Source organism: Acinonyx jubatus, chromosome X (genome assembly GCF_027475565.1).
Source record: "Acinonyx jubatus isolate Ajub_Pintada_27869175 chromosome X, VMU_Ajub_asm_v1.0, whole genome shotgun sequence".
Taxonomy (NCBI): domain Eukaryota; kingdom Metazoa; phylum Chordata; class Mammalia; order Carnivora; family Felidae; genus Acinonyx; species Acinonyx jubatus.
The window spans coordinates 94,926,117-94,995,809 of record NC_069389.1 but is presented as its reverse complement, the minus strand read 5'-3'; the positions used below and the strand labels follow the sequence as shown (position 1 = coordinate 94,995,809).

At 49.5% G+C, this 69,693-nt stretch overlaps 2 protein-coding genes and 1 long non-coding RNA gene across 13 annotated transcripts; 1 reads left to right on the top strand and 2 right to left on the bottom strand.

Annotated features, from left to right (window-relative positions):
- Nucleotides 1-5,638: 5,638 nt before the first annotated feature.
- Nucleotides 5,639-8,795, bottom strand: SLC25A5 (solute carrier family 25 member 5). Its single transcript, XM_027054257.2, has 4 exons — nt 8,589-8,795; nt 7,060-7,546; nt 6,702-6,842; nt 5,639-6,047 (listed from the first exon to the last, which is right to left on the bottom strand). Exons 1-4 carry the CDS (start codon nt 8,697-8,699, stop codon nt 5,890-5,892), a joined length of 897 nt encoding a protein of 298 aa, XP_026910058.1. The 5' UTR covers nt 8,700-8,795; the 3' UTR covers nt 5,639-5,889.
- Nucleotides 8,796-18,451: 9,656 nt separating this feature from the next.
- On the bottom strand, nt 18,452-52,765 carry SLC25A43 (solute carrier family 25 member 43). 3 transcript variants are annotated; one of them, XM_053201603.1, is made up of 6 exons: nt 52,257-52,765; nt 43,922-44,163; nt 41,085-41,257; nt 22,022-22,103; nt 21,009-21,143; nt 20,242-20,422 (listed from the first exon to the last, which is right to left on the bottom strand). In XM_053201603.1, the coding sequence occupies exons 1-6, from the start codon at nt 52,529-52,531 to the stop codon at nt 20,385-20,387; spliced, it is 945 nt and encodes a 314-aa protein (XP_053057578.1). In that variant the 5' UTR covers nt 52,532-52,765; the 3' UTR covers nt 20,242-20,384. The 3 variants fall into 3 exon arrangements, with proteins under 3 accessions (XP_053057577.1, XP_053057578.1, XP_053057579.1); XM_053201602.1 differs by lacking the exon at nt 22,022-22,103 and having other exon boundaries at nt 18,452-20,422; XM_053201604.1 differs by lacking the exons at nt 20,242-20,422; nt 21,009-21,143; nt 22,022-22,103 and adding an exon at nt 35,577-36,004.
- Nucleotides 51,809-58,068, top strand: LOC106970853 (uncharacterized). Of its 9 annotated transcripts, none has more exons than XR_003418402.2 (4): nt 51,809-51,969; nt 53,095-53,301; nt 55,542-55,868; nt 57,609-58,068. It is a non-coding gene; the product is annotated as an uncharacterized LOC106970853 (long non-coding RNA). The 9 variants fall into 9 exon arrangements; XR_008289830.1 differs by lacking the exon at nt 53,095-53,301 and adding an exon at nt 52,962-53,094; XR_008289831.1 differs by lacking the exons at nt 51,809-51,969; nt 53,095-53,301 and adding exons at nt 52,238-52,261; nt 52,962-53,094.
- Nucleotides 58,069-69,693: the final 11,625 nt, after the last annotated feature.

Sequence of the window (69,693 nt, the reverse complement as noted above, 5' to 3'; positions counted from 1 at the left end):
TGAAAACAACCACTCAATCTGTCACTTGAACATTGTTTATATTTGTTGCCAGGATACCAAAGGCTCTTTTAAGCCTTTGGCTCAGAAGAGCACCATGCATCTGAACTTGTTCACCTGCACATAAAGCAAATAATGGCTGAAATGATGGGAAAGCTCCTCCAAACATTTTAAGTGGCATACAAGGCATTTTTTTGTGTCCAGAAATCGCAGCATCCGATATCTGTTGTTCAAATAAATCTCCACCTGCCTACCAAAGTGCGCATTATACGCGAGATCGGGCGTTGAAAAGACAGTTGTTAATTACTTGGAGGTAAATCAGGCCACCTTTGACCCAGACTCCGAGCTGTAATTTTGGTGCTCAGTTTCTTGGTCCCAAAATTAATGTAAATCTTTACATTTGTGATTTCACTTGCCAATGCCGACCCGCCCACACGGTCTGCAAATGACTCTGTGTTAGACATTGAAAAATGTCCTCTGGAAGGATTCAATCACCGCTCCCCAGTCTTTTCACTGATTCTGCTTTATGTAAAAATGACGGACCCTGAGAACATCTGAAACTCAAAGGGACCCAACAGCAGAAACTAAACCCCTGAGGTTGGAAGTGGCTCAGAGTTCAGGAGCTATCCCTTCCGCAAGGCTCGTGCCTTCGATGGCGTCTGTGAGTCCTGGCATTCCCCACCGTCTGATATTTTGAATCCAGGCGGTCAGAATATGATTCCGATAAAAACAGACCAGCTGCTCTGACAATCTGCATTAATTCTGGAGGAGACAGATGCACCAGACCCTGGCCCATAACGGTCACTTTTGAGGAGGGCCACTGGGGATGGGAGAGGCAGGGCAGAGAGGAATTAGAGAGACCGTAACTCGCAAACTTCACAGGAGACGTGAAATTGAACGCGGTAACGCTGACGCTTGAAATCTGTCACCCCGGTACAGCAGTACTTTGAAAACATTTCTACCAAAGTACCCATAATGGCAGAGGAGGGCTGAATGCGTTCTCCCAGGGGTCTGGGTCCAGCGTGAGAAAGGGTGCTCTGTATCACAAGAACTCTCTTTGCAGCTTATGTTTTTAAAATGCATTGCAATTGTGCCATAGACTCGCTAGCATATCTGCGTCGCTTTCAATATGAAAATAATAGCGTAAATGACTTACCATCCACGAAAACTGCCCCTGCGGGGAGACACTCCTGGTTTCTTTCTCCAGCAGCCCGGAGCACACGCCGCACGCCGCCTCCAGTGACTGAGTGAAGAGCCCCCGGAATGGGAAGCGCGGCTGTGAGCGAGCTGACCTGTATTCTGGCTCTCTCACCTGGAATCGGGCTCTACGAATCCTGTTATGCATTGAATAGCAACAAAACAACGGCATAAATTAGGGTGTTGCTAAGATTGTGTACCATCAATGTTCGCGTGAGCATAATGGACATAATGAATTCTATAGCACTATCCTGCACAGCTTGGAGAGATTAAAACCACTTTGTCTTTAAATTAAATTTCAAAAATCATTGAGCAACAAGAATGGAAAGAACAACAACAACAACACCCCCTCGTGTATGTCAGCCGCCCAATTGTAGGATGTACCGCTTCTTGCTTTCTGATCATTAATGCCCGGTCCCAGGTTTATTCTAATAGCTGCCAGATCAGGGAGTCCACATCCATCGTAATAACCATCAAGGGGGGTTGGGTTCCCTTGTATTGTGGTTTGCGGCGTGCGCGGCGAGCCCCTTATCCGCTTCCAGGATCAAAACCTGTAACTGAAAAAGACCTCGGCTGAAGTTTATTTTATATAAATGCTACTAATATAATATCTCTAGGCTGTTGCAGAAGAAGAAAAGTGGGCTTGAATTCAGTCTTCTTACATTTCTTTATGTTTATCTATTAATGCTATTGACTATATTCCTTATGCTGTACCTTTCACCCCTGTCACTTATTTATTGTATACCCGGAAGCTAGTGTCTCTTAATCCTTCCTGCCTATTTGGCCCATCCCCTCTGCCACACTCCCCTCTGGCGACCACCAGTTTGTTCTCTGTATTTGAGACCGTTTCCGTTTGTGTGGGTGTGTTTGTGGGCTCGTTTGTCTTGTTTTGCTTTTTAGATTCGACATGTAAATGAAATCATACGGTATTTGGCTTTCCCTGATTTATTTCATTTAGCATAATACCTTTCAGGTCCGTCCGTGTTGTTGCAAACGGCAGGAGCTCATTCTTGTTTATGGATGAGTAACATTCCACTCCGCGCATACACCACATCGTCTTTATCCAGTCATCTATCGATGGGCACTTAGGCTGCTCCCATATCTTGGCTATTGCCAATGCTGCTACAATAAACATAGGGTGCACGTACCTTTTTGAATTGGTGTTTTCATTTTCCTCGGGTAAACACCCAGCAGTGGCTTTACTGGATCACACGGAATTGCCATTTTCAATGTTTTGAGAAACTTCCATACGGCGTTTCCATAACGGCTGCGCCAATTTATGTTCCCACCAATAGGGCACGAGGGTTCCCTTTTCTCCATGTCCTCGCCGACGCTTCATATCTCTTGTCTTTTTGATAGTAGCCATTCTAACAGGTGTGAGGTGACAGCTCATTGTGGTTTTAATTTGCATTTCCCTGCTGCCAGGGATGTTGAGCCTCTTTTCACGTGTCTGTGGATTGAATTCATTCTTTAAATATTTATTTATTTATTTATTTATTTATTTATTTATTTATTTTTTGAGAGAGACAGAGACAGCGTGAGCAGGGGAGGTGCAGACAGAAAGGGAGAGAGAGAATCCCAAGACAGCTCCTCACTGTCAAGCACAGAGCTTGATGTAGGGCTCGAACTCACCAAATCGTGAGATCATGACCTGAGCCGAAATCAAGAGTCGGACAGTCGACCAAACTGAGCCACCCCGGGCGCCCCTGATTGACTTCGTTCTTTTTAAAATTTTTTTTTTCAACGTTTATTTTTTTTTTTTTTGGGACAGAGAGAGACAGAGCATGAACGGGGGAGGGGCAGAGAGAGAGGGAGACACAGAATCGGAAACGGGCTCCAGGCTCTGAGCCATCAGCCCAGAGCCTGACGCGGGGCTCGAACTCCCGGACCGCGAGATCGTGACCTGGCTGAAGTCGGACGCTCAACCGACTGCGCCACCCAGGCACCCCTGAATTCGTTCTTAAGTTGTGCCCTGCTTGGGCAAATCTTCGTTCAACCAAATGGAGCCTAATTATGAAAAATTCACACTGGAATGCTTACTAGATGCCAGGTGCTATACTTGTTCTATATGCTCTATGTTACGTGATCCTCACTCACAACACCCCTAGGAAATATGGCTAGCACTATTATATCCCCATTTTATGGATGAGGAAACTGAGACTCGGGAGAACAGAGTTGCCTGAGGTCATACATCTAAGCAAGCAGCAGAGCTGGGATTCAAATCTAAGTACTTTTTTTTTTTTTAACGTAGCTTATTTATTTTAAGTAAGCTCTATGCCCAAGGTGGGGCTTGAACTCGCGATCCTGAGATCAAGAGTCACATGCTCTACCAACTGAGCCAGCCAGGAGCCCCTCAAATCCAAGTCCTTCCGATTCTGGAGCCCCTGAAACCTTCACTGTCTCCTAATAATTGTCATAGTCACCACTTATGGAGTGGTTATTATGTATGTTCTATGGTGGATGCTTCGCCTAAATTCTTTGATCCTTGTAACAACCTTCTGAGGCAGGCGTTATCACCCCTATTTTATAGAGGGAGAAAACCAGGGCTTAGAGAAATCAAGTTAACTTCCCTAACAGCAAAAGCAAACAGCAGAATCCAGGCTTCTCTGATACTACGGCCGAGTTTTGGGTTTTTGAAAACTTTGAGGTATCTTTGACATATAAAAATGGTATATATTTAGGGGCACCTGCGTGGCTCAGTCGGTTAAGCGTCCAACTTTGGCTCGGGCCACGATCTCACGTTTCTTGAGTTCGAGCCTGCTTGGGTCCTGTTTCCCTCTCTGTCTGCCCCCCTCCCACCGTTTGTGCTCACTCTCTCTCTCAAAAATAAATAAGCATTAAAAAAATTTTCTTTTTTAAAGGTATATATTTAACGGGCACCTGGGCGGCTCTGTTGGGTAAGCATTTGACTTCAGCTCAGATCATGATCTCTCGGTTTGGGAGTTCGAGCCCCGCGTCGGGCTCTGTGCTGACAATGTGGAGCCCGTTTGGGATTCTCTCTCTGCCCCTCCCCTACTGGTGCTCTCAAAATAAACAAACTTAAAAAAAAATGATATATATTCAAGGTTAGGACTTGATGTTTTGATACCTGTATACGCCACGACGTGTTTATCTCAACTAAGCCATATTCTGATTCTGGTGCTTTGCCAGGGGGCATGTAACAAAACCCTAAGGTCCCCAGGGCATTACTCCATGGCCCCCCGCAGACCCCGTGTGTGAGCTGCACTTAGACACCCCAGGGTGTGCGACGTCCCTCAGGTGTTTCACCCGTGCACGTGGATCACCGGTCACTTTCTACTCTTAATGATGTGGCTTGTCAGCCCTGGTGCTTTATTGCTCAAGTCTTGGGTTACAGGCAAAATCCACTGGATTTCTGAGGCCTAGCCAAGAGCTGCACAAACTGTAAACACGTTCTCATGTGGATCCCAAATAAGGGATTATTCAAAAGAAACATAAGTGTCCTCCGTTGACTGGGCTCATTATTAGCATGTTTGACAAAAGGTGGCAGATGCTACATTTCCTTTTTTTTTTTTTTTAATGAGTTTTGAGGTCGTGGCAGGTGTCTGGCTCCCTCTAGAATCTTAAAGGGCCCAGCAATCCCCGCACTAACTGCCGGCTCTAATCCTCTGCTTTGAACGCGATTAAAAGGAGACGGCTTGGGCCAGGTGGATGAGGGAAGGCAACTGGACGGAAGTCTGGAATCATTGTAGTTTAGGATTTTTTTGTTTCAATGAGATTAAATTCGTATAACAAGAAGCAACCATTAAAGAGGTTTTTAAGTTTGTTTTGAGAGAGAGCACACAAGCGGGAGAGGGTCAGAGAGGAGAGGCAGAATCCCAAGCAGGCTTGAACTCTCGAACTGTGAGATCATGACCTGAGCCTAGATCGGGAGTCGGACGCTTAACCGACGGCCCCATCCGGGACCCCCAGTGATCATTTTAAAGTGAACAATTCAGGGGTGCCTGGACTGCTCAGTTGGTTTAGCATCAGTCTTGACTGAGGCTCAGGTCATGATCCCACGGGTTTGGGAGATCGGGCCCCACGTGGAGCCTGCTTGGGATCCGCTCGCCCACTCTGCCCACCCCTCCCCCCCCCTTACAGGCTCTCTCTCAAAATATTCAAAAAAAAATCTAGTTTATGGTTCTTAAGAACCACAGGATTAGGAAAGATGGCTACATAGTACTTTTTGGAGAAAGTGCATTCAGTTAGCACCATCCACAGGCCAGGGACCAGTGGTGTTTGGATACAGTGTGCTTGAATTTCATTTTGCTACTGGCTTGGGAAAATGGATGGGTTACACCACACCAAGCTGCTCTGAGAAGTGAATGGCCAGCCGCTGCCTGGAAAAGAAAGCTCATCTCAGGAGACCCTGCAGCATTTATTAAACATGGAACATGTGCTCAAACGTAGCATTTCCTAAAGTACGAGAAGTCACAAAGAAAAATATGTCTCGGATAGTGTTTATTTCTTCAAATTTATTTATCAGGAGTGACTGAAATAAAAAATATAATTGAGTCCCGTCATCGTGGAAATAGCTTTGAGAGAAAACTGGTCAGATGAACATTATTGCTTCCCATTTTCAACCAGTCAATAGTTGCCGTTGATAAATAGACAGCCAACAGTCTGTCGAGAATGCTCAAGATGTGTTATATCATACAACATGCCTGTTCACAGGGGAAGAAACTAGGAAATAACTTATGTGAACTTCTTGATTTCATCATACAAGACAAGCACGAAGGCACCACCCATGCCTCTGAGAACATTGGACCACGCCCCCTTGAAAAAAGCTTTGGCCCCTTCATCACGAGCAATCTTCCTCCAGCAGTCAAGCGTGCCTGTGTACATGATGTCGGCTGCAAAGAATAAAGACATGGAGTTGGTGGCCAAAGTCCTCCCCAAGACTTACGACACTAAACCAGGGGCCTCTGTCAGTTGAGCGTCCGGACTCAGGTCATGATCTCACAGTTCGGGAGTTGGAGCCCCACATCGGGCTCCGAGCTGCCTGTGTGGAGAGCCTGCTCTGGACTCTCTGTCCCTCCCCTGCTCGCAGTCCCACCTCTAAGAGCTAATCGCACTTTTGGAATATCCAAGGGTTACACGCTTGTGTGGGCGATACTGAAATATTAATGCCGTGACTAAGACAACAGGGATAGGTACACTACCCATTGGTCTTAACCTCTAATACCATTTAAGCGCCTTCACTCATAGGCATGCAAAGGGCCTGCTCAAAGGCAGATACAATCAACCTCATCCCTTGACCAGAACAGACTGCATTCCTCATTTTAGAGAATCGTAAGCAGGCTTCACGCTTAGCACGGAGCCTGACTCGGGTCTCCGTCCCACGACCCTGGGATCATGACCTGAGCCGGAATCAAGAGTCGCACGCTCAGCTGCCTGAGCCCCCCAGGCGCCCCTAGACTGCATTTGTAAAGTCAGGCATCGCTAGCTTGTGGCCACACATTGTCCCATGCCCGCATCTCTTTCTCTTTTGCTCAAGTGGAACTTACTTCCTTTGCGCCCCGACTGCATCATCATTCGGCGACGAACAGTGTCAAAGGGATAGGAAGTCAACCCAGCAACCGCTGTGACGGACTGTGCGATCATCCAGCTGATGAAGATGTGAGTGTTCTTGGGATCTGGAAGCATGCCTGGTAACAGGAAAGGGACACTTTGACCAGAAAGCAGAGTTTTAGTGGCTTGTTGTTTTCTACACCCCACCCCCAGCCCCTCGTGTGTCCAGTTTGTACTAGACAACCACGGCTTCCTCTAGCAATCACAGACAATCTCGGGCTCCGGAAAATTAGGGTGGCATTACTGATCTTTTAGATGAAAAGAACACAGCTTCAAAGCACACAGCGAACTTACCCTTTGCGGTATCATAGATACCGAAGTAGGCAGCTCGGTAGATGATAATGCCCTGCACAGACACATTAAAGCCTTGGTACAGGCCCTTAATCCCATCAGATTTGTAGATCTTAACCAGGCAGTCACCAAGGCCTCGGAATTCCCTTTCCGCTCCGGCTTTGCCCACATCGGCCGCTAGACGGGTACGGGCAAAATCCAGAGGATACACAAAACACAAGGATGTGGCCCCAGCGGCGCCACCCGAGGCCAGATTCCCTGCAAAGTAGCGCCAAAACTGGGTTCTCTTGTCCACGCCACCCAGGAAGATCTGCTTGTATTTATCTTTGAAGGCGAAGTTGAGGGCCTGGGTGGGGAAGTATCTGATGACATTGGCCAGGTTACCGCGCCAGAAGGACAGGACTCCCTGCTCCTTGGGGATACGAACCACGCAGTCTATGATGCCCTTGTATTGCTTATCTGCGGTGATTTGCTTGCTGGCGTGCTGCACCTGATAGACAAGGAGGCCAACAGGGAGAGTTACAACCGCCAAGGAGGGAAAAAGGAAGACAATACACCCTCCCGATCACTGAGGGCGCTTTAAGGTTAGTTACTTCCTAAATCTAGTCTTCTAGGTCACACAGGATGGACCCTCCTAACCCTGAGGTTGTCACCAGCGGAAGGGAGGTCGGCACCCTTAGAAGGCACTAAGCCTCCACCCCTTTGGGTGGGGAGGGGGCGCCCTCAGGTGGACCCGTGCCCTTTAGACCCGGGAGAAAGGTCACTCACTACCTCAGATCCAGGTTCGGAGGCATTAGGAAGGGCCTGTCCTACGCAGGGCGCGGTCACCTTGGTGACCGTGGCCTCCGCCTCAGGTCTCCGGGGCTGCTTCCCTCTCCCGCTCCGCCCCCACTCCTCTCCTAGAGGTGACCCGCGGGCCACCACCCCTATGCCCGACCGGGAGCGCCCTCTAGAGCCGCAGCGGGAGAGCGCGGCGCGAGGAGGCAGGCGGCGGGGACACGCCGGCGGCTGCGCGGGGGCGGACGCAGTAGTCACACGCGCTTCCCGGCGCCGGCTTCCGGCCCGGCGAGGCGAGAGCGCGTCCGCGGGCGGCGCGGTCCCTCGACCTGCCGCGTGGCCTCCGCAAGGCTGTTATCTCCTTGCCGCGACCTTGAGGCACTCGCCACGGCCACGCGTTCCTGCGTCCAGCGCCGGCTTCCAGGCTTCGCCCTTGACCTCCAGGCCCCGGGGAGACTGCCACTCCCGGAAAGCCCCCTCCGAGCTCGCCGCCTCCGGGATGCCAAGGCCCTGGTCTCCCTCGCCTCCCTCCGCCCCGACCCCTTCCTAGATCCACAACTTCAGGTCACTAAAGCACCTCCCTCGAGTTTGCCTGTGGGTCGGCCGCTGCGGCCACCCCAGCCCGCACGCGGCCACTTCCCCCGACCGGCCTGAAGAGTTGGCTCCCCTCCACCCCTGGCGCAAGGCTTTCCGCGCCTCCCCCGCCCCCCATCCCCCGCCACTTCCTGGTCGGGTTCTCCAACCCCCGGACCTACCTGCAGCAGCAGCTTGACCCGCTCGATGGGCGCTACCGCGGTCTTGGAGATGGCCGCCGCCACTCCACCCGCCAGGAAGTCCTTGGCGAAGGACACAGCGGCATCTGTCATTTTGAAAGGAAAGAGGAGCCGGGCGACTGCGGGACTGCGGTAGGAACCGGCTGGGACTCCGGGAGTGCGGGGCGGAGCGAAGCAAATGGCCGATTTATATAGGGCGAGCCGGAGCCCGGGCGGCCGGCGTCGGGGGCGGGCCTTGGGCGGGCACTGAGCCCCGGCGCGCGGGCCCGCGGGGCGGCTGAGTGGCTCAGCGCGCGGGGGGCGGAGCCGCGGAGTGGGGCCCGGGGCCGCCCCCCGCGCCTCGCCGCTCGCCCGCCGCACCTGCCCTGGCGGGAGGAAGGGGCGACCCCAGGGAATACCTAGGCCCGGGGCCGCTGGACTCTTGGGAAAAGCGCGCGAGTGGGGAGGGCGAGTGAACTCACGGTGTACCTGGTTAGAAACTTCCCGAGTATCAAAAAAAAAAAAAAAATCCCTATAATCAAGATAAATATTCAGTGCAATATTAAAAAAAAAGTAATACGGGCAAACTACGGCCCGTTGGCCCGGTCGCCTGTTTTTGTAAATAAAGTTGAATCGGAGCCCCAGGGTTGGGATTAGGGTAAGGAGGATGAGGCAGGGTCATGGAAGTGCAGGGTGGAATCCTGTCTTTATTCTAAGTTTGGATAATTTGTTCATCATAGACTTTTGCATTACTTTGGCCTTTTTAAAAATAGTGCATTACAGATCGTTGGTCTTGATTACTGAGTTGTTTGGCGCCCCTTAAGCGAGGGCGGGTGCCTCGTTCCTCGCAGCTAGACCTGGCTCTGCTCTGGAGCTGCTCTGGGTGAAGCCAGAGGAAATTGGGGGAACAGCAGAGTCGGGACACTGTCAGCGTGCCCCGGACTCTGGTTTGCAAAACCGACTTAACAAAGATCTTGCTGGGAATTGGCAGAAGAGACTCCAAAGAACTCGGCTGGGGGTAGGGAAATTAGTTTAGCCAGGGGTCAAATAAAGAGGTTGTACCAGGAAGGTTGAGAGGCTGTGTGAACTAGGTTGGCATTTGGCTCCTCGGATGCAAAGTAAAGTACTCTTGGATTGAGTAGATTCCTCACTCCAGAAGCTTTCAGAGGAATCAATTGAGTTAGGTTGACAGCCATTGTGTCAATGGACAAGTGCTTACTGAGTCCCTTAATCCCTGCTCTGGGTAAGCATTTGCCAGACAAGTCCTTAAAAACCTACTTGCTAGCTTGAGTGGGCTCTCGGGTTCAGAACGGGACAGGAGAGTATGAAAACATATCATACGTCTAAGTAATCACAAGAATGTTGACAAAAATGATCATTGTTGTAAATTGTAACTGCTGCTGATCCAAAGCTCCCAGCACACTGAAGACACAGGGGTGTGCATCCCTCGCTTTCCTATCCCGCCCTCTCCCAGCTTCTCCAAATCTGCTCATTGGAGGGCCCAATTCTCGGGGTTCCTCCAGGATTGTCAGGTCCTTCATTTGAGTATACTTTGCAATCCATTAAGTCTTCCCAGGAACCCCAGCGAGAGTGTTCAAAGAAGAGCAGTTTTTGTTGTTGTTGTTGTTTTCAAATGTATGTATCTATTTTGAGAGAGAGAGCGCGCACGTGCGCGAGAGAACGTGAGTGGGGGAGGGTCAGAGAGAGAATCCCAAGCAGGCCCCACGCTGTCAAGTGCAGAGCCCAACTCCAGGCTTGATTTCCACGAAGCGGGAGATCATGACCTCAGCTGAAATCAAGAATCAGAGGCATAACCGCCCGAGCCACCCCGGTGCCCCCAAAGAAGAGAAGTTTTGAATCCAGCTTTGTTGATCCTGGGTGACAGCTTTGACCTGTGTTCTTGGAAGCTGCTCCACTTCTCATTAGTTGATTATAACGGTGACGCAGCTGGATACCGAAATGACCTTACTGTAGAGTTTAAGTGATGAAGTATATTCTCTGAAAGCGATGGCCACTCCTCTCACCTTTACTGGTGAGAGAATTAACAGCTAAAACAAAAATCTACGGAGCATTTTATTTAGAGGGAGGTGGTTTTTAGAGTGCATTTCAAAATAATATTCAGGGGGCGGGCGCCTGGGTGGCTCGGTCGGTTGAGCGTCCGACTCTTGATTTCAGCTCAGGTCATGATCTCACGGTCTGTGATTTCGAGCCCTGCATTGGGCTCTGCATTGACCGTGCAGAGCCTGCTTGGGATTCCCTCTCTCCCTCTCTCTCTCTGCCCCTTGCCTGAGTGCTCGTTCTTTCACTCTCTCTCAAATAAACTTTAAGACTAAATAAATTATAGTAAAAAAAAAAAGACAAAAAACCAGGGGCGCCTGGGTGGCTCTGTCGGTTAAGTATCCTACTTTGGCTCAGGTCATGATCTCAGGGTTTGTGAGTTTGAGCCCCGCTCTGGGCTCTACGCTTTCTCTCCCTCTCTCTCTCCCTTTCTCTCTGCACTGAAACTCTTGATCTCAGGTTTGGGAGGGGCATGAAACTCTTGATCTCAGGTTTGGGAGTTCAAGCCCCACATTGGGCATGGAGCTTGCATTAAAAAAAAAAAAAAAAAAAAAGGTAAAAAGTATCCGAAGGCAATTCTCTCTCTCTCCCAGTCTCTGCCCCTTACTCGTGCTCTCCCTCAAAAATAAATAATAAAGAAAAATAAAACAACAACAACAACAACAAAACACACAAAAACTAATTCATCCAGTGAAGCCTTAGTGGGGGCTCTGTGTTAGTAACTACTGTGAGTTCTGGAAGCTCTTTACAATACACGTATAATGAAGAAAAAGGAGCTAAAGCTAAGGCCGTGCCTAGTAATTCTCAGGAAAAAACTAGGAAGAAGGTCAGAAATGATACTTAAGGCCTCAGTTACCTATGTCCCAACACACCCAGAATATAGGTCATAAAGTGAATGTAAAATGCTGATACAAGCAAGAAAACACAAGTTTACAGGCATTGTTCAAACTTGGTAGAGTAGGACTTCTGACTGTCATTTGGAAAAGGAAGGGGAAACCTGGTTCACAGAGATACTATGTAGAAGGACAGCGGAGTAGTAACAATGCAGCAACAATGTATCAGTAATTCATTGGCTGGAGGGTGAAAATGAAATGAAAGGGAGAAATGAAAGTGATTGTAGTTGTGGAAGGATATAAGGAACTGCCTGGTTAGATAACAGCTGTGAATAATACTTCATAAAACCATCACATAGGCGAGAGATGGTGACCAGAGGCATAAACCATCTGAACACCTGCTGATAGTCTCATTATTCTGATAGCAACACATTGGATACATTCTTGACTCTCTGGTTGGTAATTACAGTTCTCAGAAGTCTAAAGAATCAGTGAGGTAAATTGCTAAATGGGGCTTCATCCTGATAAGAAATAAGGAAGATCTGGTTAGCAAAGTGAAAGTGACAAGAATATTGGGGAAACTGACCATGCCAGTGCCATCTGGATCTGTTCAGCAAAAGAATGCTGGGCATGGTCAGATAGGTTAACTAATGTGTGTGTGTGTGTGTGTGTGTGTGTGTGTGTGTGTGTGTGTAGGGGATAGACTTCACAGGGAAAAGATTAATAGATGTCCTGGCAAAATACCAAAAGAGAAAGATCGCTCAAGGGGGCAAAAGATTCCAAAGATAAAGTTCAAACCTGTACAATTTACAAAAATTCCAATGTGAAACTATAAAGGGAGAGATACTTATAAATGTAAATGTCCTTCCAGATTATTCTCTGATAAGCTCAGATTTTAGAAGTGCATATATAGATGACAGGAGGGCTGGACTTCCGAGGACAAAGACCAAAGAGCATCACAGACCTCTAGGAGCTGAGTCAGAAGGGCTGAAGTCCAGAATAAACCCGGCTTATAAAATGGGATGGACCACAATGTAGGGTTCCAATGTTCTATTTATTGGAGGACATTTAAGGATGAGGAGTTAGAGTGGGCAGCAGGTTGGCTCGGTTGGTTAAGCGTCTGACTCTTGGTTTCAACTCAGGTCATGATCTTAGGACTCGTGAGTTCAAGCCCTGCATCAGGCTCTGCGCTGACAGCCCAGAGTCTGCTTGGGATTCTCTGTCTCCCTCTCTTTCTGCCCCCCACTCTCAAAGATAAATAAACATTTTTTTAAAAAAGGATGAGGAGTTAAATGGCAGCATGTATGATAAAGAACTGGGGGGTCCTCACTGTGCGTTGGCAATGCAAAAAGGGCCAATGAGTCTTTATGAGCTTCATGCTCACTTCTGGATGCCATGTTTAAGAGGAAATTGACAAACTGGAACATATTCAAAGAAGGCATCAGGAAGGTGAAGTTCCCATAAATCATGTCATTTGAGAAATGGCTGAATGAATGAGAGATACTAGGGAAGAGCTTTGGGTAAAGGAGGGACATCATAACTGTGTTCATGGGGGTGCCCGGCTGGCTCAGTCCGAGGGGCATGAAACTCTTGATGTCAGGTTTGGGAGTTCAAGCCCCACATTGGGCATGGAGCTTGCATTAAAAAAAAAAAAAGGTAAAAAGTATCTGAAGGCAAATATTAGGTTAGATTGACCAACTCTTGAGTTTTAATGGACAAATCACTCCGCCCTTACTTAAGCAAGGTGGTGGTAAGCCAGTTCTCAGCACCAGGTTGAGGACCCTACCTATAATCTGGCAACCCTATCAGTGACCACTGAACCTGGATTTGAGTGTCTAAGAGGTACCCAGGAAAAGCACTCTGTGTGCCGACCTGGCGTGCACCACGGAAGACTGTAACATCACACCAGGGTTTGTCCTGCAGCTACTGAGGAGAAAACAATGCTGATCTTTGGCGACAATCTTCTTGTCTCTAGTCTCCCATTACCCCTTCAGCTTCTGGAACAGTCTTGCTTACCTCCAGTTTTCACCACGGTCCCTTGGGTTGCTCAAGAAACAAGTGATCCCTCCCTCTTTGCTTGGTTGGTCAAACTAAAACTCCTCAGCTTAGCATTTGAAGCCCTTTTTTCTCCCATCCCCACCAAGGATTTTATTTCTGGCCCCTCCGGGTGTGTTTAGAAAGCATTTGATGGATTCCAGCCCGGGAGCCGCTGCCTTTAAGACAAAAAGCAAAAAACAATCTTATTGAGGTATAATTATCATACAATCAAACTGTAAGTATGTAAAGTTTACAATTTGGTAAGTTTTTTATGTATGTATAACATCTGTGAAGCCATCACAATTAAGACAGGGAATATTTCCATCACCACACTAAATGTTCTTCCTCTTGCCCCAAACAACCACTGACCGGCTTTCTGTCACCATAGTTCCCATTTTCTTAGAATTTTCTGTCAGTGGAATTCTACAGGGGTGCCTGGCTGGCTCCGTCAGAAGAGCATGCGACTCTTGATCTTGGGGTTGTGGGTTCAAGCCCCCTGTTGGGGGTAGAGATCACTAAATAAAATAAACTTAAAAAAAAAATAAATGAAACCATACAACATGTTACCCTTTTGGGGGGGGTTTCCTTCTCTCACTTGATATATATATCTATGTAAATCAATATATCAGTATCTATCAATATTTTCGAGAGCCTTCTGGGCTCATTTTCACTTTTGGCCTATTATGAGTGATGCTGCTCTAAACATTCCTGTACAAGTCTTTGTGTGGGCCTGTTTTCATTTCTCTGGGGTTTAAACCTAGAAAGTGGCATTATCAGACTGTTTTCCCAAATGATTTTACCATTTTACATCCCCAACGGGAGAGTCCAACATTTCCAGTCTGAGCCACCCAGGAGCCCCTCAGTCTCTTGGCTTTAAAAGCCGTCTATTGGGGCGCCTGGGTGGCGCAATCGGTTAAGCGTCCGACTTCAGCCAGGTCACGATCTCGCGGTCCGTGAGTTCGAGCCCCGTGTCAGGCTCTGGGCTGATGGCTCAGAGCCTGGAGCCTGTTTCCGATTCTGTGTCTCCCTCTCTCTCTGCCCCTCCCCCGTTCATGCTCTGTCTCTCTCTGTCCCAAAAATAAATAAACGTTGAAAAAAAAATAAAAGCCGTCTATTTGCTGATAACACCCAGATTTCTGTCTCCAGCCATCACTCTCCCCTGAACTCCAGACTTGTCCAGGTTCGCCCAGGACAGTCCTGATTTCTGTGTTTTATTCGGACATAATTCTTAGCAGCGTTCCGGTGTGTGACTTTCCTGTCGTAGCTGTAACAAACGACCGCAAACTCAGTGGCTTAAGCAGCACAAATTTATTACCTCACAGTTCTGTGGGTCAGAAGTCTGACACGATACTCCACTGAGCTAAAATTAAGGTGTCCCAAAGGACTGCGTCCCTTTCTGGAGGCCCTAGGGGGATACCAGTTTCCTGGCTCATTCAGGGTGTTGGCTGAATTCAATTCCCCATGGTCGTGAGACTGTTTCCTTGCTGGCAGTCGGCTGAGGGCTATTCTCAGCTTCTAGGGGCCACCCTACCCCTTGGCTCGCGGGCACCTTTGTCGTCAAAGTCAGCAAAAATGAGCTAAGTCCTTCTCATGCCCCATTTCTTCTGCCTCTTGTTCCATTCTTGAGTGTCTGTGACCCACTCTTCCACTTGTAAGGACTCCTGTCATTAGATTGGCCCTCCCTGGATAGGCCATGATAACCTGTCCATCTCAACGTCCTTAACCTTAATCACATCTGCAAAGTCCCTTTTGCCATATAAGGTAGAGTCACAGGTTCTAGGGATAAGGGTGTGGATACCCTTGGGGGTGGGGGGATCATTATTCTGTCCATTGCAACCGGTTTGGACAGTTACATGGACAGCTTATGCTCCAGCCAACTGTCTATTTGACTTGTCTACTTCGGTATTTCATGTGCATTTCAAATTTAAACATGTCCAAAAGAGAACTTTTGATTCCTTCCCCACCAAAAGTCTTTTTTTTTTTAAGATTTTATTTTAGGGGTGCCTGGGTGGCTCAGTCAGTTAAGCAACTGACTCTTGATATCGGCTCAGGTCATGATCTTGAACCCCGAGACAGGCTCCACACTCAGCGTGCGTACGCTTGCTCCCTCTCAAAATAAATAAATAAACATTTAAAGATTTTATTTTGTTTGATATTTTTAATTTTGTCATGTTTATCTATTTTGAGAGAGAGAGAATGAGTGGGGAGGGGCAGAGGGTGAGGAGAGAGAAAGAACCTCAAGCATTGGGCTCCTTGCTGTCAGAACAGAGCCTGACTCAGGGCTTGAACTCATGAACTAGGAGATCGTGACCTGAACAGCAATCAAGAGTCAGACACTCAACCAACTGAGCCACCCAGGCACCCCTAAAGATTTTATTTTTAAGTAATCTCTACACCTAACATGGGGCTCAAACTTACTACCTGATATCAAGAGTCACATACTCTACCGACTGAGCCAGCCAGGGGCCCCATGCCCTACCAAAAGTCTGCCCTACGTCATCAAATGGCAACATTATCTACCTTGTTATTCAAATCAAAAGCGAAAAACCTAGGTACCGTCTTTGATTGCATCGTTTTCTTTTTTATTGTATTTATTTTTCTAATGTTTATGTTTATTTGAGAGAGTGACAGAGCACGGAAGGGGAGGGGCAAGAGAGCGAGGGAGACACAGAACCGGAAGCAGGCTCCGGGCTCGGAGCTGTCAGCACAGAGCCCGACACGTGGGGCTCGAACTCACCAGCCGTGAGATCATGAGTTGAGCCGAAGTCGAATGCTCAAGCAACTGAGCCACCCACGTGCCCTCGATTCCACCCTTTTGTTGCCTACATTCAATTGTTCAGCACATCCTGCTGGGTTCAACTCCAAAATTTGTCTTGAACCCATTCTGTCCTCTCCATCACAGCCTTGCGTCCCTCTAATCTATTATCCACGTAGCAAACAGAGGGATATATTTTTTTTATAAGTGTTTATTTATTTATTTTGAGAGAGAGAGAGTGTGTGCGCGTGTGCATGCACGAGTGGGGGAGGGACAGAGGGAGAGGGAGACCGAGAATCCCAAGCAGGCTCCACGGGGTCAGTGCAGGGCCCGACTTGGGGCTCAAACTCGCGCACCGTGAGATGGTGACCTGAGCTGATGTCAGGAGTCAGACCCTTGACTGACTGAGCCACCCAGGCATCCCCAGAGGGATATTTTAAAAAGAAAATCAGATTATATCGTTTGTGTACATAAAAACCTTCAATGGCCTCCAACTGCATTTAGAATAAAAGCCAACTGAGGGGCACCCGCGTGGCCCAGTTGGTTGAGCGTCCTCCTCCTGATTTTGGCTCCAGTCATGATCTCACGGTTTGCTTTGTGGGTTGGAGCCCCGCATCGGAGCCCGCTTGGGATCCTCTCTCTCCCTCTCTATGCCCCTCCCCTGCTCATGTACTCTCTCTCTTTCAACATAAATAAAACATAAAAAAAAAAAAAAGTATAAAATCTAACTTCTCATTATGGCCCCAACGGCCACATATCCGGCCCTCTGTCCAACCTCAGCTCTTAACGCTCTCGCTCACACAGCCCACTCAGGCCACGCTCACCTCTCCGCGGTTCGCCGGTCTTTTTCCACTACCACTTTAGCACCTTCTGTTCCCTCTGCCAGAATGCTCTTCCTTCAGGCCTCATCTCAAATGTCAGCTCTCAGAGCAGCCTTCCCTGAGTCTGTGATGCAACATTATTTCCCTGGCCCCCTCATAATTCTCTGATGAAGCTCCCTGTTTATCCCCTTCATAACATTACAATCTGTAATTACCTGACTTGCAGGTTACCTTTTTATGGCCTGTGACCCTTACTAGAAAGCCCCAGAGGGCAAGGACCTTGTCCGCCTTGCGTTACCGCTGTGGCCAGGGGGTCCGACGGCCGTTGCATCGACGTGTGGAAGTCAGTCTTCCTACTCTACCCCGCTGTTTGCTTACTTCCATTCTTTGCGATACCACATGGGCCTCCCCTTCCGCCGGTAACCTATCCTTGACTTACCTCCAACCTGTTCTTCACCCCCCAATGTCCTCTCCCTTCCTTCAAGACTCATTACTGGCTCCTCTCATCTATGATGATTCCTTTAATCATTGATTCGGTGGCTATACAGGGAGCCCCCTGGCAGTCTTATACACGGCTGCTACCACATTAATTTTTAAAAATCTTTTATTTACTTTTGAGAGGGAGAGAGACAGGGACAGAGCATGAGCAGGGGAGGGGCAGAGAGAGGGAGACACAGAATCGGAAGCAGGCTCCGGGCTCCGAGCTGTCGGCACAGAGCCCGACGCGGGGCTCGAACTCACGAACCACGAGATCATGACCTGAGCTGAAGTCGGACGTTTAACCAACCCAGTTTGGTGCACCCTGCCAGCCATAAAGCAGAAAAGCAGAACGCTCCCTTCACACCCCTGAGAAAATGAAAATAAGCTGGAAGTTTCTTTTAGGACAAAACTAGGGGGATTTACAAAAATGTATTTTTAGCAGTCTCTGCGTCCAGCAGGGGGCTCGTACTCATGATCTCGAGATCAAGAGTCACATGCTCTTCTGACTGAGCCAGCCAGGCGCCCGGCCCCCAAACTAGAGTTTTAAGAGTGGTCCCGAAATTAGAAAAATGAGGCATTCCTTTTCCCCACGTAACTTTATTGAAAAAGTCAACCCTATGGAAAAATACACAGAGGATATTAACATGATGTAAGTACCCTGAGGTTAGGATTTTAGATCGAGTAAAAAAAATAATTTCTTTTTGTAGATTTTACAGCTGAAAACAAAATTGTTCACCTCCAGGAAAACGAAGAGTAATAAATATGACGCCTCACTGTGGGGAAAGAATTTGCCACCCTCCAAACTGTAACAAACAGACTGGGCTACAGTTACAACTCACATTAGTAACAAATGACCACACATTTTTCTTTGGGAAATAAATGTAACAGGGTAAAATACTTTTTATTTAAATTTTTTTTAATGTTTATTTTTGAGACAGAGAGAGACAGAGCATGAGCGGGGGAGGGTCAGAGAGAGAGGGAGACACAGAATCCGAAACAGGCTCCGAGCTGTTGGCACGGAGCCCGACGCGGGGCTCGAACTCACGGACCGCGAGATCATGACCTGGGCCGAAGTCGGACGCTTAACCAATGGAGCCATCCAGGCGCCCCCCCCAAATACTTTCAACATACCAAAAGCCTGCGTGTGTGTGTGTGTGTGTTTATGCATGTGTAAATTAACAATTTTACTGTTTTTTAATGCATACATAGGCACTACTGGAAAGTACAGCTATAGAAACTTGACATGGAGTCCTTAAGGTGGAATAATCTGAAATGTGATTTTTAAAAAATCTAGTAGAGATGATTAGCCTGAAGCGTTTCTGTTCAGTTATATATGTATTTCTGATATGTGTGTCAAATGTTCTATTTGATCCTTTTTAGGCAACGGGGACATCTTGTGAGAATAACGTGACTAATTTATTTCCAGGGTAAGCTTGCAAGTTAAAGCAAGTTAAAAAGGTGGAGAATTCAGGCCCCTTCACCTGCACATGACTTCAACTGGAAGAAGCTTTTTTGGGGTATAATTAAGCGGTCACAGTAAAAACTGCCTTCTTGAAACAAGATTCCTGAAATTCCTCAGCTTGAGATACTTTAAATTAAAAAAAAATTTTTTTTAGTGTTTTTTTTTTTTTTAAGATTTATTTATTATTGAGAGACAGAGCATAAGCATGAGCATGGGAGGGGCAGAGAGAGGAGGAGACACAGAATCCGAAGCAGGCGCCGGGCTCCGAGCCATCAGCACAGAGCCCCACGCGGGGCTCAAACTCACAAACCGTGAGATCATGACCTGAGCCGAAGTCGGACGCTTAACCAATGGAGCCACCCAGGCGCCCATAAAAAATTTTTTTTGATGTTTATTTATTTTTGAGAGAGACAGAGAGAGAGCGCGAGCAGGGAAGGGGCAGAGAGAGAGGGAGACACAGAATCCGAAGCAGGCTCCGGGCTCTGAGCTGGCAGCACAGAGCCCGGCGTGGGGCTTGAACTCGTGAACTGCAAGATCATGACCTGGGCCGAAGTCGGATGCTCAAGCGATTGAGCCACCCGGGCGCCCCGAGATACTTCAAATTTAAATAGAGAAGGATGCTTCTACTACGGCAGTGATAATTTTTAAATGTTAAACGTTTTAATTTAGTTTCTGAGAAGGTGTCATTTGCGCTATAGCGTGTGCACTCCGGAGTCAGCAAGGATTAGGAGTTTCAGAGCAGCTATGTTGGGAAGTCTCGGGTCAAATGGAGCAAAGCTAGGCCAGTGTGGCTTAGTGCAAGCTGTGACCCTGCGGCTAAGCTCACGGTGTGGTATGTATCTGCTCAGCCACTCCAACTACACGTCGCTTTGAGGTCGCGGCGGTGCCATTTCTTTGGTGTCGTGTAAGTTGCACGTGTACATTGCACATTTCGCTACAGCCACGTTTTGTTATGAAATCGGGTGGAATGCTGCCACAAAACAGTCACGTTGGGAAACTTCCCCTGGCACAGGTGTTCACCAGGACATCAGATCGGATCTCGGAGGTGATACGCGGCTGAACCTTCTCATTTCCGAGAGCAGCAGACAGGAGGACCCGCTTGTCGCTCCACACACACGCAATTCCGAGGCTACCTCTTTTCTGTGATTGTAACACGCCTTCAGTCAGTGCCCTTCTTGCTCCATTCGGTTTTAAAGAGTTGGTTTCTTAGACTTCAGCTGTCTGGTTTTGAAGAACTTTTTAAATTCCCGTAATTCCTGGGGCTTCAAACTCTGATCCACCCCTGGGGTCAGCTGATAGCTCAGAGGAGACACAGTGTAACCGTTTTGGTAGAGACAGATTCTCTTGCAGAACTCAAAGGTGCCAAACATAACTCCAAAATACGGAACTATCTGTGTAAAAAGAAATGGAAAGCATGTTCAAATTTTAAGCGGAAAACAGTCAGTGCGTCTGCAGTCAACCTGACGCGATTCTCGGAATCAGGGAAGATGACAGAATGAAAGCTGGCGATGTATGCTGGTCTTGGTTGGAATCATTTAAGTGTCAGCTCGCGCAAGATCAGTCCGGAGTTCTTTGCCTTCTTCGGTGGTGGTGGTGGTGGGGAGGGTCATGAGCTACTTTGGGAATACGATGAACGCTTGGGATCCTCTCCCCAGAGAGATGCACGCGGGCACATTGTACGCTTTTTTGCAAACGATGTTAGGCTGGGGGGGGGGGGTTAGGTTCCCCTTAGGAGGCCATGAGCCCCCATGGGAGGAGCCTCTACACTCAGTGCTCAGCTGCTCGGGGGTGGGGTGTCAGATGCCCCAACGCCGCACAGGGTCCCCTCTCTCGGGGCTGACTGCCAGCCTCCACGCCTGGGTCTCGTGCGACCGTCGGCACAAGACAGGGTGTCTCCATACATCCTGTCGGGCAGCGGCAAGGGAACGGGCTAGAATTGGAAGAGGTGGGGAAGAAGAGACTGACCGCCCTTCTCACCTTTAGCAAGTTGGGTGTCAGTCCGTTCCAGAGCGCCAGGACCCCTCGGGCCTTGACTATCTGCCGGAAGCAGTCCACCGCTCCTGAGAAATGGACGTCCACTCCTCCACGGTGCGGAAGGCACGGGCTCTGAGCCTGGCGGGAAATCGAGAAGATGGGATGAGGTGACGCAGTCACCGGGAAATAAATGTTCTAGCCAGAGAAGCCGGCGTCTCCAGTCCGGGCCCCGGTTGCTATGCTCCTGGCCAAGAGGCTGGCCAAGAACGGCTGTCACAGGCCTCTTGGTCGATGGGCTCAGGATGAACATCAACACGCAGTAAAGTCACGACGCCCCGTTCACGTTTTCGCGGCTTGTTTTGCTCGGAAGGAAGCAACCGTTCAGGACAAAGGAAACGTCATACTTAACGTGGCTTCCCTACCTATGCCCTCTGGACGTGATTAACATTCTCCCAGGCCCTTAACCTTTAAATGCCTCCCTCCTCTGGCTCCCTGTCTTTTTTTTTTTTCTTTATGTTTATTTTTGAGAGAGAGAGAGAGAGAGAGGCCAGAATCCGAAGCGGTCAGCACAGAGCCCGATGCGGGGCTCGAACCCACGAGCCGTGAGGTTGTAACCTGAGCCGAAGTTGGACGCTCAACTGACTGAACCACCCAGGCGCCCCTCCGTCTCCCTGTCTTAACTGAGGCCTCCCTTGTGAAGCTCTCAGGTGTGGGCCGCTCATTTCTCCACGTCACAGATGTCCCCGGTTGAGGAGCAGATCCGTCTCGCCGTCCCCGGACCCTGACTCCTTGGCTCTAAGGCCACAAGTTCTCGGCAGGGGCTCGTGTCACTGAACCACACTCCTTGCTGCTGCTCCCGTCTCTTGACCTCCTGAAGGTCTGCCATGTTCACTGAAGACCGTGCCCCCTGGGGGCTCCCCCTCTTCCAGATTCAACACCATCTCAGGGAACTTCGGCATCCGTAAGACAACCCCTCCCGCACCCAGTTTCTGGACCTCGACTTCGGCGATCCTTACTTTTACACCACTTTTGGCCATGTTCACGGACTTCATCACTACTCCGAGGACTGTCCGGGCCGATCACCAAAATGCTCCCTCCCTGAAAGTCACATTTTTGTCCTTTAGTAAAACAGTTTCAGGGACCAGATGAAAGGACTTCTCAGTATACCATCTGCATACGCACGTGACAGCTCTGGGCCACCGTGAGGGGGACGGCCCCTTACAGCTGGCGTTCAGAAATGGTGTCAGGGTCACCCTGAGCGTCGCGCATACTTTGGTTTGTTTCTGAAATGTCTAGTTGAGGCTAGCATGGCATTCTCGTGAAGTGCAATCCAGATCTGCCAGGCGGGAGGGGCGCCCCGCTGGCTCGGCCAGAAGAGCACGTGCCTCTTGATCTCAGGGTCATGAGTTCGAGCCCCACCTTGGCTGTAGGGATTACTTAAAAATAAATAAGCAAATAAATAAACACACAACAAAAACGATCTTCCACGCGGGCGAGGCAATAGAGTCTCACAGTCAGAAGAGCAGAATCTCTGGAGTCAGACAAGTCAGGTTCTATCCTGGCTGCCTCACCTGCTGGCCATGTGACCCTGGGCACTTACCTAGCCCCCCTGAGCCTTGGTTTCCTTATTCATAGTACCCACTTCATGGGACTTTCGTGAGAATTAAACGAGGGGTGCATGGAAGGCACTCAGCAGCGTCCTGCACATGGGAAGGGTCAATAAATATGGGCCAGCGTTGCTATTTCCTATTACATAGAAAGTTCGCTTCAGGGCGCCTGGGTGGCTCAGTGGGCTAAGCGTCTGACTCTCGCTTTCGCTCAGGTCATGATCTCACGGTTCACGGGTTTGAGCCCTGTGTTGGGCTTTGTGCTGTCAGCGCGGAGCTTGCTTTGGGTGCTCTCTCTCTCTCCCTCTCTCCCTCTCAGCCTGTCTCTGCCCCTCCCCCACTCATGCTGCCTCTCTCTCTCTCAAAAATAAATAAACATTAAAAAAAGAAAAAAACGTTCTCTTAAGGAAAAAAGACAACAACTCCTTCCTCCGTAGAGCTTCGTGTGACCATCAGCACCGTCAGGACACAGAAGTGCCCCTCTGCCCCCGCGATGCTCTTACGCTGCCCCTTTCCCGTCAGGGCCTCCCCGATTCCCAGTCCTGGGCGGCCGCCGATCTTTTCTCTGGCCTTCTAGTTTTGCCTTTTGAGCATGTCACATACATGGAAGCGTACAGCCGGTCACCTTTCGAGACGGGCTTCTTCCACTGGCCCTGAGGCTTCTGCGATTCATCCCTGTTCTGGTGTTCCTCGGTAATTTGTTCTTTTTATTGCTGAGTCGTGTTCCGTTGGGCGGCCCCACCACAGGGTTTACCCACTCGTCTGTTAACGGACGTCCCTTTCCCTTTTCATTTGTACTTTTTTTGCAAGTTTATTTTGTATGAGAGAGAGAGGGAGAGAGAGAGCACGCGCAGAGGAGGGCAAACACAGGGACAGAGATTCCCAAGCAGACTTTGCACCATCAGTGTGAACCCTGATGCGGGGTTTGAACCCATGACCTCACGTGGTATCATGAAGCGTGATATGACCTGAGCCAAACTCTAGAGTCGGACACTTAACCGACCGAGCCACCCAGGCGCCCCTTATTTCTTTTGTTATTTGTCTGTTCCTCTCAACTAGAATTTTGGTTCTGGGGCAAAGGGGATTTTTGCCTGTTTGGTTCACTATGGTATCTTCTGTATCCTTGACACAGAGCAAATGTTCAACAAATATTTGAATAAATGAATATATTCACTTAGGGCCTCCTCACTGCCAAATTCAGTAGGATTTTTAAAAATATCTTTTTAAGTTTATTTTGAGAGAGAGAGAGAGAGAAAGAGAGAGGGAGGGAGGGTGAGCTGGGGAAGGGCAGAGAGAAAATCCTAAGCAGGTTCCTCGAAGCGTGGAGCTCAAGAACCATGAGATCATGACCTGAGCTGAAACCAAGAGTCAAACACTTAACTGACTGAGCCACCCGGGCACCCTTGGTATTTTCTTATTGGATTTTGGAGCAGTATTTGGCATTAATAACCAGTAACGTTTTGCCCTCCTCAATTTATACGACTTCTCTAGGAAATTCTACCATAGCCATGGCTTTAAACACCATCTAGAGCTAGATGACTTTCAAATCTTTCTCTTTGGCCCTGACCTCCCACCCTGAGCTCCCAAACCAAGCACTCAGCTGCCTACTGGACATCTCCACCTGGACAGCACACAGGTTTTCAAAACTTCACACTCCTAGAACCCATTATTGACTTTCACCTTGACCACATGAAATTTATTCTTTCTTTTTTTAAGTTTATTTATTTATTTTGACAGAGAGAGAGAGAGAGTGGTTGAGCACAGGGGAGGGGCAGAGAGAGAGGGAGAGAGAACATTCTAAGCAGGCTCCACACACCGTCAGGGCAGAGCCCAACATGGGGCTTGATTTTCACCAACCGTGAGATCATGACCTGAGCCAAAATCAACAGTTGGATGCTTAACTGACTGAGCCACCCAGGTGCCCCATGAAATTTATTCTCTCTTCTGTATTTCTTTTTAATTAATTAATTAATTTTGAGAGACAGAGAGAGAGAAAACGCATGCGTAAGTTGGGGAGGGGCAGAGAAAGAGGGAGAGACAGAATCCCAAGCAGGGTCTGCACTCTCACCACAAAGCCCGATGTGGGGCTCGATCTCACGAACTGTGAGTTCATGACCTGAGCCGAACTCAAGAGTCCGACACTCAACTGCCTGAACCACTCGGCCACTCTTGTATTTCTTTTTTGTTTGTTTAAATTTATTTTTGAGAGAGAGAGAGAGAGAGAGAGAGAGAGAGAAAACAAGCATGCTAGTGGGGGAGGGGCAGAGAGGGAGAGAGGGAGACAGAGGATCCAAAGCAGGCTCCTTAGAATGACGTACAAGGCCCTTAAATAACAATTTTCCTGGCATTAAAAGCATCATTCACCCCCTGCACTCTTAGCAATATTTCTGTGCTTCCATTAGCGCTCATTATCCCCTCTGAAGACTTTTCATTTATTCAGATGCTTATTTCATACCCACTAGGTGCCAGGTGCTGAGGATACAGCAGTGAACAAACAGATGAAAGTCCCTGTTCCCACAGAGCTGAAATCCTAGTTGGGGGAGAGGAATAGACAAAGAAGGTAAATAATTATACCAAATATTAAAAGGCACGGGATGCTCTGAAGAAAATAGGGGCAGGGAAAAGATACAGGGAGTGCCTAGAGGGTGTTGAAGTCTTATTTGGGTGGTCAAGGGAGACTCACCAAGCAAGACCTTTGAGGAAAGATCTGAAAGACTTGAATTGTGCAGCTATCTGCAAAGGCCCTGGGGCAGGAGCATGCCTAGGGCGTTAGAGAGACAAAAAGGAGGCCAATGTGGTGAGAATGGAAGGAACAAGACAGTAACAATGGCTGGTAGGCCATCGTAAGTATTTTGGCTTTTACTGAGTGAGAATGGGAGTCGCTGGGGGGGGTTCTCAATAGGAGAGTGACATAAAAATGTTTATTTTGAGAGGGGGGGCGGGAAAGGGCTAGAGACAGGGGGAGAGAATCCCAAGCAGGCTCCACACCGTCAATGCAGAGCCCGACGTGGGACCCGATCCCACGAACTGTGAGATCATGACCTGAGCCGAAACCAAGAGCTGGCCACACAGGTCTGGAGCTCAGGAGAGAGGGTCAGGGCTGGAGATAGAATTTGGGAGTCCTCAACACCTGGATGGTATTTAAAGCCAGGAGACCGGGGGGCGCCTGGGTGGCGCAGTTGGTTAAGCGTCCGACTTCAGCCAGGTCATGATCTCGCGGTCCGGGAGTTCGAGCCCCGCGTCGGGCTCTGGGCTGACGGCTCAGAGCCTGGAGCCTGTTTCCGATTCTGTGTCTCCCTCTCTCTCTGCCCCTCCCCCGTTCACGCTCTGTCTCTCTCTGTCCCAAAAATAAATAAACGTTGGAAAAAAAAAATAAATAAATAAAGCCAGGAGACCGGATGAGATCACTTAGGGCCCGAGTCCGGGGATACCCCCGCATTTAGAAGTCACACAAAGAAGACCGAGAAGGGGCTGTCGGTGTTGAGAAGGGACAGCAGGCCAGGGTGGTGTCTCAGAAGCCAAGTGCAGGCAGTGAGCGAATCAGAGGGAGCCGAGAAGATGAGGTCTGAGTACCGACCGCTGGGTTTAGAGACACAGAGGTCACTGCTTGCCTTAAGAAAAGAAGTTTCTGTTGGGTGGTAAGGGCCAAAGTCTGGTGAGCATCATTCAAGAGAGATGGGAAGAGAAAGACTGGAGACAGTGAATACAAACAACTCTTTCGCATGTCCGTTTTTCGGAGGGGGCTGTGCACTCCGTAGGGACTGGCCTTGTTCAGTTCTGTATCACATGGCCGGGGCTCGGTGAACGGTTTGCTGACCAAATGCCTGAAATGCTCAGGACGGGAGTGGTCTGGAGTTTTTAAAACGTTTTGCAACACTGTGTAGATAGTTCTATTTTGCTAAGCACACCCGTCGCCCATAATAATAGTCGTAGTCCTATTACTAATCCACAGGCATTTGTTGACCGCGTATGCACCTGTTCCAGGTGAGGAAACTGAGGCCCGGGGACAGGTTCAGTGATTTGATCAAGGTCACACGGCTAGTCAATAAGACATTTTATTCTGTTTTCTGTTCGTTCGTTGTTTCGTGTTCTTCCCCCCGGAGACCGTAATTCCTGATGGCTGAGACCGCGTCTTACTCTCCTCTTTCCGCCATCCTCCATAAATCTCCATAGAATGTACGAGCAAATTACAGCCAGAGAAGCAACGCTCAAACTCAAGTTTAATCACTGAAACAAACTACCAAGAAGCTCAGGCCTCGGGGACTGTAGATTTCTGTTGTCTCTGACCACAAAGCCTGGCCCTGTCTTGTTCTCCTTCTGGTTCCCAGATCTTCATTACTCTGGGCCCCGATAACCCCGAATCCCCAAACCACAGACTCAGATCTGAAAGGGACTTTAAGATATTCTAGTCCAACGGAGGCGCCCGGCTGGCTCATTCAGTGGAACGTGTGACTCTTGATCTTGGGGTTGTGAGTTGGAGCCCCACCTTGGGTATAGAGATGACTTAAAAATAAAATCTTCAGAAAATGATATTCCGGGGCGCCAGGGTGGCTCGATTGGTTAAGCGTCTGACTCCTGATCTTGGCTCACGTCATGATCTCGCGGTTCGTGAGATCGAGCCCCGCATCGGGCTCTGCGCTGTCAATGCTTGGGATTCTCTCTCCCCCCTCTCTCTGCCCTCCCCAAATAAATAAACTTAAAAAAAAAATGATATTCCTCTCCAATGACTTCATTTGACAGATGAAAACTCAAGATCTTGAACGGAAGAGTGACCAGGACGAAAGCCAGGTGTTCTGCCTCCTGGGTCACTGCGGCCTGCCCTCCAGGACCTGCTTCCCAGGGACTCCCTGACCTTGGCCTCTAAGTTCCAAGACATGGGGGCACCTGGGCGGCTCAGTCGGCTAAGCGTCCGACTTCGGCTCAGGTCATGATCTCGTGGCTTGTGGGTTTGAGCCCCGCATCAGGCTCGAAGCTGTCTCGTGGAGCCCGCTTTGGATCCTCTGTCCCCCTCTCTCTGCCCCTGCCCTGCTCGCGCTCTCTCTCAAAAATAAATAAAGCATTAAGTTCCAAGACATAAAATGACAACGTGTGCTGCACCCAACATGTACCTCACTTGTGTCCCTGCAGGACACCCCACCCCGCTCCTTGTCGCAACCCCCCTGGCGATGGCAGCAGTCCTCTATATCATTAGACTTTAGCCTCTCTCGTGAACCCCCACCACAAGGGCATATAATACACAATACAGAAAAACGTCACTAATTCCAACGTGTGTGTGTGGCGGGCGGCGGGGGGAGTGGGGGGGTTCGTTTAAATTAGTGACACCTAAATTACGCAATTTTAGAAGGATATTCTGTTTTATTATATATGACTGAAAGTAGGTTAACGAAGGACAGCCTAGTAGAGAAACTTTCCGGGCCCTACAATTGCAGACAGCTGAGCCGTTTGGGGAAGTCCAAGTGGGGCACAAAGGTCACGTGCATGGGTCTTACCGTCACACAGACCTGGATTCCAACCCTTCTCTCTGTCAGTCACCAGCTGTGTGATCGCAAGCAAGTTCCTTAATTTCTCTGAACTTCAGTTTCCTCATTTCAAAAACGGGATTTATTTATTTTTTTTAAGTTTATTTGGGGGGAGACAGAGAGAGTGTGAGTGTGAGCAGGGGAGGGGCAGAGAGAGAGGGAGAATCCCAAGCAGTCTTTGCGCTGTCAACGCGGAACCCAACATGGGGCTCGAATCCACAAGACTTGTGGGATCATGACCTGAGCCGAGATCAAGAGCCAGGCACTTAACGGACTGCGCCACCCGGGCGCTCTATGCTATTTATATTATTATTTTCCTTACCGAGTCCTGGGTTGTTAGTATAATTTGAATGCCATGCAAATTAATAAGGTTCCATAGTCCTTCATTTTATATGAGACATCGTTGTCTCTTTCCTCATTAATCCAGCTTGATCAACTTTTTAAAAAAGATTTTATTGTTTTTTAAAGTTTATTTATTTATTTTGAGAGAGAGAGAGAGAGAGTGAGTCAGTCCCAGGCAGGTTCCACACTGCCAGAAAAGAGCCCCATGAGGGGCTTGAACCCACAGATCATGAGATTGTGACACGAGCTGAAGTCTGATGCTTAACCGACTGAGCCACCCAGGCGCCCCAGAGATTTTAAGTAATCTCTACATCCAACGTCGCTGGGGCACCTGGGTGGCCCCGTTGGTGGAGCGTCCGACTTCAGCTCAGGTCACGATCTCATAGTTCATGAGTTCAGGCCCCACACTGGGCTCTGTGCTGTCAGGGAAGAGCCTGCTTCGGGTCCCCTGTCTCCCTGTCTCTCCATCCCTCCCCCGCTTGTGCTCTCTTTCTCTCTCAAAAATAAACGTTAAAAAAAAAAAAAAGGACTCTTGCTAGGTACTAAAAGACTCCTTTCCCCGGGGGTGCCTGGGTGGCTTAGTCGGTTGAGCATCTGACTCCTGATTTCGGCTCAGGTCAAGATCTCACAGGTTCGTGAGGCTGAGCCCCGCAGTGGGCTCTGGGCTGACAGCACGGAGCCTGCTTGGGATTCTGTCTGTCCCTCCCCCACTTGTGCTCTCTCTCAAAATAAATAAATGAACTTAATTAAAAAAATTGTAAATTCCCTAATTGGAACTGTTTCCCAGCTCCTTCTTCCCTCTCTCTCTTCTTTTCTTAAACTTTACCTCTCTCTTTTTTTTTTTTTTGAGGATTTAAAAAAAATATATTTATTTATTTAAGTAATCTCTACGCCCAGTGTGGGACTTGAACTCACAACCCTGAGATCAAGAGTCATATGCTGTGGGGGCGCCTGGGTGGTTCCGTCGGTTGAGCGTCCGCCTTCGGCTCAGGTCATGATCTCGTGGTCCGTGAGTTCAAGCCCTGCGTCGGGCTCTGTACTGACAGCTCAGAGCCTGGAGCCTGTTCCAGATTCTGTGTCTCCCCCTCTCTCTGACCCTCCCCCGTTCATGCTCTGTCTCTCTCTCTCTCTCTGTCAAAAATAAATAAACATTAAAAAAATTAAAAAAAAAAAAAAGAGTCGTATACTCTCCTGACTGAGCCAGCCAGGCACCCCTACCTGTCTTTTTAAAAAACGTTGGGGGCGCCTGGGTGGCTCAGTTGGTTAAGCATCCGACTCTTGATTTAGACTCAGCTCATGATCTCATGGTCATGGGATCAAGTCCTGAGTCGGGCTCAGTGCTGAGCATGGAGCCTGCTTGGGATTCTCTCTCTCTCTCTCTCTCTCTCTCTCTCTCTGTCTCAAAAATAAATAAACATTAAAAAAAACCCACAACCTTGTATTGTAGAGGTGCCTGGCTGGCTCAGTCAGTGAGCATATGGGATCTTGATTTCAGGGTGAGGAGTTGAAGCCCCATGTTGGGCCTCGAGCTTACTTAAACACACACACACACACACACACACACACACACACACACACACACACATCTCTGTCACTGTTCAGGCTGCTGCTTTCGCCTGCAGAGACCTCCCCCTCCCCCCCTTTACTGCCAGGTAAACTCCCGGTGACCCTTCAGGACCCAGCTGAAATGCCTCCTCTCCGGCACCTTCCCAGGTGCCAACCCACCTCCCTCACCTCCCCCTCCAATATATGACCCTCTGGAGACTAAAAAGATCAGTGCTTGCAGGAGTTTGGGGGGGTGGCAATGAATAGGCAGAGCCCAGAGGATTTTTAGGGTAGTGCAAATACTCTGGATACTATAACGATACATCATTATACATTTGTCCAAACCCATAGGATGTACAGCAGCAAGAGTGAACCCTAAGGTAAAGTCCAAACTTTGGGTGATTATGATGTCCCCGCAGAGTTCCATCGATTGTAACAAGTGTATCATTCGGGTGGGGGTGGTGAGAATGGGAGAGACGGGCATGTGTGGGGGCCGGGGACGTGTGGGAAATCTCTGTACCTTTCTTTCAACTTTGCTCTGAACCTAAGGCTGCTCTAAAAAAATAAATTCTTGGTTTAAAAAAAACAATATTTAAATGAGGTGCCTGGGTGGCTCAGTCAGTTGAGCGGCCCGACTCTTGATTTCAGCTCAGATCGTGATCCCTGGGTCGTGGCATCGAGCCCCGTGTCGGACTCTGCACTGAGCGTGGGGTCTGCTTAAGATTCTCACTCTCTCTCTTGGGGCGCCTGGGTGGCTCAGTCGGTTGAGCGTCCGACTTCGGCTCAGGTCATGATCTCGCGGTTGGTGAGTTCAAGCCCCGCGTCGGGCTCTGTACTGACAGATCAGAGCCCGGAACCTGCTTCAGATTCTGTGTCTCCCTCTCTCTCTGACGCTCCCCCATTCATGCTCTGTCTCTCTCTGTCTCAAAAATAAATGTTAAAAAAAAAAAAAACTAAAAAAAAAAAAAAGATTCTCACTCTCCCTCTGCCTCTCGCCTCTGCTCACGCACACACACTCTCTCTCTCAAATAAAATTAAAAAAAATTATAAAAAAGAGGGGTGCCTGGGTGGCTCATTCGGTTAAGCGTCCAACTCTTGATTTCGGTTCAGGTCATGATGTCACGGTTTGTGAGTCTGAGCCCCACGTGGGGCTCTGTGCTAACAGTGTGGAGCCTGCCTGGGATTCTCTCTCTCTCTCTCTCTCTCTCTCTCTCTCTCTCGCTCTCGCTCTCGCTCTCGCTCTCTCTGCCCCTCCCCCACGTGTGTGAGGGCCCTCTCTGTCTCTCTCTCTCTCTCAAAAATAAATCAACTTTTAAAAAACTATAAAAAAAGAGTACATAAAAGGAGGGACAAAAGAAAGAAAAGAAAAAAAGAAGAAGGGTCTTGTACTTGGAGCAAACGGGAGCTCAGAACCTTTGGCCTGTTACTGGAAACAGCTTTTATCTTCCGTGGACACGTTAAGACACGACCTGAAGACCAAGCCATCCCGTCCCCACACCCACTGCAGAAGGCAGTCGTGGTAGGAAGCTTTTGTCTTCTGGCCCGTCTCCAATAACCGAGCGACAAAAGAAGCCCACTGTATGGGCGTAAAAGGACCTTCATGGTCCTGTGAACCACGTGGCCCAGGTTGCTCTTGGCAGACCTTGACCCCCAAGGGCCGTCCACATACGGCTGGGGAGCGCCCGGCTCTGCCGTGGGGAGGTCCGCACAGTGGGTGTGGGCAGCTGGCCTCATCACGGCCGCCGACAAGCTACCCTCCACCCCTACCCGCACTCCTCACCTCTCAGCAGACCAGGGGGGCCACTAGCAGTCCAGAAAGCCCGAGGTAACGGGAATGGCGGGGAAGCAGGCAAAGGGGACCGCAGGTTAGTAGTGCGCTTGGCAAGAGAGAAGAGAAACCGTGAGTTCCTGGGTGTGGGGTCGGGAGGTGGGGGTGGGGAAACCAGAGGTGCGGCTGGGTCCGACTCGCGGGGACTCGAGGAAGCGACTGAGATGTAGGGGAGTGGAGCCGGCTGAGGCCTTGGGAGCAGCTCCCGGAGCAGCAGTGGCCCCGAAGAGCCAAATTTAGCGTCACCCCGATGGGGCTGAGGGGAAAGATCAAGAAAGCAGTTTTTCGGAGGGCTGGGAGTATACAGATTTGTGCCGTGCTGGCGCACGGTGGCCTCTAGGTAAATGCCTGTCAAGCTCACCCAACCCGATGAATCATTAACCCTCCTACTGTCCCCGCTCCCCATTCTCTCTCGAGATCGAGGGTCCTTTCCTTTGAGGTTTTGTGAGGCTAGCCGGCCCTTTTGTGTGTGTATGACAATCACAGAGCACACGGAAACACACCTGGACAGGCTTTTATAGTTCGAATCGGGCCTCCAACGCCACGCATAGATTCTGAAGAGATGCTTCAAGAACAATAACAAATAGCACCTCAGTTTTATTGAGGATCTGTCGCGTGCCCGGCTCTGTATCTGCATTAACCCAATTCTGTGTTCTCTGCGGGTGTATGAGTCAGGCACTACGCTTATCCCCATGTTTTACGGACGAGGAAGACGAGGCTCAGAGAGGCTGCACGCCTTACGCAAGTTCACAGAGGGGTAAGGGGCAGGGCCGGCATCCAGACCCCACGCTCGGAATTTTTTTTTTTTTAATTTTAATATTTGAGAGAGAGAGAGAGAGTGCGTGAGCAGGGGAGGGGCGGAGAGAGGGGGAGACGGAGGACCCCAAGCGAGCTCTGTGCTGACAGCAGACAGCCCAATGCGGGGCTCGAACTCTCAGACCACGAGGTCACGCCCTGAGCCGACGTCAGGTGCTTAACTGACTGAGCCACCCAGGTGCCCCCCAAAGCCCATACTCTTGACCACTGAGCGAGTCTGCCCATTACGGCTTTAAGAGGAACGTAGCTGTCAAAGCCAAACAAGCAACAGCTCCGTGGGGGGAGGGGGTGACCACCAGGGGTGTGTGCGTTTCCCAGCTGGCTGGAGGCCAGCAGAGGGGTCAGCAAGCTGTGGTCTTGGTCTCCTCCTGACAGCAGGGGCTGCGGTCTTTCCTGGCTGAGAGCAGGCCTTCTCTGGGACCTCTCTTTCTCTCTCTCCCCTACCTCCTTCTTCACCCCTGCTGTGGAGATGGGGACCTCGCTCTCTCCCCTACCTCCTTCTTCACCCCTTTTGTGGGGGGGGGGGGCGGTCAGCGCCTATCAGAGCTGCTGTTACTGTTGAGCTGGAGCTCAGAGAAGCCTGCTTAGCGCAGGGCGGCCATTTTGATTCCCAGAGTAAGCCAGCTCAGGTCAGAGGAACAGGGCAGAGTGATTTTACAGGAGTGGAATTAGGCAGGCCCCTCCCTACTGCCTCCTCGCCTGCCTCTAGGGCCAGCCTTGTTTCCATGACCAACAACTGCCATCCCTAAAGTATTTAGGGCACTCTACACCTTTTGGGAAAACCCAGGGGAGAGTTCTCCTTCCCCTACACTGGCACAACGATGCTCAACCAAAGCCATCTTGCCTAAGGGATGTCCGGACATCCACCTGGATCCGAAAAGTGTCTTCTTCTTTCCTTTTGGCAGACTGCCAAGGTAATGCTACTGACTTAGGCAGAAGTTACTCCCCAAAGGGGCCAGACCCCAGAGTAAGCCGGCAGACAGCCAGGAGCGGAAAATGGCCAGGGCAAGGGAACGGAAAGAAACGGACAGATTACCTGGTGTCTAGGCACAAGCGCCCCGTACTCCGTCCTGGAAGATAGAACAGGGCCGGAGGAAGGAGAGGCCTGCGTTCAATCTCAGCCCCACCACTTGCTGGCTGTGTGACTGTTGGGCAAGTAACTTAACCTCTCTGCGCCGCCTTTCCTCAGCTAGAAAACAGGACCAGTACCGGCACTTATTTCAAAGGGTTGATAAGGAGGATGGAGTGGGATAATAAACTGCCTCGTCCCTGCTGCATGATCAATAAATGGTAGTTCTTATCAGATTATAATTTATTAATCCCAGGCAAGACTCTCCTTTCATTCCCTCCTCCTGACCTACTTTTGTCCCCACCCTTGCCCCTGACAAAAGCCTCCCCCGTCACAAGAGAGCACAGATTGAGACCCCCCCCCCCCCCCCCCGTTCGTTCACCTTGGGCCACAGTTACTGAAATCAACAAACTAACAAACACAAATTCTCCGACGCTGGCCTTTCAGCATATTCACCTGTCTTCAGATGGGACCAGCTGGGGAGGGACGGGCACAGGACTTGGAGCTCACCCCATGGCAGCTAAGGCTCAGTTCTGTGCTCACGGGCAGTGAGATCTCATAAGCCGGCCCTGAACTTCATTCATTTTTCAGCAAGTATCGAGTGCCTGCCACATGAGGCCACATGCGGTGGGGACACACAAATGTGTGAGCCCTACTTCCCGAAGGCAAAGAGCTTGCAGTCTCGAGGGGATGGGGGGGCTCGTGACACGGAAGGTTATAACACAAGGAAGCGGGTGACTTCGAGCCAGGAGAGAGCCATAAGGAGAGTTGAGCTATGGGGCATTCCGAAGGGGGAGACGCCCGCTGTGAGGTGACAGAAGGCTTGAGGAGGTGGCCCTGATAGGGGGGAGGCGGAGACACAGACGTGGGAGGAGGTGGGGCATGTAGAGAAACGCTAAGGAAATTCAACTGGCTGGCTCAGAGGGCACATACAGACTAACGGCGTCATTTAAAAGGGATTACTTGGGGGGGGGACGCCTGGGTGGCTCAGTGGGTTGAGCGTCTGACTTGGGCTCAGGTCATGACCTCATGGTTCGTGGGTTTGAGCCTGGTATCAGGCTCTCTGCTGTCAGCACAGAGCCTGTTTGGAATTCTCTGTCTCCCTCTCCCTCTCTCTGACCCTCCCTTGCTTGATCGCACTCTCGCTCAAAAATAAACATTAAAAAAACGGGGGGGGGTGTTACCCACTAAGCTCTTGAAACAAATAAGTATGCCCTCAGGGGTGGGGTGGGGGTGAAAATGAAAACATAGTATCTGCAATTGTTTCTTTTTAATGTTTATTCTTGAGAGAGGGCGAGAGAAAGAGCGTGAGCAGGGGTGGGACAGAGAGAGAGAGAGAGAGAGAGAGAGAGAGAGAGAGAGAGACACAGAATCTGAAGCAGGCCCCAGGCTCTGAGCCATCAGCACAGAACCCGACGTGGGGCTTGAACTCACGAACCGTGAGATCATGACCTGAGCCGAAGTCGGACGCTTAACCGACTGAGCCACCCAAGCAACCTTGGCTTCCAGTGCTTTCCAATCTGCAGTTGTTGGTAAAGCACATTGTTAGTGAACTCTGCCTCTCCTGCCCCACAATCCCCTCCTCGTGGTGGTCTGGAACACCCTCATTGTGAGGTGAAACACCTCAGTTGAGCCTTCAAGAGGCAGGTAGATGGTCCAGGCAGAGGTGACAGGAATGTGAAATACATTTATTCATTCTCTAGGGGGCCCGGGGGGCGGGGACTAAGATCATTCTGACGGAACTGGAGGCTTGAATAGAGCAGAGGTTATAAAAAGGCAGGGCTTATTTAGCCCACGCAAGATTCAACAGTTTTTATTTGCCAACATTGGAACACTGGGAGATTCTGACATAAAAATCTGGAGTGTAGCCTCCCCTGAAAAACTGGGCCCACGTTTCAAAATGGCATCCAACCCTTGGAGAAGGGGAACTCGCCTTGGCCTCCACTGGCTTCCTTTATTTCCTCCCGCGACCCGTATTGGGATGCTAATCACGTTTTGTGAGCACAGAACCAGTTAGCTCTCCAAAATGCTTCGCAAGCCAAAAAGACTGTGATGGCTCAGAAAGCCTTTGAAAGCCGTCTTTAGTGGGTGAGTGTCTGTTATCTGGGTTTCCCTGCGTCGGTTTTTTTTTTTTTTTTTTCCTCCATATTACTTCCAAGTTGCTGCTGGCATTTGATTTTGCAACTCCGAATATAGGACCTCTGTGCAATGCGGTGGCAAAGTGGGTACAGGCAGCAGGCCAGGCCAAGGGGCTCAACTTCAGCTTGTGTTCTCTACGGGCAATAAAGAAGGACAGAACACAGGCAGATCTTAAGGAAATGGGGCTGGCGGGAGCCAGGGGCTGGGCTGGGCTTGAGGGACTGAAGAAGTACTGACCCTGGAGACAAGCTACCTCTACCTGGTCTTTTTTTGAGGGGAGGAGGTGCGCAAGTGAGCCAGGGGCAGAGAGAGAGAGAGAGAGAGAGAGAGGGAGAGAGAGAGGGGGAGAGGGAAGTAGGGCTTGTGGTTTTTTTTTTTTTTTTTTACTCAAAGCGGGGAGTGAACCGTGAGATCATGACCTGAGCGAAAGTCAGGTGCTTCACGACTGAGCCACTCCAGGCTACCTGGTCTTCAATCACAGCTCAGTTACTTGGGCGGGCTGCAGGACCTTTCTTTCTTTCTTTTTTTTTTAAAGTTTATTTATTTTGAGAGAGAGAGAGAGAACACGCAGGGGAGGGGCAGAGAGAGAAGGGGACAGAGGATCTGAAGCAGGCTCTGTGCGGACAGGAGAGAGCCCAATGCGGAGCTTGAACTCACGAACTGAACCGTGAGATCATGACCGCAGCCAAAGTCTGACGCTTAACCAACTGAGCCACCCAGGTGCCCTGGGACCTTTCAGTGCCTCTGTTTTCTCATCTGTCAAATGGGCTTCATATGAACAGTACCCACCTCGTAGGGTCGTTGTTAAGGATGAAATGAGATAATGAGCATGAAGTACTTTTGGCACAGTGCCTGCTACGTTAGTGTTCAATGCTTATGATCATTTTTAGATTAAACATTTTTTTTTAATGTTTATTTTTGAGAGAGAGAGAGAGAGAGTGAGCAGGGGAGGGGCAGAGGGAGGAGATACAGAATCTGAAGCAGGCTCCAGGCCGTCAGCACAGAGCCCAACGCGGGGCTCGAACTCATGAGCTGCGAGATCATGACCTGAGCCAAAGTCAGCCGCCCAACCGACCGAGCCACCCAGGCGCGCTCCCAGTTTTGGATTTAATCCTGGAGCCCAGTTAGAGGATTTACTGCCATAGCCTGGGCAGGAGCTGACAAGGTCCTAGGTTGGGGCAGGGACCGCGACAAAAAGACCAGGGTGGGAGCAGCAGGCATGAAGAACCAACTGGACTCAAGGTTGCCTGGGGGAGGGGAAGAGGAAGCGTGAGCATCAACTTCTGGAATTCCAGTCTGGGTGACTGGGGTGGGGGGTGGTGGGACTCAAATGGAAAGCCCTGGGCACAAAGTTGCAGGGGAAGGAGAGGTCGGTCTGATACAGATTACATTAGAGGCGACAGTGTATACAGGTGATAACCACGCGCAGCGGGCAGCGAGGAGCGTGGGTCGGGGCTGAACACGTGGAGTTGGGTGTGAGACCCAGGAGGACAGGGCTGTGCCGGGAGGGGACGGACCAAGTGACAGCGCGCCCCGTTTGGTAAAGGCAGCCTGAGGTGCTAAGCATCTCGGGTGGGTTCAGCGTCGCTGTTTGAACAGCCCAGGGCCTCTCTTCGCTCAGGGACCCTGTGTATTCTGCTCGGTCAGCTGTGCCACTCGGATACCACCTTTGTCCTTCAGTTTATGTACTTTCAGTTCAAATGCTGACCTGGCCCAATCCTGCTTGCCTTGTGAGCCTTGATGGGGTCAAAGTCCCCTGGGGTACAGAGCAACAGGCAGGCGCTCGGTTTTATATTTGATGAAATGGAGACACCTAACATGGGCCGCGGGGGAGGGTGTCAGAGATTCTGGGCTGGGTGTGGGGCGGGGGGGGGGGGCGACACCAAGCTGGTGCCTGGTGCCTCCCACCTGACCCTCTCAGAGGGCCCGCCAGGTTCCAAGGCTCCCATGTTCTCAGCTGCTCCCTCGAGTGTCAGGGCAGCCGGTCTCCCTCTCTCTTCCACATGCACCTGTCCAGAGAACCTTTTGCTTAGGACTCCGTCCCCGGCCTTTATTAAGGGCCCACAGATTAATTAGACGGATTAGTCTCCGTCAATATCTTCCCTGTGCCACTTATTCTCTCAGTACACTCAGTGCTGCCTTGAAATACACATTTCAGGCCCACGTTCTGGGCCACGTGAGGGAGAATGAAGATGAAAAGGACAGGCTGTGCCTGCAGGAGCTTGAGCCATGATGCACTGAAGAGCGGCCAAGGCGATTTCAGGCGGCACACCGGGTGGGGGACACCTCCTGCCATTTGTGCACAGGGCTGACCCACCCCCCGCTTCCCACCGGAAACCACTGCATCAAAACATGCACATTCATAATTTATTTACCTCCCCATTCCCTAGCATGCCAGCCAGGAGCCAGGGCGAGAAAAAGAGAAAGGAATAAAAATGAGTGGAAGCATGGTGAAGGAAGGGTTCAGCTGGTTAAACGAGACTTCTGATCATTCTCATTAATGTTCGAGAGCGTTCCAACCTGATATGGCATTAGATGCGCAGATTGTGTGTGTGTGTGTGTGTGTGTGTGTGTGTGTGTGTGTGTGTATCTGGACAAAAGCATATTAGGAGAACGAGACATTCAGATAAAGTGGCCAGTCAGTGTGGGAGTTGAGAAAATTCCCTGCCCAGCTGGTTATCTAACAGACACCTGACGTGGATTCGCTTCCTGACAGGCAGCTCGAGGAGGAAAGCCAGCGGAATGCAAACATTGCCATTAAGTGTCCTCAGTTCAGGGCAGCCTGGCTCCCAGGCAAAGTCCCCTCGTTACAAATTCCACTGGCAAAACTGGCAGGCTCCCGCGGGGGGGGGGGGGGGGGTGGGCTGCTAGCGAAGCTTTGTCTTGGAGAATGTGGATCGTGTGCCTTGCAGGAAAAAACCCACCACAACAGAGTTTCGAGTTAGCCTGTTGTTTCTAGGCTCCCTACCCTCCAAACTGAAGGTGGATTTCAAGCAGGGATTAGGAGGTTGTTAACTGGACAGAGATCGCTACCTGCAAGGCTAAGATCCTGAGTGCTCAGAAATGCCTCGTTTACTGCAGCGACATCTAATGGCCAGAGGAAGCAATGCATGTTGCCATGGAACAGCAGCCTGTGGTTGTCTTGGGAGTGAATTTTTTTTTTTAAGTAGGGTGGACCGGGTATTATTATGTTTATTAATGCCTGTAAAATAAAACTTTGACCGCAACCCTAAGAATTCACTTCCTATATCTTTGGGTGATATTTATGATGTTATTCATAACTGGATGCTGATCATACTTTATGAAACCCATGCAATTACCTCTTTGGGATTTTTTTTTTTTTCCAATAACCATCATGACTTTGCGTTTATTTCAAAGCTTCTTGTTGAAGCTCTGTGCATCTGTTATCAAGAAGGTTTCCATACCAGGGAAAAAGATAATCAGGTTTACCCCCGAATACCTACTTCTAGTGCATCTTACCCCGATTTATAGTATAAAAAAATAAAAATAATTTTAAAAATAAAATAAATACATGAATAAATAAATAAATAAACAAACAAACTTAAAAGGGGGGGGCACCTGGGTGGCTCAGTTGGTTAAACATCTGACTCTTGGTTTCAGCTCAGGTCATGATCTCATAGTTCGTCAGTTCAAGCCCCACATAAGGCTCCTCTAGCCGTGTGGAGCCCGCTTAGGATGTTCCCTCCCCGTCTTCCCCCCCCCCCCACAATAAACAACTAACAAACTTAAAAAAGCAAAAGAGCCTTACAATTATTTTTATCGTGAGACCTGTAAGTCGATTTGTAGGAATATAGCTGAAGGGTGTCATCACAGATGTGAAAAAAATACAAAGGTTTTCACTGTAACGTTATCACCCGGAAAAATTAGAAATAGCCTAAATATTTAAAAACCAAGAAATTGTTATTTATGGCACAATGGAGGCAGAGATTGAATCATGCAGCCACAGACCAAGGAATAAGCGACCAGAGGCTGGAAGAGACAAGGAAGGATCCACCCCAAAGCCTTCAAATGGGGCCTGGCCCTGGCATCAACCTGATATTAAAATTCTAGCCTCAAGAACTTTGCAAGAATAAGTCATCATTAAAAAAAAAAAAATCTATGGCACATCCACATGATAGAATATTTTTACATTTTATTTACTTTTGAGAGAGAGAGAGAGAGAGAGAAAGCGAGCGAGAGCACAAGTGGCGGGGGGGGGGGGGCAGAGAGAGGAAAACACAGAATCCAAAGCGGGCTCCAGGCTCTGAGCTGTCAGCACAGAGCCTGATGCGGGGCTCGAACCCATGAACCATGAGATCATGACCTGAGCCGAAGTCTGACGCTCAACCGACTGAGCCACCCAGGCGCTCCCATATAATGGAATATTATGTGAAAATTTAAAAAGGCATTTTCAATAGCTGATGGCCTGGGGCAATATCCATTATATAATAAGTGAACAAAGTAGGATATTAATTTTTATATGTGGTAGGGACACAAGTTTGTAAAAAACCCAACTTTCCATATACATGTATCATATACATTTATGCATACACACACATATATACATGCACACACACACACACAAACATGCAGGAAAACTATTAATCATAGTGCATAGGTGCTGGGTTTATAGGTAATTATTGTTTTCTTTTTTATACTTTTCTGTATTTCCCAAATTTTCTTTTTTTTTAAGTTTATTTATTTATTCTGAGAGAGAGAGAGAGAGAGAGAGAGAGAGAGAGAGAGGAGGGGCAGAGAGTGAGTGTGAGAGAATCCCAAACCATGAGATCGTGACCTGAGCCAAAGTTGGATGCTTAGCCAACTGAACCACCCAGGCGCCCCTCCCAAATTTTCTATAATCCATGTGCATTATTATAAATAAACTTAAACTAAACTAAACTGATTTTGGTTCTTTCCAGTCTCCCTCATTGAGGCACCTTTGAGGCAGAGAGGAAAGAAAAGTGGGCCTCATCTGGAGGCTTTGACAAGGACCTACAAAAGTAGAGTGTGGGAACAGAGAGGTGACCTGGCTTGGGCCACTAGCCCTGAGGTTAGTAGCAGAAATGCCGGGAGGAGGGTGCGTGGGGTTGCACAGGATTTTCGTGAGTGGTCACGAGCGCCCTGGAGACCCGGCATCACTCAGGGTCAGTGTTCTTTGCAGCCCACGTCAAGGCGCCCCTTCGTACGCGACGCGCCCCCAACATAACCCCTCACCTGCATATTTCTCTTCACTGTGTCGAAAGGAAAGGAGAGGGTCTGGGTTACTGCAGCGGCCAGGCAGACATTGGCAAAGTTCTGGAGGAGAGAGAACCGATCTCGGGGTCCATTCCAGATTCTCTCCAGGTTCATGTAAACGAGAAGGGAGCCGGCAGAGAACGGGAGAGCACCTGCAAAACGAGGCCAGGAAGAGGCTGCTTCTGTCTCTGGCAACACTGGCGTGAGAACAGAAATGCCTGTGGGGAAGCCTGGTGAAGTAAACAGGACGGCCCTGGGCTTGTTAAAATCCCTCCCACCAGGGGCGCCTGGCTGGCTCGGTTGGTTAAGTGTCCGACTTTCAGCTCAGATGACGGAGGAGGATCTCAAGGTTCGTGCGTTCCAGCCCCATGTCGGGTTCGGTGCTGACAGCTCAGAGCCTGGAGCCTGCTTCGGATTCTGTGTCTCCCTCTCTCTCTGCCCCACTTGCGCGCTCTCTCTCTCTCTCTCTCAAAAATGAACATTAAAAAAATTTTTTTAAATAAATAAATAAAATCCCTCCCACCAGAGCAATAGGAAGGAACTTTTCTTGGGTGCTGATAATGTGCTACATTTTGATAGGGGCTGTGTTATTTGTCAAAACGCATGGGATGGTTCACTAAAGGTTTGCGCCCTTTACGTAAATTTTACGTTATGAGGAACCACAAACGAATATTGAACTCTAGATAATGATTACACAATGTTGAACGGGTTGAGGGGTGAAGTGCCTCGATGTTTGGAAATTACATGGAAATCATCAAAAATTATGGAAGATGGACTGGTGAATGGCCAGAGGGATGGACAGATAGATGATAAAGCAAAAAAGTTAATTGTAGCATCTGGATGGTTGGGTGTTAGAAATGTTTAAAAATAAAATCTTGGGGGAAAAAAAAATCACTCCCATAAAGAAAAAGTCAGTGAGTGGCACTTAATCAGGTTTTGGAAGCGGTTAGGAGGGACTGGTCTTCCAGAAACTTTGGGAGCTATCTTAAGTTTACAGAGGTACTACATTTCCTTCAAATGAGATTTAAAAGAGGGGATAGCATCAGTGGGGTTGCTTGCCTTTAGGAAAATGCAATAATATTTATTTAATAAACACATTAAACATGAAGCACCAACCCCGCATTTACCTTCATTCAGAAAATATTTGTGGACTTTATGTCATATGCTGGGCCCTGTGCCAGCTGCTGGGAATACAAAGAGGAGTAAACACAAAGAGTAGGCTAATTCCTAGAGATACTCACCCTCTAGTGGAGGGGACAGGCAGCGGATATGTGCCATAATTGGGTGGGGCGGGGGGGGGGCGGGGTGGGCTATACAAAGTTCTTTAGGCACATGACGATCCTCGTAATTTTGCCTAGGGGGATCAGGAAGGATTTCACAGAAGAGAGAACTTTTCCACTGGGTCTTGAGGATTGAGCAGGAGTTCTCCAGACATCGGGAGAGAGGACAGGCAGTCCGGGCAGAGGGAACAGCAGGTACAGAGGGAGTGGAGTTTCCAGGAAACTGCAGGTTTTTCTGTATGGTTGCAGAGTGAGTGCAGGTGGAGGCGGGGCAGGAGAGGAGGTGGGATGGGCCATGGGGGCCACGTGTGTGAAGGAGCTGATGGTGTGCCATAAGGAATTTGGGCTTTCCCCTGTAGCTCAGAAGTCAGTGAAGGCTTTATATGTTTATTTGAGAGGGGGTGGGGCGCAAGTGAGCGAGGGGCAGAGAGAGAGAGACAGACAGAGAAGCAGGGCTCACCTGAAGTGGGGTTCGAGCTCACCCGATGTGCTACTCGAACCCACGAACTGTGAGATGGTGACCTGAGCCGAAGTCAGGTGCTTAACGACTGAGCCACCCAGGCGCCCATCAGTGAAGGCTCTAAAGGAGGACAGCGTCATGGGGGTGGTGACAGGGCTAATTTCAGTGTAGGCAGGAGAGACCGGGGCCTGGGACCAGGTGGGAGCGTCTTGCTCATGTCTGCGGGGAGGGAGGATGAGCGCAGTGGGTGCAGGGAAGGAGGGGGCGACAGACTGAGAGTGGAGGGGTCGAGTTGACGGTATGCGCTGACTGAAGCCACAGCGGTGAGAAGAGGGGAGCTGAGGCGATTGTAAATTTCTTCCCGCTTGAGCCACAGGAAGCAGCAGGGGAACCGTTAGTCTCTGTTATTACAGAGGTGACGTTGGGGGGTCATTAGAGTATCATGATGCCTGTTTAAGCCACTGGCCTAGCTGAGGCCACCCGGGGAGGGGATGCAGGGTGGAAAGAAAGGTAAGGAAGGAGCCCCAGGGAGAGTGTCAGGTGAGCCAGAAAGATGGGGAAGACACCCAGAAGCCGGTAGGGTCCTAGAAGCCAAGTTTCCGGAAGAAGGGGTGGCCAGTCTCCTCGAACGCTGCAACAAAGGTCAGATAATGGGTGAAAGTCGGCTGCGTCTGGCAACTGGGGGACACGGGCGACTCGTGCGTCTGTAGCCCTGGCAAAGGTTCCCAAGACCACAGAAGCTCCAGTTGTTGCCCTGGTCGTGCGTGCCCATGGGTGCAGGCTGAGACGCCTCCCCGCAGTCAGATGGGGTGCGTGGGGTTGCCTTCCTATCAGTTTGGGCTGAGCCACCTCCACTGCCTCCTCCTTCCCGCCCTGGGGTGTGACAGGCCAAAGTTGCAAGTGGGGCGTATGGCTATGGAATAGAACCAAGCTAACTGGCTCTATATGGATTGGATCCATGTGACCACGACCTCAAAAAGCTGCATTTAACTGGTTACGAGCAACGGTATACGGTACGTTCATACATATCACAGAACGCAGCCTTTTCTTGGACAAGGTGAAAAGTTCCATCTTACCTAGAACAGTAAGGGAAACCCCTCGGTAAAGGGCTAGGAACCCTTCTTGTTGATAGACAGTAGAAAAAGCATGGAAGATCCCTCGGTAAGATGGTTCCAGCAGGTTCTGCACAGTCAGCCGGGTTTTGATGAGGTCTGTAGGGTAGGTCACAACAGTGGAAACCATGCCTGCGAGACTCCCCGCCATGATAGATCTCCACTGGGAAATATGGCCCAGGTCATCCGTGAACAGCATGACAAACCTAGGAAACAAAAGGGGGAAAAGCCCAAGAGTGTCGGCTATGGATTGTGCTAGAGTGCTCTCTACAATTTCTTGCATTATCTCCCAGCATTTGGAAAGGTTTTCCAAAGTGAAAAGTACTATACTAATGTATTAGGGTGAATGAATAGCACATTCGCTTCTACTATATCTGTAGAATTCTAGTTAGCTGCGAGGAGCCGTCCAAACTTCTTCTTGATGTCTACCCTAAGTTCTTCTCACTTCATTTTTTTAAAAACCATTTTATTTTTTGAAAGTTTCTTTCTTTTTTTTTTTTAAAAATTTTTTTTTTCAACGTTTATTTATTTTTGGGACAGAGAGAGACAGAGCATGAACGGGGGAGGGGCAGAGAGAGAGGGAGACACAGAATCGGAAACAGGCTCCAGGCTCTGAGCCATCAGCCCAGAGCCCGACGCGGGGCTCGAACTCCCGGACCGCGAGATCGTGACCTGGCTGAAGTCGGACGCTTAACCGACTGCGCCACCCAGGCGCCCCAGAAAGTTTCTTTCTTTATTTGGCGAGAGAGAGCCTGAGTTGGGACAGGGGCAGGGAGTGGGGAGGGAGGGAGAGGCACAGAGAATCCCAAGCAGGCTCTGTGCTGTCAGCACCAAGCCCCAATGAGGGGCTCGAACTCACCAACTGCGAGATCATGACCTGAGCTGAAATCAAGAGTCAGATGCTCAACTGACTGAGCCCCCCCCCAGGTGCCCCTCTTCCCACTTCATTTTAAGCATTTCCCCCCTGTTATCTGCCTGTCAACCCTGGCTTGCCAGTGGGATGTAAATGAATAGGAGTATTTGGTAAATACTGGAATGGGCCCCTTTGGTTCTGTTGAAACTTAAGCGAATCCCTTGAAATGATAACTTGGGGCATCCCCAGTGGTTGATTTTTTTTTTTTTTAACTAAGCTCTGTGCCCAATGTGGGGCTTGAACTTCCAATGCCGAGATCAGGAGTCACAGGCTCTACCGACTGAGCCCGCCAGGCGCCACCCCTGCGCCCCCTGTAGTTGAGTTTTAAAAATGTATTGGTTGAACAATTACAAGAGAAGATGTGTTACCCCACTCATTGTCTGGGAAACGACAAGTAAAAACAAGGTACCATTTCTCCCCTCGCAGATTGGCAAAGATGAAACAGTCTGAGAATATGAAGTGATGGTGAGGACCTGGGGAAACAGGAATGTTCACCCACTGCTGGTAGAAATGTAAATTGGGGGGGGGGCGCCTGGGTGGCTCAGTCGGTTGAGCATCCCACTTCGGCTCAGGTCATGATCTCACGGTTCATGGGATCGAGCCCCACATCAGGCTCTGTGCTGACAGTGCAGAGCCTGCTTGGGATTCTCTTTGTCCCTCCTGGTGCCCCCTCCCTCTTCTCTCTTTGAAAATAAATAAACATTTTTAGGGGCGCCTGGGTGGCGCAGTCGGTTAAGCGTCCGACTTCAGCCAGGTCACGATCTCACGGTCCAGGAGTTCGAGCCCCGCGTCGGGCTCTGGGCTGATGGCTCAGAGCCTTGGAGCCTGTTTCCGATTCTGTGTCTCCCTCTCTCTCTGCCCCTCCCCCGTTCATGCTCTGTCTCTCTCTGTCCCAAAAATAAATAAACGTTGAAAAAAAAATTGAAAATAAACATTATTAAAAAAGGAATGTAAATTTGGTATGGCCCCTTTATAGTATCTAGCACAACTGAAAGAAAGCCTTTCGCCCCAGAAATTCCATTTCTAGGTGCATCCCCTGGGGAAACTTCTGCACATGTACATGTGAGGACACATTCGACACTGTTGCTGTGAAAAGTCACACAACCTACAAGCCCATTCATAGGGAGATAAATTGTAGCACGCTCATACAATGGATACTGTAGTTAAAATGACTTTGCAACTATGTATTCACGTGGATAATCCTGAAAGCATAAAGTTGAGTGCAGAAAGCAAGTCTCAGGCTGACTTCCAGTGTATGACAATTAAGAAACTATTTACACTGAAAAACACACCCATGAAAATCATACCTTGTATCATTCATTGAGAGGCGTAGATACATCTAAAAGTGTGTAAAATAGACCTCCAGGAAGGTGGAGGGGGGGAAGGGGCTGCGAATGAGAATGAACAGGACTCCTGCTTTCTTAGTAATATTGTATTTTCTTGTATTAAAACAAAGAAGATACTTGAAGTATCTTTTATACTTTCATACTGTCGCTCGTACTGTTACTTCCGCGTGGCGGGCACACGGGGTTTGTGTTTCTCTACAGTTTTATAATGGAGTCCAAAATGGCTTTGGGTGGACTTTTCCAAATGCCAACCAGAAAGCCACTGTGTTACAGTCTCTCTCTCTCTTCCCCCCTTTATTTACTTGTTTATTATTTAACTTTTTAAAGCTTATTTATTTATTTTGAGAGAGAGGAAGACAGCAGGAGGGAGAGAGAGAGAATCCCAAGCGCTGTCAGCACAGAGCCCGACGCAGGGCTTGAACCCACGAACCGCAAGATCACGACCCGAGCTGCAACCAAGAGGCAGAGACGCTCAACCGCCTGAGCCACCCAGGTGCTCCTTTTTGGAAGCAGTGCATCCCCTAGTCATGAGGGCCTACCTTGGCAGAAATGGTTATGAAGGGACTTTCACACAGTACCCATTCCCTGGCCAGGAAGCAAAGGAATTTTACTCCTTGCTGATGAGGACAAAATCAAAAAGCGCTTGGAGACCAGGAAAAACAATATTCTCTGCCAGAGAATGGGGTAGGGGAGTGGGAGAGAAATATCAAGGGTTTGATTGAAAGGAAAGTGAATGGGGCTAGGCTAAAATAAAATTATTATTATCTTTTTAACAATGAGAGCATCCTCAGTACTTTGGCTTTTAAATCTCCCGCAAAGAGGCATGTCCTGAAGTCAATGAAGAGGTTCCAGGAAGGTTTCCTTGGCGCCCAGGTAAACACTCATTGATTAAAAGCATCTCCTTCAAACTGTAGGAAAGTCTTAACTTCATTTTGTCAACCTGCCTTAACTGCACTAATGGAAAACTTAAAAAAGAAAAGAAACACTCGTGAGTTAACCAGCTGCTTTTGTATAATTTTTTTTAATGTTTATTCATTTTTGAGAGACAGAGAGAGACAGAGCATGAGCGGGGAAGGGGCAGAGAGAGACGGAGACGCAGAATCCGAAGCAGGCTCCAGGCTCCGAGCTGTTAGCACAGAGCCCGACGCGGGGCTCGAACTCATGAACTGTGAGATCATGACCTGAGCGGAAGTCGGGCGCTCAACCGACAGAGCCACCCAGGCGCCCCAACCAGCTGCTTTTGAAAGTCGCAGTAACTATAGCAGGCATTCGCCAAGGGACCATTGACTTGTTTCATGGCGTGGACACTTCCTTGTTCCTCCCTTTTTTTTTTCTCCCCAGGCTAGTCAGGTTGGAGGGGACCCTGAGGAGGGGCAGGGGGGACAGAGGAAATGGAAATGCTCGACCGGAAGGGCGGCCCACGGCAAGCTGGAACGGATCTAGACGAAGGTGGGAGTTTGAAATGCCAAAAGAAACACCATTCATTCTCATCGCCTCACCGTTTTCCCTATCCCACTTGGCCACTTCCGGGGCCTGAATTCATTCATTCCCCATTTATTGAACATCTACAACGTGCCAGACACGGTGCTAGCGCCCAGCATAGGTCCTAACAGAGCTCAACAGTCCTGCCAAAGCAGTGACCCACGGGGCAACAGGAGGGGAAACAGGCCCTTGGTTCACTGAATACCTTGACGGACTAGGAATAGGAACCTTGTCTTTGATCAGTCTGGTTTACAAAGGAGGGTCTTCCTCTCAAATCTCCAAAATTAAAAGGAACCAGAGGAAGGAGTCCTTTCTTCTCAGGCTCTTACCATCTGAACAGGCAATGACCACCAATCCTTCCCCTTTAGAATTGCAGAGTCAAGGCAGGCAACCCTGATAGGCCATCGATGACATCAGCTTAAGCTCTTGTCTGATTGCCTGGGGCGGCAGTGGCCCCCTTTCTGCTCTCCTCCCCCAGCTCGCTTCCCACGGAAGCACAGAAGCTTTTCCCAGGGAGACTGGGTAAGCTGGTGAACAGCAGTGACCCTTGCCTTTCAGCCGCAATGATATTTCACACACCCTGGACATATGTAGGTAGAGCTTCAACCTAACGTAGCTTAGCAGCCAGACCCAAGCTCATGACGTGGTTATACAATAAAGAGGTGGTGTTGGTTATGAACTATTTCAGTGTTGCAGGGACCCAGGCCAATGTTTATATAGCTAGACGAGGAGTCGTGGCGTAAAGTTGGATGAGCATCTACTATTTGATGTATTTGAAAGCCATCTACTGTGTTACGTACTATTTATTGCAAGGACCTAGCTCCTAAAAGACTATGGAGTGGACTTTTGATCAGAAATCCAAGTGAGCAGACAGATGACGGTGGGCAGAGCCCTGGACTAAGGAGCCAGAAGACCCGGGTTCAAGCTCCAACTCTGCCATTAATTCTCTCTGGGGGCAAGTCAATTAACCACTCCATTTCCTGAACATTCTGGATGCTTACGCTTTGTTCAAACCCACGATCATAGGCTATACCATTAACCTCCGCCAACTGTTTTCACAAACCCATGGCCAGGAAAGAGTAGAGATGAGTCAGTAGGATGCTGGGCCAAAGGTATCATCTTTATGTAGGAAGGATGGCACCATGATTAATCAACCACTTGGCTTTCTATGCCTAGCCACTCACTGAAACACTTCCTTTTAGTTTCCAAAAAGAAAATAATCGCGCAGGAAAAATTATTAGCAAACTTAGCTTAGCCCGGGTAACTATCTCTTTCTTCCTCTCCCAGTCACCAGCCTGTCTCAGGTGCCCTCAGCTGCTACACGAACTAGTGCAACAGGTCCCTAACTGGTCCTGCCACCAGATGACAGTAATTCCCGTGGAGTTGCTTTCATCATCACACCCACCCCCCACCTCCTCAAAAATCTCCCACGCCTAACCTTGGCCGTGCGGAACCAGACTTCTTAACCTGGCACTCTGAGGTCTCATTCTAACCTGTTTTTCTGGCTGTACTTCCCATTACTGCTGCAGACCCACCTTGTGTCCCAGCCATGCTACATGCCTCCCCGCCTCTGTGCCTTTGCTCTTGACATTACCTGCAACCTCCTTCTCCCCGTCTTTGCCAGCAGATTCCTCCTCGTTCTCCCAAGGCCAAACTCAGATGGCTTTCTTCCTCTGTGAAGTCTTCACATCTTCTCCTCATCAGAAGTGTGAATTTCTTTTTTTTTTTTTTAAGATTTTATTTTTAAGTAATCCCTACACCCCACGTGGGGCTGGAACTCACAACTCCGAGATCAAGAGTTGCACGCTCTACCGACTGCGCCAGCCAGGCGCCCCAGAAGCGTGAATTTCTATAGCATTTCAGCCACACGCTACAGACACACTAGTCTTATTCTTCTATCACTCTGTAAGCTCTGGTGCACAGGGACCGCGCCCCGTTCATCTTTGCGTGGCCCCAGCATTACGCACACAGCAGGTACTTAATGAAGCCTGGCTAAATTAATGTCAGATGAGTGCAGACAGAAAGGCAGCATGATGTAATAGAATAATAGATCTGGAGACAGAAGGTCAGGTGACGGGGCTCTCTGCTCAATCACTGAGGAGTGGTGCGGCCAGTCTGAGCCCAATTCTGCATCTGTAAAATGGGCATAATGCTTCCCACCTTATGGACCTTACAGGGCAGGAGGCAGGAATTGTAGAAATCCAATGTGTGCGTCTACACGCACACACACAACGTAGAGGTGATGGATATATTGGTTAGCTTGATTGCGATCATTTCACAACGTCCATCAAAACATCAAGTCGTACACCTTAAACATATACACTTTTTATAGGTCAATATCTCAATGGTGCTGTTAAAAAAAATCCAATGATGTCTATACATACTAGGTGGTGCCAAGGCCAAGGGCAGGCTTCGTCATCTTCAGGAGCTTGCTTCAGGTTCTGTTCTCTCTCTGCCTCCCCCTACTCATGCTCTGTCACTCAAAAATAAATAAATGCATAAAAAACTTAAAAATAATGAAAAAATTCCTAAGTCCCCTTGTTTCTGAGTGGCCCAGCAAACACTTGTTCACCAAACATTTTACTCTTAGTCCCAGACCCCTACACCTCCTTCTCCTTAGTTTGGAGTGACATCTCTACCTCATTTTGCCAGTCTTTGCAATCTCGTGTGTGTGTGTGTGTGTGTGTGTGTGTGTGTGTGTGTGTGTGTGTGTACTCCCGAACATACATAGGAAATTAAGTTTGGCTTTCTCCCCTTAATCTGTTTCACGTCAATTTCTTAGTTCAGCTAGAAGAACCTCCCACAGAGGAAAAGGTCTTCCTCTCAGAGGAAGGCTGTCCCCAGAACAGCTGACAATACTTCAACCAGCCTTCAAAGTTCCACCCCCTTCTCCTTGGTACACATTCCAAAGTAAGATTTCCATACCACTTTGTGGAGAATGGAGGGAAGTAGGGAGGACTGGAGTCATTAAAACTCTGATAACTGGGGCGCCTGGGTGGCTCAGTCAGTTGAGTGTCTGACTTCCGCTCAGGTCATGATCTCCAGCTTCCTGAGTTCGAGTCCTGTGTCGGGCTTTGCACTGACAGTAGGGAGCCTGCTTGGGATTCTCTCCCCCGCTTTCCCACTCTCTCTCAGGATAAATAAAACTTACAAAAAAAAAAAAAAAAACCCCTCAGAGAACTGTTTACAGACATCAGGCCAGATGTCGCAAGAGAGCCTTGAGAGAAATGCCCCAGGATCTCACTACCTTTCCTCCCCAGGGGAAGAGAAGGTAACTTCTCCCAAGCCTAGGTCATGCACGCTAGAGACTCAATGAGAAGAATGATTCCACCTGGCTTGTCAGCTGCCAGGTAAGCCGGGCCTCCCAGAAAAAAGGCAAAAATCCCGGCTGTTCGCCTCCAAGGCTTCAACTGTGTGATTAAGACTGTGAGCTGTTTGTCTAATTCAGAGCCAAGGCCAGTCTTCGGAGTTGGCACTGTGCGCCACCGAATGAGGAACACAGGGACCATCCCAACCCAAGTACAGAAACATCCCCTCTTCCTGAAATTCCATCAGTACCATTTCATTCTTTTAAGCTTGTTTTCAGTTAAAATGCAGATATCTCTGAGCTCTGAGGAAGCTTTGAAGACTCATCTGGTATTTACATGTTTCGATAAGTTTCCTTAAGAAGCAGCTGTTGAGGGCGCCTGCGTGGCTCAGTGGGTTAAGCCTCCGACTTCAGCTCAGGTCACGATCAGTTCGGGAGTTCGAGCCCCGCCTCCAGCTCTGTGCTGACAAGCTCAGAGCCTGGAGCGTGCTTCACATTCTAGGTCTCCTCCGGCTCTCTATCCCTCCCCGAGTCGCCCTCTCTCTGTTTCAAAAACAAACATTTAAAAAAAAAAAAAGCAGCTCTTGTTGGAGAAGGTGAAAAAAAGCCCAAAGGAGGAGGCCGGTGGGCAGAGGGTGCGGCGAGACAGTAAGTTGAGGGGCCTGTTTGCAGCCTCTGGTGAGCCCAAAAGGCAAGCTTCGGGGAGGGGGGGGGGCGGGCAGAAATCTGTGGCCTTTTGTGGCACCTCCCCCTAACCAAGCACTTTCTTCGGCGGGCTTTGCTCTCAACTGCGCCACCGCGCAGACACCCCTTCCACGGGGTCTGTCTCTCCTGAGGCAGCCCAAGGCGAACTTTGCAAGTCGGTGCACGGAACTTTCCAAGTCGGTGGACGGTGGGAATGGTTTGGAGCCAGCTCTCTGGAGATGCTTTTGCCCCATTCCACGTCCTCGCCCGTCCGACACCGGTGAGCCTCTCCGGGCGGGGGCCGCGCCCCCACAAAACGGCGCCTGGCGGGGCAGGGAGCCCCAGAGTGCGCCCCGGGGGCCCGCGTCCCGGCCGAAGTGCCCCGAGGGGCTCGCACGCGATCTGGAAGGAGGCTGCGCCCCCTCCCCCCGCTCCCCGAGCGCGCCGCCCCCCCCCCCCCCCCCCCCGCCCCAAGCGCGGGCCCGGGCAGCAGGGCGGCGTCGGGCCGCGGCGGCCTCCCGGCTCCGGCTCCCGGGCCCGCCCCGCCCCTACCCTACCCCGGCTTACTTGCGGTAGGCGGCGAGCTGCACGGCGCTGCAGGGGAAGAGGCGCAGGCACGCCACCGCGTTCCCCTTCCACAGGGCCCGGGGCCCCTCGGCGCGCCACACCCGGAGCCCCTCGGCCCACGGCCCCCGGGCCCGGCCCCGCCGGGCGCCGACCTGGGCCAGCACGGTGGCGAGCTCGAGCGGCGCAGTGAGGCTCAGGCTGAGCGCCCCCGCCACGCCGGCGCACAGCAGCCGCTGGCCGCCCGTCAGCCGGCCGTCCCGCCGCCACGTCGCCATCGCGCCCCGGCCGCCCGGCCCGGCCCGTGGGGACCGCGTGGCGCGGGGCTGCGGCTCCCGGCGCGGCGGGCGGATCGGGCCCCGCCCGGCAACGGGGCGGGCCGCGGCCGGGACGGGAAGCCGGGTCCTCGCCCGCGCCGGCCTCGGGGCCGGGACTGGGCGGGGAGGCCGCCCCGGGCTGAGGCCTCGCCCCTGCACCGCGCGCGCTGCGGAGGGCCCGGTTCTGTTTGCAGTTGAGAGTCCCCACGCTCCCAGGGCCCCGCCGCCCCCACTTCTTGGTTCCTAAGTCTCCAGCGCTCCCCCCACCGCCTCATCTCTCGTGTTTACCTCTCTTCCCCCGCCCCCCCGTCCCCTTTCCACATTCCACCTCGGCCGCTTCCTCCCCGGGCCGGGGCTCTCCTTCCGACCTCTGCTTTTCTGCTCCAAGAAGAAGGCGGGCCAGTTTCGCAACGCAGAAGGGGAAAAGAAACCGATTACACACAGCTGCCACCCGTCGCCCTTGTCAAACATCGGGTTCCCTCCCGCACATGATCTCATTTAATCCTCAAATCATCCTTGAACAGGTACGTCCTCGTTTACTGCCCTCCTTTGGAGAGGCTGTACGTGGTGGCGGCTAGAGTTTGGACTCTGGAACCTGCCTTAGCATCTCGGCTCCGCAGTTTACCAGCCGTGTGACCTGGGGGAAGTCCAACCTCTCCGTGCCTCAGTTGCTCGATCTGTACTTACTTCCTCCAGGAGTTGTTGTAAAGATTAAATGAACAATGACACAGGTAAGCACCTCCGGGCAGCAAGAATTTCCTGTCCCCTTCAGGGTCCTTCTAGATAAAGAATCAAATTGACACGAGGGGCGCCTGGGTGGCTCAGTCCGATTAGCGCCGAACTCTGGATTTCAGCCCTGGTCATGATCTCACGGTTCCTGAGTTCGAGCTCCTTGCCCCCCGCCCCCGCCCCCCACCCCAGTGCAGCTCGGGCTGACTTTGTACAGCCTGCTTGGGATTCTCTGCCCCTTCCCTGCTCGTGCTTGCTCTCTGTCTCTCTCTCTCTCTCTCTGTCAGAAAGAAATAAGTATACTTAAACAAAAGAATCAAATTGACATAAGACAGATTAATAGAAGATCAAATTTAATTTTGTACACACAGGGAACCACACACACGTGAAAATTCCAAAGACAGGCAAAACAAGGGATATAAGTCATCCTGAACTCAGCAGGGGGTAGGGTCTGGGACTTGAAAGGAAAGGAATGCAGCTCACCGGGCAGTAAGAGCAGATGTTTGGTAATTAGATGTTTGTCCTGCCAGACAGATGCGTCACTCAGATAAAATTTATCTCTGGTAATAGCCCTTTATTCAGGAAAAGACCCTCAATTTAAATTCTTTTGTGTCGTTAAGGGAGGGGCAAACGTTTCTTTTGAGCTCACGGGGTCTCTATTGCCTCAGCTCCAAAGAGTTGGCCTGCCGAAGTGGTCCATCTTGGGACCGCCTGTCCATGGCCCCCGAAGGCACTGTGTGTGCTACGATTAGGTATTATTTTGCAGAAGGGGAAACCGAGACGGGGAGGTTGACCTGCTCTAGGTCACAGCTGCTGGAGGCAGGCGGGATTCAAATCTAGGTCAGTCTTCTGCCACCTAATAGCTACACTACACGTCCGCTATGACTGCAGGGTGTACCTCAAATAGGGACATTTTCAGTGGTTTTGTAAGCTTCAGAGGGCAAGGAATGGAGGGTAAGAGTGATTTGGCCAGAACCCAAGAAGAATTTTCTTTTTTTGTTTTTAAGAAGAATTTTCTTAAGTTAAAAAGAATTCCCAATTTCTCCCTGTCTCTCTTTTTAAAAAGCCACATTGATAATAACAGTGAAAAGGAAAGGGGCGGTCAGCAGTCTCTTAGGGTAAAACATCGCAGGTACACAGTTGCTTTTAGGCTCATTCAGTTCTTTTCTTTTCTTTTTTCTTTTTACTTCTTAAAAAACATTTTTTTTTAGTGTTTATTTTTGAGAGAGAGAGGGGAGACACAATCCGAAGCAGGCTCCGAGCTGTCAGCACAGAGTCCAATGCAGGGCTTGAACCCATGAACTGTGAGATCATGATCTGAGCTAAAGTCGCATGCTTAACCGACTGAGCTACCCAGGGACCCCTCTTTTTTATTTTTGAGAGAGAGAAAGAGCATGAGTAGGAGAGGAGCAGAGACAGAGAGAGAGAGGGACACACACACACAGGATCTGAAGCAGGCTCCAGGCCCTGAGCTGTCAGCACAGAGCCCGATGGAGGGCTCGAACCCACAAATTGTGAGATCACGCCCTGAGCCCAAATCAGATGCTTAACTGACTGAGCCTCCCAGGCGCCCTTCATACAGTTATTTTCTACAAGTTACTGACACACAGGACAATAAAGAAACCTTTTCTAAAAGGCATCTAAATAAATAATTATATATATATATGTAATATTTTAAGTAGGCCTCACGCCCAGTGCCCAGCATGTGAACCCACTGTGGGACTTAAAGGCACAACCCTGAGATCCAGACCTGAGCTGACGTGGAGTTAGTCGCCTGACTGAGCCACCCAGGTGCCTCTGGTTTTCATTTTGTTTAATGTTTTATTTACTTTTGAAAGCGAGAGAGAACACAAGCTGGGGAGGGGCAGAGAGAGAGGGTCCGCAGCAGGCTCCAGGCTCCGAGCTGTCAGCACAGAGCCCGACGCGGGGCTCGAACCGACGAGCCGTGAGATCGTGACCCGAGCCGAAGTCGGACGCTTAACCGACTGAGCCACCCAGGCACTCCTGTTTTTCATTTTGTTTTAAGGCAGCTTGCGTGAGCGTCACAAGTGCACCCGTCCTGACGACAGGGTACATACATGCTCTTGTCTCCAGCGCTGCTGTTCTTTTTGTGCCCAGCACGAATAAGATGCTCCAGTGAGCCAGAGGCAGGAACAAGTGTTTCACTTTTCATAGCTGGGAGCTGGGAGACGGTTTATTTTAACCCAGAAAGTAAAAAAGTATATGTTTCTTTTTACTGCAGGTGCGTTAAACGGTAACATGACAAACAGGAATATGTATTGCCTGTCCTGTCTTTTCGAGATAGGGTGCTAACACAATGAGGTGTGTTCTTTTTACTCTGCTACGGCCCATTCATTCGCTAGGATTGACAACCTGGTGTGCGTTGATCTTAACCATAAATCAGTTTCTGACGGTGTCTTGGATGTGCACTGTGCCTTGTAGACTCAAGCTAACGTTACTGCTTCTGTTGCACCCTCGTTGAAATGTCTGTGAAGAAGCACTAGCAGGTTAAGGATCCCCAGCTTTGGAAAAGGAATGTGATGTGAAACTAGAATTCTCTGTTAAAAAGGTATGGTTACTTTTTAAAGAGGAGGCGGGACTCAGTCGGCGGAGCGTGTGACTCCTGATCTCGTGGTTGCAAGTTCGAGCCCCACGTTGGGTGTAGAGATTACTTTAAAATAAAAATAAAAATTGGGGCGCGTGAGGGGCTCAGTCAGTTAAGCCTCTGACTTGGGCCCAGGTCATGATCTTACGGTTCTTCGTGAGTTCGAGCCCTGCATAGGGCTCTGTGCTGACAGTTTAGAGCCTGGAGCCTCGTTGGGATTGTTATTAGCAAAAGAAAAGAAAGGATTGCTGTGGGCCAGGACACCTGCTTTGGAGGGGTGGGCAGTGCCGGAAGGGAATGGCAGGGTGTTTATCATGCAGGTTACATGACAAGTGCTGAGGGAAACATTTCAGGTTGGCTGTTAGAAAGTCACATTCCTGGGAGAGGTGGAAACTAAATCTCAGCTTGCTGTCCTAGGTGGGGGGCAAGTGACTCCAGTTTGGGCTTTTTTTTTAAACAATAAATTACTTTAGTTGACTTGCTGATGTTTCTCAGATTATAGTGTACCTTGCTATGATTTTAAAAAAATTTTTTAATGTTTATTTATTTGAGAGAGAGAGAGAGAGAGAGAGAGAGAGAGAGAGAGAGAATATGAGTGGGGGATGGGCAGAGAGAAAGGGACCCACGGAATCCGAAGCAGGCTTCAGGCTCTGAGCCATCAGCACAGAGCCTGACGTGGGACGCGAACTCACCAACCGCGAGATCATGACCTGAGCCGAAGTCGGACGCTCAACTGACCGAGCCACCCAGGCACCCCTATCTTGCTATGATTATACCAAAGTTAGTTGATGCCTGCTCTCTTAATTTGTCTTCTATTCTTTAGCCTTGTGGAATTTTGCAAATTACAGAAGTAGTACATGCCTGTCAGAAGCTGGGACAAACAGTAGTGTATTAAAGAGAGTTAGGCGCCCCCTGCACATGCTTCGAGGTGCTCAGGGGTAAGAGCTTGGCAGGCATCTGTGCACCTTTCCTTGCATTTTTTTTTCACGCTCAGATACTCCTTTATGTGGGTTTCCCCCTCCCTTTGTTCCCTCCTTCTGTTAAAAATGGAGTCACTTAAGTTAAACCCCACCAAAACTTAGTACCCAGGCTAATTGCAGCTTCCCAGCTTCTCCCAGAAATGTGGTCCTTAACCAACCTGGGACTTTTCTGGTCAGCATTTGGAGGTAACGCTGCTGGACCCTCCCATTCCCCTTAGGGGGGTGACCTTGCCTAAAACAATGCATTCTTTGCTAAGAATACCGGCCCACCCACCCCCACCTTTAAAACCCTCAGCTGCAGCTCAGTGGAGCTCCTTACTATCTGCTAGATGGAGTGCTGGCAATTTGATCTTTACATTTACTCAGTTGAATTTTTTTCTTTTCTTTTTTCTTTTTTTCTCATTTTTAAGTGTTTATTTATTATCGAGAGACAGAGCACGAGCAGGGGAGGGGCAGAGAGAGAGGAGAGAGCGAGAATCCCAAGCCGGCTCCTCACCGCCAGCACAGAGCCGGACACAGGGTTCAAACTCATGAACTGGGAGATCATGACCTGAGCCACCCAGGCGCCCCATGCCAGGCTTTCTTTTAAACAAAAGCGAGATAATTCCTCTGGAGAGACATCCAAAAAGCTATTCAACAGGTTCCCTCAAGGAAGGGAAACGTCAAACTTGGGAACAGAGGTGCAAGGGAGATTGAGTTTTGACTGTGCCCTTTTGTGTTGTAGGGGCCAAGGCCGACTGCCCCCAAGATGTGCCACTTTGGTCACGCAGATCATGCCGAACTGAAAACAATCCAGGCCCAGAAGACGCAGGGAGAAATTTTGACCTTGCCCCCAAAACTGCCTCAAAGAAATGAGATTGGGGACGTGCTCCAGGAAGGGAGCCATTGCCATATTTACCTACATTATAATGTGAAGTAGGTATGGTGGAGAGCGAGGAATTCAGCAAGGTCTGGTTGATCAAAATCTTCCTTGTGTCCCATTGTTTCTGGATGACCCAGTCAACATTTATTTACCACGTTCGCTCTTTTTCATTCTTCCTGTGAGCATTCCTTCCCTTTGTAGTCTCAGACTCCTTCCTCCTCCTTAGTTCAGGGTGACTTCGCACTGCCTGGCTGTCTTTGGAATCTTACGCGTGTGTGGATTCCCTATGCCCCTGAAATTAAATTTGATTTTCTCCTGTTAATTTGTCTCCGGTCCATTTGCTTCTTACTCCAGCTAGAAGGATCCTGGAGGGCAGAGGTAATTTTTTCCTTCCTCACAGTACTGTTTCCCTCCCCCGCTCTTTTTGCCAATTTAACAACAACAACAAAAAATCTACCAATTAACAAAAGTGCTCTCATCCGCCATCAATTTCCTCTGAAGCATTCCCGTTCGGTACAGTGTTTTCTGTGACATTGGCTTTACCCTCAGGAGGGGTCGGTTTCAAAATGTTGACCGGCTCTTGGTGAAGGTCCGAATGCAACAAAATACGAGGTACCTTCCATTTACGTGTTAGTTGCGTTCCTGGGAAATTTCATGCACAGGAAACCGTGCAAAAGCCGGTTCGTCTTTGAGTTGAGCAGAGTTAAGCTCTCAACTCGGATGATTATTATTAACACGAGTGTCTGGTAGGATCTATGGAAGTCATGAAGGAGGCAGGACATTCCCCTGCATCGCAGAGGCCTGGCCTTTGCCCATTGATTGCCAGGAGAGCACCGCAATCGGTGAGGCGCCCCCCCCCCCATTTTCAAAACGCCCCCCTAGAAGCCAGCGCCGTTCCTTTTGAGAACCACGTGCTCTCGCCGCTGCTCCCTCGGCCTGGAAAGTTCTTTCCTCAGACGTTTGAGGAGCTGGTTCCTTCGGCTCGTTCAAAGCTCAGGCGAAATGTTACCTCCCCTGAGCGCTGGCCTTTCTTCGTTTTTTTTTTTTTTTTAATTTTTTTTTTTAACGTTTATTTATTTTTGAGACAGAGAGAGACAGAGCATGAACAGGGGAGGGTCAGAGAGAGGGAGACACAGAATCTGAAACAGGCTGCAGGCTCTGAGCTGTCAGCACAGAGCCCGACGCGGGGCTCGAACTCACGGACCGCGAGATCATGACCTGAGCCGAAGTCGGACGCTTAAACGACCAAGCCACCCAGGCGCCCCACAGCGCTGGCCTTTCTACCCATTCCACGGAGGCCCTGTTCACTCTACCACATTTTGCCACCTTCCAATTCTCCCTATAGCATCTGTCCCGATCTGCCACTTTTCTTTCTCGGTTGATCGCCTGTGTTTTCACCTACCAGAGTGTAAGATTCACGAGGGCAGGGATCTTGTCGCTTGTTCACAGCTGTGTCCCCCGCTGCGCCCGGAGCGCTGGTTGACGCACGTCACTCTGCCATCGTTAGTTACAGGAAGGAAAAAAAAAAAGGAAGGGAGGAAGGAAATCTCTTTTTCCGCCGTACGATTGGGCAAAGATGAACGAAACACAACGTCTTCATGAAAGTTTCTAGGTCATGTGTGATAAATAGCAGAAGATTAGCTGAATTCACAAGATCAGCGGATTCAATTTGCACTGGATGATATTCGGCCTGGTCAGAATTGGATATTTGCCATTTTATGTTTATAGCCGCATCTGGAATTCTAAAGTGAACTGATACTTGACAGGGACACTTGGCTTTAGCCCCAGTCCTCACCGTCACCCTGTCTTCCGTGGCAGTTTTTTTGGCAGACGTGGCAACTTCAGGGGGCGCCTGGGTGGCTCAGTCAGTTGAGTATCCGATTTCGGCTCAGGTCGTGATCTTCCGGTTCGTGGGTTCGAGCCCCACGGCGGGCTCCGTGCTGACAGCTCGGAGCCCGGAGCCTGCTTCAGAATCTGTGTCTCCCTTTCTGTGACCCTCCCCTGCTCACATCCTGTCTCTCTCTCTCTCTGAAAAATAAATAAACATTAAGAAAATTAAAAAACAAAACCTTCGCAGTGAAATATAAATTTTTTTTTCCAACGTTTATTTTTGGGACAGAGAGAGACAGAGCATGAACGGGGGAGGGGCAGAGAGAGAGGGAGACACAGAATCGGAAACAGGCTCCAGGCTCTGAGCCATCAGCCCAGAGCCCGACACGGGGCTCGAACTCACGGACCGAGAGATCGTGACCTGGCTGAAGTCTGACGCTTAACCGACTGCGCCACCCAGGCACCCCTCGCAGTGAAATATAAACACCATAAAATGTGGCTTCCATGGCTTTGGCATTTTTATCCCTTGGCACGCGGTATTTAACTTTAGGCGATGCTTGGACATCCTTCTGCTCCGCTTCAGAAGTTTCGATGATGTTTGACACAGGAAGCCTTCGCGTGAAAACTAGGTGAGGTTTTCATTCATTCATCCATTCATTCAATCACTCATTTATTCATTCCACAAATATTTAACAAATACTTGCTCTATATCAGGAACTATCCTGTCACCTCATGGAATTTAATTAGCTCCTGTGACCAGGCCACAGTAATCCAAATTTCAATTTTTTTTTTTTTATGGTAGTCACATGACACTTTTAGTTTCTTGGCTGCTGGTAGGTTACAACTCTGAGAGATGGTCCAGGTTGATAGAGTGATACATCTGTAGTACTGTGTCGGCGTAAAACGCACTGTTTTAAAATTTTTTTTTTTTTTAAATTTTTGAGAGAGAGAGAGAGCAGGCGAGGGGCAGAAGATCCAAAGCGGGCTCTGCGCTGACAGCAGGGAGCCCAATGCAGGGCTCGGATTCACGAGCCATGAGCTCGGGACGGGGGCCGAAGTTAGACGCTTCAGGGACCGAGCCACCCAGGCGCCCCAGTGCAAAAAGCATTGTGCTCTTAGCAGGGACACAATAAGGGATTAGAGCCCTGGCACCCAAAGTGAACGCAGAAAGCAGCTTTGTAAGTGACAGTACACTTAAGGTGGGACAGCTGGCAGGGCGGCCCGAGGCGGCAACTGCCCTGAGGGTACAGGGTCCTTTCCTTTTCTGTGAGGGAGGCGGTCTAGGACCTCGGACAGGGTCCTCTCTCTTGGAGGCTGCTTCCAATCATTTGGGGGCACTCCTCCCACAGGTCGCGAGGGGGAGTGTTTGATCCTACAAGGTTTGCAGAGAACCCTTGAGATCGTGACCTGAGCTGAAACCCAGAGTCTGATGCTTAACCGACCGAGCCACTGCCCCTCTGCCCCCGCGATGCTCTTACGCTGCCCCTTTCCCGTCAGGGCCTCCCCGATTCCCAGTCCTGGGCGGCCGCCGATCTTTTCTCTGGCCTTCTAGTTTTGCCTTTTGAGCATGTCACATACATGGAAGCGTACAGCCGGTCACCTTTCGAGACGGGCTTCTTCCACTGGCCCTGAGGCTTCTGCGATTCATCCCTGTTCTGGTGTTCCTCGGTAATTTGTTCTTTTTATTGCTGAGTCGTGTTCCGTTGGGCGGCCCCACCACAGGGTTTACCCACTCGTCCATTGGTGGACATTTGGGCTGATTGCAGTTTGGGGCTATTATGAATAAAGCAGCCATGAACATTTCTGTACAGGCATTGGTCTGAAAATATCTCCTTTAGCGGCACCTGCGTGGCTCAGTCGGTTGAGCGTCCGACTTGGGCTCAGGTCATATCTCACAGTTTGTGAGTTCGAGCCCCGCGTCGGGCTCTGTGCTGACAGCTCGGAGCCTGGAGCCTGCTTCGGATTCCGTGTCTCCCCCTCTCTCTGCCGCTCCCCTGCTCGCGCTCTGTCTCTCTCTCAAAAATAAATAAACATTAAAAAAAGTAAAAAAGAAAGTATCTCCTTTTGTTACATAAAAGGTAGCATTCTATGGATGCAGCCTTTGGCACTTGGCTTTTTACACTGGACACGATATCTAAGGAGTCACTGCGACTCAGTTCATAGACATTTTTCTCACTTTTTTTTTAATGGCCACATAGTATTCTATTGTATAGATGTATCTGTTTATTCAACCACACTCCCAAGTATGGACATTTCATACTTATATTGCAATATTTTGCAATTATAAACACTGTTACAGGGGCGCCTCGGTGGCTCAGTCGGTTAAGCGTCTGACTTCAGCTCAGGTCACTATCTAACAGTTCATGAGTTTGAGCCCCAAATCAGGCTCTGTGCTAACAGCTTCCAGAGCCTGGAACCTGCTTCGGATTCTGTGTCTCCCTCTCTCTCTGCCCCTCCCCCGCTCTCCCTCCGTCTCTCTCAAAAATGAATACACACACACAAAAAAAGCAATGTTACAATGAATAACTTTGGGAATATGTATTTTGGTGTTGCTGGGGTTGATCTTCATCTGCTGTTAAACTTTAAAATCCCAGTTGTAACCACTGATCCATGTTGAGTTCAATAGAAAACAAAACAGAATTGGGAATGCAAGCTGGTGCAGCCACTCTGGAAAACAGTATGGAGGTTCCTCAAAAAACTAAAAATAGACCTACCCTACGACCCAGCAATTGCACTACTAGGCGTTTATCCATGGGATACAGGGGTGCTGTTTCGAAGGGACACATGCACCCCCATGTTTATAGCAGCACCATCGACAATAGCCAAAGTATGGAAAGAGCCCAAATGTCCATCGATGGATGAATAGATAAAGAAGATGTGGCGTATATATACAATGGAGTATTACTCGGCCATCAAAAAGAATGAAATCTTGCCATTTGCAACTACGTGGATGGAACTGGAGGGTATTATGTGAAGTGAAATTAGTCAGAGAAAGACAACAGTCCTATGACTTCACTCATATGAGGACCTTAAGAGACAAAACAGATGAACATAAGGGAAAGGAAACGAAAATAACATAAAAACAGGGAGGGGGACAAAACAGAAGAGACTCGTAAATACGGAGAACAAACTGAGGGTTGCAGGAGGGGTTGGGGGAGGGGGGATGGGCTAAACGGGTCAGGGGCACTAAGGAATCTGCTCCTGAAATCATGGCTGCACTATATGCTAATTTGGCTGTCAATTTTAAAAAATAAAAACATTACAAAAAAAAAAAAAAGAAAACAAAGCGGAAGAATGAAGCACTGGCCTAATTCCTCATAAAAATTATACACACCTTTTCCTCCTTCCTGTATGAAGGGTTGGGTTGTCAGCTTCCGGCAATGGCGTCTTGAGGTCTGTGGACCCTCAAGATACAAGGCCCCACGCTAGTGCTCCAGCCTGGGCTTGTGAAGTGCTTCCCCACACGGCAGTGGTCGTTGGCCAAGAGCTGAGGCGGCCTTGGGGAGCAGGGGGACCCCCCCTCCACTCCGTGCACCCTTTCAGGCATCTCAATGCCTACGAGACAGAGAAGAGACAGCCTGGTCTTCAGAGGGGTCAGCGGACCGCCAAGGTTTCAGTTATAGCGGGATGTGGAGGGAACGTCGTGAGGAGAGGTTCGAGGCTGGAGGGACTTGGCCCATCACAGCCTGGCAGTTCTAACCTTAACCTAGCCCCTAACCCTGACTTCACCCTCACCCTCACCCTCACCCTCACCCTCGCCTTCTGGCTACAATGAGCCATGTTGGCCCTTCGCTATTGGGGCACTGGGAATGGTTTCCAGCGTCTCTTCTGGGTGTTCCCCAAGATCGGGCCCAAGGACCTAGTCGGCGTGGGGGAGGTCACAGGGCCGAGCCCCCCCTGCAAGTGTGACATGCATGGTGCTGGTGTTTAACATCCCAATTAGAGGCCAGCCTCCTTTGCTGGTTCTTCCTTATCTCTTTCTTTAAAAGTTTTTTTAAGGTTTCTTTATTTACTTAGAGACAGAGAGAGAGAGAGAGAGAGCGCGAACGAGAGCACAAGCCGGGGAGGAGAAGAGAGGAGACACGGAATCCCAGACAGGCTCCACTCCATCAGCGCGGCCCAGTGTGGGGCTCAAAGTCACAAGCCATGAGATCATGACCTGAGCCGAGATCAAGGGTTGGAGGCTTAATCCACTGAGCCACCCAGGCGCCCCTGGTTTCTCCTTATCTAAATATTGAAGTCCTCCAGGCTCAGTCCTTGAACCTCTTCTCTAGTTACACTGAATTCCATGGGGATCTCATCTAGCCTAATGGCTTTAAATACCATCTATGTCCTGATGGCTCTCAAATGTGTATCCCCAGCTTTGAATTCTCCCCAAACTCCAGATTCTCATACCCGGATGCCTCTTTAACAGCTCCTCTTGGACAACTAATGGGCATTTCAAACCTAATGTGTCTCAAACCAAACCCCTGGTCTTCCCCATCTTCGTGAATGGAAACTTCGTTCTTTTGGTAACTCAGGCCAAAACACTTGTAGTCTGCCTGACACCCAGTTTTATCTTTTTAAAAAATTATATTTAAGTTTTTAAAAGTAGGCTCCATGCCCCATATGGGGCTTGAACTCACAACCCTGAGATCAAGAGTCACACGTTCTACTGACTGAGCCAGCCCGGTGCCCCTATCTTTTTTTCTTTAAAAAAAAGTTGTTTTTAATGTTTATTTATTCTTTGAGAGAGAGAGAGAGAGAGAGAGAGAGAGAGAGAGAGAGAGCATGAGCAGGGGAGGGGCAGAGAGAGGGAGACACAGAATCTGAAGCAGGCTCCAGGTTCTGAGCTGTCAGCACAGAATCCAACACGGGGCTCGAACCCATGGACCATGAGATCATGACCTGAGCCAAAGTTGGACGCTTCAACTGACTGAGCCATCCAGGCGCTCCTCTTTTTTTCTTTTTTAAAAAATGTTTATTTATTTATTTTTGGCAGAGAGAGAGAGAGAGAGAGAGAGAGAGAGAGAGAGAGAACATGTAGGGGAGAGGCAGAGAGAGAGGGAGACACAGAATCCGAAGCAGGCTCCAGGCTCTGAGCTGTCAGCACTGAGCCCGACGCGAGGCTTGAACTCACGAACCTTGAGATCATGACCTGAGCCACAAAGTCAGACACTTAACTGACCAAGCCACCCAGGCACCCCCAGGTGCTCCTGTCTTTAAAATGTATCATCTCTCACCTACGTTATTGGAATTTCCTCCTAACCGGTCTTTCTGCTTCCACCGTTGCCCCCTTCCCTGCTTTCTTTTTCTCTATAGAATGTATGACTGTCTGATGTACCATACATTTTCCTTAAAAAAAAACCTCTCTTTAGCCTGCTAGACTGAAGACTCCGTGAGGAGTCTGTTTTTGTCTGTTTTGTATACACTTGACCCTATTGACCAGAAGCCTTACCAATAACAGAAACACTGGTTAACACATACTTTGTATGTTATGTGTATTAAATACTGTATTCTTACAATAAAGTAAGCTAGAGAAGAGAAAATATTAGGAAAATCCCAAGATAAAATACATTTACTGTACCGTACTGTGTTTATTGAAAAGAATCTGCATATAAGTGGACCCATGCAGTTCAAACCCGTGTTGTTCAAGGGTCAACTGTACTTCCATATTTCTAGAACTTAGAACACTGCTGTGGAACATAGTAGGCTGGTAGGCACTCGATAAATATTTGTTGAATATATGTATATGTATAATATACATATACATATACATATATACATTATATATATGCATTATACATTATATACATAAATATTTGTTGAATATATATATATATTAGAATGATCCTACTTTAAGATACTGATATATAAATCAGAATGCCTGGTTTTTTTTTTTTTATGTTTATTTTTGAGAGAGAGAGACACACACACAGCATGAGCAGAGAGAGAGGGAGACACAGAATCCGAAGCAGGCTCCAGGCTCTGAGCTGTCAGCACAGAGCCCAACACAGGGCTGGAACTCATGAACCACGAGATCATGGCCAGAGCCAAAGTCGGACGCTTAACCGACTGAGCCACCCAGGTGCCCCAGAGTGTCTGTTTTTTTAAGAATGTTTATTTATTTTGAGAGAGCATGTGTGAGAGAGAGTATGCGTGAGTGGGGGAGGGGGCAGAGAGACAGAGAGAGAGAGACAGAGAGAGACAGAGAGAGAGAGAGAGAGAGAGAGAGAATAGCAAGCAGGCCCTGGGCTGTCAGCACAGAGCCAGATGTGGGGCTCCGTCTCACGACCTGGAGATCATGATCTGAGCTGAAATGAAGAGTTGGACACTTAACTGAGCCACCCAGGCTCCCCTAGAATGTCTGTTTATTAACTTACTGTGAGAAATATGACCGCTAAGCGGACCTGAATACTCACATTGTATATTCAGGGCACCCTCTTTCCTTTAGGGGAGTCTTAGTGCGCTTTTCCACTACAATGAGAAGTTCGGGAAATATTAGGATACTCTTTACAGGTAATGCTACCAACCCATCTTTATTGCGGGCATATGCCTTCCTATTGGACTGTAATATTTATGGAAGTTTTTCTGGAATCGCCCTCGCACTGGGCTCCTTGGCTCTCTTGTGTTTTGTTTCCAGGTAGAGGAAAGAACGTCTAAAGTTTGGACTTGACTCATTGGGTGGGGGTGGTGCTGCAAGTAACTGAGATAGGGAAGGACTTTAAGGTCACTGATGATTTCGTGAGAATAATTTAGGCTGAAGGTGATGTGTCAAGATAAAGTATGAAGCACGTTCAAGCTATGGTAGATCCAACTTGAGGGCTCGTTCCATATATTCAAGCGGTTACGCCAAAAGCAAAGTCTGTTATGGCCGAGACTACACCAACACCTGTGTACTCGTGTTTCCCAACTTTCCTTTTAGCCAAGTGAAGCCACGTGGCTTTGTTTCAGGCAGTGGAATGCGGACGGGATTGATAAGTGCCACTAAACGATGGACTCTAAAAGGGCGTTGTGCAATTCAAGGAACCTGGACCCTCGAGCCTACCGCTTTGAGGAAACCTACCTGGGGGAGTTGTTCAGACTGGAACCATCTCATGGGACTTTGTGCGAGTGAGAAATCCGCCTTTGTGTTAAGCCACTGACATTTTGGGGGTGGATCTGTTACCACAGCAGAGTCTCATCTACCCTGACGAACATGTCTCCCCATGGTCGTCCACAGAGAAGCCCTCTCCGCCTGAGTTGCAACGAGTCATCACCTGACTATTTGAACTTTACAAAAAATCTGTGTCTTTCTGGGCGCGGCGGGGGAGGGGGGGACATCTTCAATCCGAACGATCATAAGCACGAGTAGGATTGACTTGGAACAACCCAAATTCATGACAGGCTTCATCAGTGCACGAGAAACCCAATGACACGGTCGCAAAAACTGTAGCTGTAACACGTATACACCTTGATGGAGATTGTTGAGTTTGGGGTATTCAATGGTTTTCGTGGTCGGAATTACCTAGTTTTGAATTCGACAGAGAAGCCTGCTGCCAACATTTTGATTGTAATGAAGAGACTCTTGAAATGCTTGATTAAGGGTCTTCCGCAGAATCTCTCCAAAGTGGATGGCAGTGGTGAGTGGCTAATTGTGCCAATTTGGGTCCTCCAGGAAGCAGATGCTAATATGGAGTTGGGAATGCAAGCCGTTGACTGCGGACGATGCCAGCGAAAGGTACAAGGGCAGGGTGCAAGAATGGGCGGGGAAAGCCCTTACATCATCACGCAGCTCTGACGCTCGTGAAAGGGAGGGGAAGGACGGGGAGTGGGCAGAATTGCCTTAGACTGCCAGGCAGCTGTGACAAAGTTTTGGCCACGCCAGTGGGGAGCTCCGGAGGAAAGACTTCCTGCTAGAAGAGTCCCGTGTTGGGCCGAAGGGGCTAGGCCCTCGTACTGCTGCTGCGCTTGGTCATTGGCTAGAATCTTCCCAAAGAAAACATGGCCTTGTTGAGGGTGCTGCAGCTGATCTCCCAAGGTGCTGCGGGGGGAGGCTGTGGGCTAACCGCGCTCCTCAGAGACACGTGGCAAATTCTTTCCTGAAGGGAGATCGAGCGTGCACCTCCATTGCTGTCGGAGTCCACCCTTGGCGCTGCAGGGGCCCCCTTCTCCGAGCCTGTTCAGTGCTCCCGTGGGCTTCTCTCCCCGAGGAGAGACATAGAAGAAGAGGTGAGCGACTGTCGGTCCTCACCTTTCTGTTCCCCAATATGCATTCTAGACCTGTACTGATTTTCTGTCCACTCCATCTATCAATTGCCAACCAAAGGGTGTGTTGGAGAAAATCTCCAGTTATAATAGTGGATGCTTTTGGGAGAGAGCGAGAAGCGAGTCGGGGAGAGGGAGAGGGAGAGGGAGAGGGAGAGAGAGAGAGAGAGAGAGAGAGAGAGAGAGAGAGAATCTTAAGCAGGCTCCACGCTCAGCATGGGAGTCCGACTCGGGGCTCCATCTTACGACCATGAGTTTAGGGCCTGAGCTAAAACCAAGAGTCAGGTGCTCAGCTGACTGGGCTACCCGGGCACCGCTGAAGATTTTATTTTTAAGTAATCTCCACCCCCAATGTGGGGCTGGAACCTACAACCCTGAAATCCAAAGTCACGTGCTTCACCCACTCAGCCAGTCAGGTGCCCCTCTTTTTTGTTTTCCGAGTGTTCCTAAGGGTGTTTCTGGATGAAGTTAAATTTTGTTTGTTTGGTTTTTTCCAGTTTTTGTTTAAATTGCAATTAGTTAAGATGCAGGGTTATATTAGTTTCAGGTGTACGATACAGGGACCCAACAATTCCATACATCACCTGGCGCTTATCACGGCAACTGCCCTCCTTAATCCCCATCACCTATTTCACCCATCCCCCACCCACCGCCCCTCTGGTAACCATTAGTTTGTTGTCTATAGTTAAGAGTCGGGGGGGGGGGGGGTGGTGCCTGGGTGGCTCAGTCAGTTAAGCGTCCGACTTCCGCTCAGGTCACGATCTCTCGGTCCATGAGTTCGAGCCCTGCGTCGGGCTCTGGGCTGATGGCTCGGAGCCTGGAGCCTGCTTCCGATTCTGTGTCTCCCTCTCTCTCTGACCCTCCCCCGTTCATGCTCTGTCTCTCTCTGTCTCAAAATTAAATAAACGTTAAAAAAAAAAAAAGGAGTTCGGGGACACCTGGGTGTCTCAGTTGGTTGAGCATCCGACTCTTGATTTCAGCTCGGGTCATGATCTCACGGTTAGTCAGTTCAAGCCCCTGCACTGGGCTCTGTGCTCCCAGCTCAGAGCCTGCTTGGAATTCTCTCTCTCCTCTCTCTCTCTGCCCCTCCCCTGCTCGCTGTCTCTCTCTGTCTCTCAAAGTAAATAAATAAACATTAAAAAAAAAAAGAAAAATGTTCTTACGGCCAGTGTCAGAAATATCCCTGCCGGTGCTCTCTTCTAGGATTTTCACGGTGTTACCCTCAGCCTCTTTTCTCTTGCTGCTTCATAAAAAAAATTTTTTTCATCTTTATTTATTCTTGAGAGAGAGACAGGATGTGAGCAGGGGAGGGGCCGAGAGAGAGGGAGACACAGAATCCGAAGCAGGCTCCGGGCTCCGAGCCGTCAGCCCAGAGCCGGACGCGGGGCTCGAACTCACGAACCGCAAGATCATGACCTGAGCTAAAGTCGGACGCTCAGGCGCCCCTCTATTGCTGCTTTAAAAAAAAAATGATATAATTAAACAATATCCTTGTTGGCTGTCCATCTATTTGCCCCTGGGGACACCTACTCTCTTAATCTTCTTGACTCCATGAGGGGCAAGCCCCCTTGGCTGCCCCTCGGCCCTTGCCAGCCAGTATGGTTACCGTAGCCTCCGGGCTTCGGGCAGTTAAACCCAGCTGCCTAATCCTTGTTGCTTTGGTCTCTATTAACGAACCCAACTCCGTGGTTGCCTCTCCTACCGTTCTCACTGGCCTGCACTGGTGTGTATCCCTCAGCTCTGGTAAACGGCGTTTCCAGAACCTTCCCATGCAACGTCACTCTCTGGCGGGTCTTCTGAGGGGTTTAATTCTTTTCTTTACCATCTGCTGTGGCAATTCAGGCATTTTAACCTCACCCGGTATGGGTCATTACTTTCTCCAGGCTTCTAG

What these genes read in the sequence shown, in the direction of transcription:
- SLC25A43 (XM_053201602.1), bottom strand. Translation starts at nt 52,531, where the DNA reads ATGGCGACGTGGCGGCGGGACGGCCGGCTGACGGGCGGCCAGCGGCTG. An exon ending in CAGTGAAGAGAAATATGCAG is followed by an intron (nt 21,144 to 41,084) that starts GTGAGGGGTTAT and finishes ATTTCCCGCCAG; the next exon opens with GCTCAGAGCCCGTGCCTTCC. An exon ending in TGACACCCAACTTGCTAAAG is followed by an intron (nt 20,423 to 21,008) that starts GTGAGAAGGGCG and finishes CTTTTTACACAG; the next exon opens with ATAGTTCCGTATTTTGGAGT.
- SLC25A5 (XM_027054257.2), bottom strand. Translation starts at nt 8,699, where the DNA reads ATGACAGATGCCGCTGTGTCCTTCGCCAAGGACTTCCTGGCGGGTGGA. An exon ending in GGGTCAAGCTGCTGCTGCAG is followed by an intron (nt 7,547 to 8,588) that starts GTAGGTCCGGGG and finishes CTTGTCTATCAG; the next exon opens with GTGCAGCACGCCAGCAAGCA. An exon ending in GCAGTCGGGGCGCAAAGGAA is followed by an intron (nt 6,048 to 6,701) that starts GTAAGTTCCACT and finishes TATTCTTTGCAG; the next exon opens with CCGACATCATGTACACAGGC.